The sequence below is a fragment of the Gracilinanus agilis genome, chromosome 4, assembly GCF_016433145.1.
Source record: "Gracilinanus agilis isolate LMUSP501 chromosome 4, AgileGrace, whole genome shotgun sequence".
Taxonomy (NCBI): domain Eukaryota; kingdom Metazoa; phylum Chordata; class Mammalia; order Didelphimorphia; family Didelphidae; genus Gracilinanus; species Gracilinanus agilis.
The window spans coordinates 192,025,734-192,086,955 of NC_058133.1; the positions used below are offsets into that span (position 1 = coordinate 192,025,734).

At 38.5% G+C, this 61,222-nt stretch overlaps 2 protein-coding genes across 2 annotated transcripts; both read left to right on the top strand.

Annotated features, from left to right (window-relative positions):
- Positions 1–2,683: 2,683 nt before the first annotated feature.
- On the top strand, positions 2,684–20,094 carry KRT222 (keratin 222). Its single transcript, XM_044671606.1, has 6 exons — positions 2,684–2,779; positions 9,692–9,820; positions 14,623–14,843; positions 16,577–16,657; positions 18,167–18,310; positions 19,866–20,094. The coding sequence occupies exons 1-6, from the start codon at positions 2,684–2,686 to the stop codon at positions 20,092–20,094; spliced, it is 900 nt and encodes a 299-aa protein (XP_044527541.1).
- Positions 20,095–28,646: 8,552 nt separating this feature from the next.
- Positions 28,647–50,538, top strand: SMARCE1 (SWI/SNF related, matrix associated, actin dependent regulator of chromatin, subfamily e, member 1). The gene is made up of 11 exons (XM_044672164.1): positions 28,647–28,710; positions 30,697–30,748; positions 30,928–30,971; positions 33,972–34,076; positions 41,535–41,615; positions 41,761–41,892; positions 41,984–42,155; positions 42,926–43,098; positions 44,403–44,504; positions 45,560–45,860; positions 50,311–50,538. Exons 2-11 carry the CDS (start codon positions 30,742–30,744, stop codon positions 50,520–50,522), a joined length of 1,329 nt encoding a protein of 442 aa, XP_044528099.1. The 5' UTR covers positions 28,647–28,710; positions 30,697–30,741; the 3' UTR covers positions 50,523–50,538.
- Positions 50,539–61,222: the final 10,684 nt, after the last annotated feature.

Genomic DNA, 61,222 nt, shown 5'->3' on the forward strand with positions numbered 1-61,222 from the left:
AGGAGAGGAGAGGACAGGAGAGGAGAGGACAGGAGAGGAGAGGACAGGAGAGGAGAGGACAGGAGAGGAGAGGAGAGGAGAGAAATGAGTCACCAGATAGAGTTAGTGTGGTTCACTCAGCTTCCACACAGTTCTTTCACCAACTATTACTTTGGCCAATTCACTAAACTATTCTAGGCCCCGATTTTCCTGCATATAAAATGGGAATACTATCTATTCTACATCTGGGAAAAATAAGGATTTAATGAAATCATGGATGGGAAAGTAGCAGCTTTGAAAAGCACGAAATCTTATATAAATGCCAGCTATCATTCCATTTACACATGAGTTCCTTAGTTTTATACAGGAATTTAGTTACACTATACAAGTTCTGCTTTAAATGCAAATGGAACGGAGGTTTACTCACCCAGTTTCCCTGCTTCAGTTCATTCATTTTCCTTGAATAAATCCCACAGAGGGACCAGTTGCTTTATTTACTTCAAGCCCTCTCCCCACTTGTCTTTTCACTGCCATCTCATTTGCAATGCATATTTTAGATTTGACATTAGGGGGTCCTGGGTTTAAAGCTAGAAGGGACTTAGAGTTCATCCAGCCCAACCTCTTCATTTTACAGATGAGGAAAGGGAGGCCCAAAGATACAGGTGGTCAAGAGCACAGCCAGGATTTATAGCCAGCTCCCGAGCTCCCTCCACTACACCATTATTCTCTCTCAATAAAAGTAGTAAGCCTTAGGGTTATTTGAGAAGCATGCTCTCAAGATTCACAGAGAACACTTATGAAAGAGGAAAGTGCCCATCAATAATTCTGATAGCATCTTTTACAGTAGCTCTCAAAATATTTACAATTTGGCAATGTAAACTAAGCTGATTGTTGTTGAGTCGGGTTCAATTCTTCATGACCCATGGACCATACTACCCATGGAGTTTTCTTGGCAAAGATACTGGAGTTGTTTGCCACTTCCTTCTCTGGTTGATTAAAGCACCCAGAGGTTAAGTGACTTGCCCAGGGTCACGCGGCTAGGAAACGTCTGAAGCCAGATTTGAACTCAAATTTTCCTGCCTCCAGGTTCACTACCGTAGCCACTGAGCCACCCAGCTGCCTCCAAACTAAGATAAGGGAGTGGGGAATAGTGGATAGAAACCATCCTTAGAAGGGGAGGAGAATTGGAAGCTATTCTCAAGCAGAGATTTCTCCATTGATTACAGCTGAATCCTTAGCACCAAGCACAGACCTTGGCACATAGTAGACATTTAATCAATGGCTTAATTGATTGAAACATACTAGCTTCATGGCTCTGGACCGATTGCTTAACTGTTCAGTTCTTCAGCCTCAAAGTTACAGGACGATGGCTGGTTCTGCATTAACAGAAAGCACTTTACATTCTTACCTCATTTGAGCCTCAAAACACCCCTGTGAGGTGGGTGTTTGTTATCATGATGCCCATTTTCTAGCTAAGGAAACTGAGGCTCAAAAAAGACTTTTCCAGGGACACACCCTTAGTAAATGTCACATCTTCCTGACTTGAAGTCCAACATTCCATCCACTCACTTCCAAATAGAAAGAAATAACTCACATAACTAGTAAGAAAAAAAAATGAGGAAGAGGCATAGTATTATACTAAAAGAGCATAGGCTCTGGGTTCAGATTCCACCTCTGATGCGTACTACCTATGTGACCTTGGGCAGGTCATTTAGCCTCCATTTGGGCCTCACTTTGTGGTGGTTGTTTTTGTTTAGTCATTTAGACATATCCAACTCTACGTGACCCCATGGGGTTTTCTTGGCAAAGAAACCAGGGTGGTTTGCCATTTTTGTCTCCAGTGTGTCCCCATTTCATAGATGAGGAACTGAGGCAAAAAGAGGTTAAGTGACTTGTGCAAGGGACACACAACTAATATCTGAAGCTACATTTGAACTCAGCTCTTCCCAACTCCAGACCCAGTACTGTATCCACTACATCACCCAGCTCCTTGCATCTCAGTTTACTTATTGTAAAATGAAGGGGACTGGATTAAATGGTCTCTAATTCTTCAGTCCCATGAAATAAGTTTAATGAGATAGTTCTTATTTCCAAACAACCCAATTTCCATTCTTTTCCCCTGTAATAGAGCCAGTTAGATGGTGCAGTGGTCCTGGGGTCAAGAAGACCTGATTTCAAGTCAGATACTTAGTAGCTGTGTGACCCTGGGAAAGTCACCTCATGTCTGCCTCAGTTTCTTCAGCTATTAAACGGGAAACATAAGAGCATCTGCCTTCCAGAGTCATTTGTGAGCATCAAACGAAATAATATTTGGGAAGAGCTCAGGCCAGTGCCTCACACACAGCAGGTGTTTAATAAATGCTCATTTCAGAGCTGGGGTTTACGATGGATCAACACATGAAAATAAGACAGGAAAGATTTCATTTCTTTTCCCTGTTCTCCTATCCAGATCTTGTAAAGCCTCCTTGCACTCACAGCAGATAAATTAGCACCAATGCATGGCGATAGGAAGGATGGTTTGCAGAACAGCAACGGATTAAAAGCCCAGAAATTCCCATCCTCTGAAAAAGGGAGCGCTGCTACTTTAAAGTTTCGCTAGGTTCTCTCAGTCTGTGCTCCCATTGCAGGCAGAGCAGACTCTGCAGCGGCTGGCTCATCCTATCGATAAGGTTCAGTTAGAGCCAAGGTGGAGGATGGGAAAGGAATGGAACTGTCCCAGCTCCTCAATGAGATCAGGGCAAACTATGAAAGGCTGCTCACCAGAAATCAGATAGAGACGGTGCTCGCAACGAGACTCCAGGTAATGCTTTCATACAGGCAGGCAACTTCCAGGATAAGGAGACAATCCATGTCTACCCAATTCCTGTCTCGGCCTCTATGAGGTACAGTATTTCCTTTTTGATGCAGCATGTACTGGGGAAGGAATTCGGCTTTCACTGCAATATGACTAGGACTAGAATAGACAAGGAAACGGCAATGTTTATTTTGCAAAATTAGAATGCAGCGAGAAGCAATCAGTAGATTGGGGCTTTGGCAGAAAGGATGGGGTTAACGAGACTTGGGGACCACGAACAGAAGAGGGTGCCCTCTGACCTTTGTGACATCCTTCGGGAAGAAAGCATTTCAAGTATCCTGCAAAGGTGTTGCAAAGGAGCTATATATAGAGAAGGGTTTCAATGGTCAGTATCTTCTGTCAGCTTTTACAGTCCAGAGATTAATTTGCATCTTTTAAACCACCCCACCTGTCAAATAGCTTTCCATAATCTATTTTCATTATAATAAATGTATAGGTTCACTTGATTATTATATTTTTGCATCCAAATCACCCCACTGTGATGGAAATCTAGCATTCAGGAATAATTATATATTTTGTCAAAACCAAGTCCTCTGCCTTCCCCCATCCCCATCTAATTCATGATCAGGCTGTACCCGAATTAGCTGGTTTTATAATCCCAAAAATTAATGGTATTTGTGGTTATTTGCATCCCAAAGGACATACAATATGAATATTAAAGGGCAAGAAGAGAATAGTCTTTGATCTGATTCTAAATCCTAATTCCCTTCAAGGATAGCAGACTCTTCATCAGTTCATTAAGGACCCAATCTATAAATATACACACAAATGACAAATATATAATAAGAAGGAAGCTCTCGGAAATTCTAGGTTTTTACTACTTAACTACCAAAATACGAACTCAAGATCTGGTCATTGCCTTACAAAAGGTCATCAAATCCTAAACACTCAGTAGCGCCAGCTTCTTTTTGTATTGGTTAAGTATGTTGCCAAATAAGAAATTCTGATCCCAGGATAGGGAAGGAGGGTGGTAGAAATCACTGCACCCTGAATGTGGACCTGTATTCCTTTAGCAATTACTTTTTAAATAGCATTTGTGGATTTTGACTGGGAATTACCTTTAAGACTTATAAAATAATATAGTGGAATAGAAAGAGCACTGAATTTGGAAGCAGAGGATTTGGGTTCAAATTCTTCCTCTAGATGGTATTAAGCAAATTTCTTAATTTCTAAGGGTCGGTTTCCTCATCTATATAATGAGGGGATTGGGCTAGATGACCTCTAAGGTACCTTGTCTCTGATCTTAATATCAAAAACATTTTTTAAAGATCAATAGTGAAATCTTCAAATGCAGAGATAGAGTAGTTTACTCACTTTTATAAATAGAATTTCATGAAAATGTCTGAAGGCAGATGATGTCAGTTTTTGAAAGCAGTCTTGATAATGTGTGACCACGTGGTATAAAAGATTCTATCTTTACATAAATCATAATATCATTAGTTAATCAGAATGAAGGGCCTAGCTACAATATGCCACACAGGGGGGTTTTTTGGTTTTGTTTTGTTTTTTTTGTTGTTGTTGTTGTTTTTCTAGGTTAGTTCTCTTTGTCTTGTTGTTTACATATGCCTTACTGTCCACTGGGAAAACTAACTTTTGAAAGACTAAAGTCAGCAGGGATAAATTCCACAAGTACCTTTCATTTGCTTATGTCAAGAGAAAGAAAAATAAGTTCATGAACTGCTATTGGGAACAGAGGGTGGAAAAAAGCCATACTGAAATAAGCATTTGGTTACTATTTCAGGAGTAAGGTATATATCCAAATGTTCTATATTTCCTTTTTTTCAGTTATTCTATCATAAAGCAGCTGCATAAGTCTGCCAAGCTGATACTAAAAATCGAATGATACGAGAGAAACCATAATTCACAAGGACTTCTAGTCCTATCCCTTTCATCCTCAAACTTTCACTAACTTCAAATTACTTCCTTAATGAAATTTCCTTGGCATCATCAATGCTGAATTTATAATTTTGAAATCTTTTCACAAAATGTGAAATACCAAGATACATCCATACAGAACAAAGAAAATTATGTGCCCAATGAGAAAGAAAGAAAGGAGGGTGGAAGGAAGGAAGGAAAGAAGGAAGGAAGGAAACTTCCCTTTTTCTCCACCGAGGGTACATTTTTCATGACAGAGACAAAATCTTAATGGTTAGGGTGATAGGCAATATATAAATACTAGACAGAAGCTAACCAGAGTTCCAGTTCTGCCTCTACCCTGTATTGGCTGTGACTTTACTTATCTTTTGGTGCTTTGGTTGATGCTCTAGGACTATAAATTGCAGGATAAGTGTTGATCTGCACTGATTGACTTCCCTTGTTCTTTGCAGAGATAGAGAACTATGGATGTGGAACATTGCATACATTGTAAGACATGGTCAATTTATTGATTAATTGTGTTCAGCTGCCTTTTTCCCCTCTTCCTTTTTAAATGTTTCTTATAAATGATGCTTTATTGGGTAGTAGATGGGGGAGGGATATATTCAGAGGTGAATGTAATATGAAAACAAAAGATATCAATAAAAATATTCTTAAAAGTTTAAACATCATGTCACACCTAATGCTTTAGAGGCTGTGGTACATCCCCAAAAGGAGCTGTAGTCAACCTATACTCTCACATTTTTTATCAAGAACCATGCAGGTCAGGATTTCTTTTCTAGGGGCCTCTATTTAATTTCCACAAAAGAAAAATAAGGTTAACAATCTAGTTTGATACTCATTTTTAGAATATTCTGAAAATAATGAACACAACTTAAAAAGTATAATGCTTTACTACTCTACATGAGAAATCAATATTTCTCCCAAAATATATCTAAGAGATAAAATTTTCTGCACATCAATGTCAGGTTCTCTGAATTCTGAGACATTTTAGTTCCTCAGATAGTTTACTTATCAAAATATTTGGTAATCAACTTCCATATATTTGTGAAATTCTTCCTTTCTGCCTTTTTTATTATTTGTGCATTTGGTCCCAGAGTGTTACACTAATTAGTGAAGAGGGGCAAGCTACACATTTTGTTTCTGTGAGGTATTTGTTAAGAAAATCTGGTGGAGGGGGCAGCTGGGTGGCTCAGTGGATTAAGAACCAAGCCTAGAGACAGGAGGTCCTAGGTTCAAATCTGGCCCCAGACACTTCCCAGCTGTGTGACCCTGGGCAAGTCACTTGACCACCATTGCCTAGCCCTTACCACTCTTCTGCCTTGGAACCAATACATAGTATTGATTCCAAGATGGAAGGTAAGGGTTTTAAAAAAGAAAAAAATTTTTCAAAAATACTGGTGGAAAATAATTTTATTTCTCCCTTCTTTTATCCGTGGGGGCAACTAGGTGGTACAGTGGTACAGCTAGGCCTAGAGTCTGAAAGACCTGAGTTCAAAAATGACCTCGGATACTTACTAGCTGTGTGATCCTGGGCCAGTCACTTAACTCTTTCTTAAGTTTCCTCAACTAAAAAATGAGCTGGAGAAGAAAATGGCAAACCACTCCAGTATCTTTGCCAAGAAAACCCTAAATGAGGTCAGGAAGAGTCAGACACAATGGGAGGAAAAAAATGATTAAACGACAGCAACCCTCACAGTCTCTGCCATAAATTGCATGATGGTTGTGCTGAGTTTAAGAGAACACAATGCTTATTGTGGACAAACAAGGGGTGAACAGAAAAAAAAAAAGAGGATAAGCAAGAACCCAGAAAAAATAATTGATAATTTGTAGTTAATTATAGAATCATAGTCGTTAAAGAAAACTCAGGGGCCATTAAATTCAATCCCCTATCTTTTACAACTGAAGAATCTGAAGCAGAGAAATTAAAGTACTTGCCCAAAGCTGCCCAACTAAGTTGTAGCACCTAAGATGCCATTTACTATTTTAAAGCATAAATTATTTTAAATGTAGGCTTGAGTTTGAAGAGCATCATGAATTATTAATCATTTTAAAGAGATAATAATAACAGAGATAGAATGCCATCTCCATACACTGAATTCCTCCCCCCCAATCCAGCACCCCTGGCTGACTCTAAGTAACTCTGTAACTGGAGCTTTATTGCAAAAGGAGAAATGTATAAAGTCCTCAGAGCTCTTGTACATCTCTAAGGAAATAGGTAGAGGCAGCACCTGCAGGAAGAAAGGGTCTAGATAGACTATGTGATAGGCTGAGAGAAGGGAAAGAGCAGCAGCTCACTCTCACAGACTTCTGGGTGGGCAGAGGCACAGCTGGCAGACCCAATTCCAACCACACCTAGTGTTAGGGAAGAAGGCTTGGCCCCAACCCATCCAGCTAATCCCTTAAGTACCAACAGCCTGGGCCCTCTCACATCCCAGAGAGAGAAAAAGAGGAACAACTGCCAAGAAGCCTTGAAGAGCATTTTAAAGGAGTCCTCCACCCCTGAGACAGGGATGTCCTACAGGCAGCCCTACTGGAGCAGAGGGTGGTGACTTTTCTTGGGACTTAACCCTTTACCTCCCTGATCCTTTTCTTTCCCATCAAGTTTTGCCCTCCTTGCCTTCTCCACATTTCCCACAATCTAGAACCCCAGAAGGAAGCACCCAGGTTGAAAATGTAGGAGCACAGTGGTGTGAATTGAGAGGGAGACGATACCCCAAAAGGAGAAACGTTTCCCCAGTCCTAGGAGTTCTGGGCCATTCTGGACTCTCTACAGAGCCCATCTCTGCAAGAGCAATAAGGGAGGAAGAGAGAAAGGGACTTCAGGAAAGGCAACACAGAGGAAGGAGAGAGCTTCATAGCCCTTGCTGAAGAGACACATTATTCCTCCACTGTTGTTGCTCAGTTGTTTTTCAGCCATGCCCTACTCTTTGTGACCGCATTTGGGGTTTTCGTGGCAAAGATACAGTGATCTGCCATTTCTTTCTCCAGCTCATTTTACAGGTGAAGAAACTTAGGCAAACAGGGTTAAAAGTGACTTGCCCAGGGACATACAGCTAGGAAATGTCTAAGGTTAGATGTGGATAAGTCTTCCTGAGTCCAAGTCCCATACTCTATCCACTGTGCCACCTAGCTGCCCATTCTTCCATTAGAAGATCATTTTTTCCCTCCTAAACTATTCAAATTTTCCCAAGGAACAGAGAACTGAGGGATAAGGGAACTTGGAGCCAATTTTTGTATATGCGCCTAAAACCAAGAACCCCTTTTGCCTTCTCAGTTGTTTGTTCTGAATTCATAAATATCAAAATAACCGCTAAATGTCAAAAATTTGGCTAAAAGACCACCCGCCTAATAATTTGGGACTGAGTTCTGGTCTTTGCTCTAAACAATATCTCTATTGCAACTCAAGATGTGGAAAACATCCTGGTCTGGGAAGTCCTGAGCTCAAATCCAACCTTAGATACTTACTACCTATGTGACCTGGGCAAGTCATTTAACTTTTGTTTGCCTCAGTTTTCTCATCCATAAAATGGGGTTAAAAGCAGCATCTACCTCTCAAGGTTGTTGCGAGGATTAAATGAGGTATTTATGCCTTGCATAGTGTCTGATGCATAATAGGTAGCACATAAATGATAGTTGTTATTACAACTACTCTGTAAAATTAGGGGGTTTAGATAAGATTATTCTCTACTGTTCTTCCTACTGTAACAATCTTTAAGCCTATGAGATTTGGATTTCATTTGACCATACCCAAGCTCAGTTTCAATTACAATAAGAGTTCAAATGAGTTTTGCTTTGTGATCTTGGACAAGTCATTGACTTATCCTAGACCTTCAGTTTTGGCTAAATGGTTTCTATAGTTCCTTCCAGTTCTATCATGGATTTGGGGATGTAATTTTTTAAGATGGTAAGATTAGTGGACTCCCCCAAATCATCTCTTTATTATATGGGTTGCTATTCCACCTCCATTCCCCATTAATTGGATTTCTTGGATGCTATATATGAACAAACAATTGAGCTTAGCCCCTGGTTTCCAAGATGAATTCCTCAAAATAGGAAACTACCAAATGGCCCTTCCCAGGGACATGCTGAAAGATGTTTAACAAGCAACTCTTCCTCACTTTCTCTTTCTCTATATACATACACATGGACTCATGTGTATATATTTATGCATATAGGTATATATCTATATAGGACATACTTTTAAGTTTAATCTGCATTAACAATTCCTCCATGCCTTTCTTTAGACAATCAACAAAATGAGAAATTAAGCCCTGATTTGTAGCATTTGGTGTTTTCCAAAATGAAAATGCTCACACTGAAAATTTAACATTCTGCTCTTGGGAAATAAGAGCTGGCTCCCAAACACCCCTCGTCCTTCTTCTAGATGCAGAGAATACATAGTCAGCCTCTCTCACAGGGGCCCCATTGTGTCCTAGAGTCTCTGTTTCATCCCACAAGGTTCTACCCCACAAGCACAATGTAGGGTACTATTCCCCTTATGCTCAAAATATCATTTGGGGGGGGACTGCCCAAGGTGCAAAATATTCCTGGTTAAATCAATCTAGCTACTACTACCTTATATGTTCATGTGATCGTGAATGGATTAAAGGTATGAGCAAGTTAATCCCAAGAAGATCTCTTTAATGAGAAGTCAAAAAATAAAAAATTGAGGAATGACTTTTTCATCTTTGCAGAAAATGAGTGGGTTATTTGCATACTTTGTAAAATTTTGAAGCTAAAGTGGCCCTTGGAGATCATTCAGCTTACATAGGAACAATAGCAAAGAGCCCTTAAATGACATTCTCAACATCATTGAAATAATTAGCAGCAGAGCTGACCCTAGAAGTCAGGTTTTATAGCTTAATTAATGCCAGGACATGCGGGCACACACACACACACAATGAGGAAAAGACAGTGATTTTATATTAAATTTCTTTTAAGTTTCTCATTTGTAATCATGCCTTCTTCTTTTTTCTATAGCTAGAAGAAGATTTAAGCAAAAAAATGGACAAAGATGAAGAAGCTCTAAAAGCAGCCCGAGCAGAACTTAAAGAGGCCCGCCGCCAGTGGCACCATCTGCAAGTGGAAATTGAATCCCTCCATGCCGTGGTGAGCCTAGTCAAAAAAAAAAAAAAAAAACTAAAACCAAACTTGTATCTGCCCAACTGAAAAATGAGTCTATTTAGCTTCCTGTTGTTATCTGATTAAGAGAGGGGCAGGAAGACTGTCCATTAGAGGCAGTAAGATAGACAAGGTCAAAGCCACAGGATTCTATTCCCAAACCTCAATCTCCCTTCCTCTGTGGTTGTATTATATGTCAGCTCATCCATGCCATTATGCATCTAAACAATAAAATGTTAAGACTTGATTCACAAGCCTGAGGTTCTCTGGGTCTGGAGAAAAGGTGGGAAATAACAAATGCCTTATTTTTATAGGGTCCATCTAGGTGGCATAGTAGAAAGACCACAAGGCCTGGAGTCAGGAAGACCTGAGTTAAAATCCAGCTTCAGATACTTCCTATCTGTGTGCCCCTGGGCAGTCCCTTAACCTTGTTTACCCCAGTTACCTCACCTGTAAAATGAACTGGGGAAGCAAATAGCAAACCACTCCAGTAACTTTGCCAGGAAAACCCAAAATGGGGTCATGAAGAGTTAGAAACAACTAAACCAACTGAACAACAATATTCTTATAAACAAACTATTAGAGAGGCGGTTGGTTTTATTTTTTTTTTAACGTATTCTATCAGGGAAATGTTCATGTAGGAAAGTCTTATCTTCTTTCCCAAACAGCCCTTGACAAAGAATATTTTTCTATTTTAATAGAAAATTTTAATTAGTTTAATAAAATTATAATTTTAAATTTAATTTTATTCTAATTTTAAATTTCCTTAGGAAATGAAAGAGGCATGAGCCCACTTTTAAAACAGAGATAGAAAAGAGTTGAAAGTTTTTGTTGTTTAGTCATTTTAGTAGTGTTCAAGTCTTCATGACCTCATTTCAGTTTTCTTGCCAAAGATACCAGAGTGGCTTGCCATTTCCTTCTCCATTTCATTTTACAGAAAAGGAAATTGAGACAAACAAGGATTAATGGCTTACTTCAGGTCACACAGCTAGTGTTTGAGGCCAGATTTGAACTCAGATTTTCCTGACTCTGGGACTGCTGTTCTATCCCCCTTTCCCACCTAGCTATTTCTATTATAGGTTAGGCACTGATCTCAAAGAGCCTATATTTCATGAGAGAAGCCATGAAAAAATTTGGCACTGGATTTGGAGTCAGGAAGACCTGAATTCAGTCACTTACCTGCCCACTGTCGCTGGGCAAGTCACTTAAGCTCTCTACGCCTTGGTTTCCTCATCTGTAAAATGAGGGATTTTACCTCAATGGCTGCTAAGCTCTCTTATAGTTCTAATTCTGTGGTCCTCCTTTATATACTAAAAATAAGTACATCCAAAGTAATATAAGCAGACAGCACTAGCAGCAGGGGAATCAGAAAAGTCTTCATGAAAAAGGTAGTGTGTTTAAGCTGAACTTTTTAAGAAGGTAAAGATTCTAAGAGGTAAAGGTGAGAATGGATTATATTCCAGGCATTAGAGACTGCCTTATACAAAAGTATGGGGATGGGAAATGGAAAAAGGATTGCCATGAGTAAGGAATAGCAAAAAGGCCAATTTGGCTGGGCTGAAAGATATGTAAAGAAAAATGATAAATAATAAAGCTAAAAAAGTAGGTTGGAGCCAGGTTGTACAGAGCTTTAAATAGCACAGAAGTTTGCATTTGTTTCCAGACATAGTAGGAAGCCACCAGAGTATTGCTTATATATTATATATGTATATATGTATGTATTTACATCCAGATAATGATTTATTTAGCAATGCATGCAATTGCAGAAACAAACCCATCTGGGTCTTGTAGCCAAGGATTGAATAGTTAATGTACAGTGTTGTTCCACTCTCCACCTTTTACTTTTCTTATTCTTTTCAAATAATTCATGTTTTTCCAGAGCTATACTCTGGACATGCTACCAAATCTTAGAGAGATAATCAAGGTCAAATTTGCATACTTGCAATAGGATCTCTAGTTTCCTTTACTCACTATCTTTACTTTGTTCATTTTTGTGTGGATATCTAAGTATATGAATTTTTATTTTTATTGGATAAAAGGAATATCAGTTTGGCAGCTAAATGGAAAATAGATTAGAGAATGGAGAGACTTGAAGCAAGGAAATCATTATGATTTTTGTAATAGTCCAAGTGAGATATGATAAGGACCTGAACTATCTTAGTTCCTTTATATCCCACACATCCTAGTTGGGGTGAAAAAAGAGTAAGGAATTCAGGATGATTCTCAAGTGGCAAACCTAGAAACATCGTGGCATCTTGGATAGAGGGCAGTTCAAAAAAGGTAGATCAAAGAGGGATGGGATGGATTAGAGGAGCTCTGAGTTTAAGATGCCAACCAGATACCCAGTTCAAAATATGCAATATGCATTTAATGTGTGTTCTCCCCATTAAAATGTCAAGTCTTGGGGGCATCTGGGTAGCTCAGTGGATTGAGAGCCAAGCCTAGAGACGGGAGGTCCTGGGTTCAAGTCCGGCCTCAGACACTTCCCAGCTGTGTGACCCTGGGCAAGTCACTTGACCCCCATTGCCTACTCTTACCACTCTTCCACCTATAAGTCAATACACAGAAGTTAAGGGTTTAAAATAAAAAAAAAAAAGTAAAAAAAAAATGTCAAGTCTTTGAGAAAAGGGACTGTCATACTTTTTGTATATCCAGTGCCTTTGCACATCATAAACATTTTATAAATACTTTATTCATTCATTTGTCTATATGGTACTAGAATTGAGGAAGACTAGATCTGGCTATATAAATCTACATAAGGATGTTAATTATACCTTTGGAAGCTGATAAACTAACCAGGTGAGAGACTATAGAAAGGAAACAAGAGCTCCATATAGAACTACATTCACAGTAAAAGGAATATGATATGAATTTAGCAAAGGAGACTAAAGAGGCATAGTCAAACAGTTAAGAGAAACACTGAGAGCAATGTTTAACAAAACTCAGAGAGAAGAAAATATCCAGGAGGAAGGTTATGGGGAACTTGGAAGGTGCCAGATCCTGCAGAAGAATGCAAGAAGAATGGGGACTGAGAAAAGACCATCCAGCTTGGCACCTGAGAGATTACTTATACCTTTGGAGGCAACAGTTTCAGTTGAGGATTGAGGTTGGAATCCAAATTGTAACGTCAGAATTATCGACAATGAATGTAGAACCCTTATAGGTAACAGCAAATCCTGTGTGTAGCTGAAGTGGATCAAAGGAGTAAGTCAGAAGCTAAATAGATTGAGGGTCTGGGTGTCCAAGGTATTTGAGAGAACATCAGCATATAAATTGAAGTTCCCTAGTATTCGTGCAGGAGTTGGAATAGAAATTAATACAGTGGTCCAGCTATTGCATTATTTGAGGAAAGAGGCAGAATTAGCTGGGGGCAGACAGATAAATTTCATTTTAATCTCAGTTGGGTCACATATCCACAAAGAATGAGCATCAGGGAAACGCCTGCTTGCTAAGTGATTAGGGGCAGCTAGGTGGGGCAGTGGATAGAGCAATGCCCCTAGAGTCAGGAAGACCTGATTTCAAATTTCTAGTCTCTGATACTTGCTAGCTGTATTACCCTGAGGAAGTTACTTAACCCCTGTTTGCCTCAGTTTTCTCATCTATAAAATGGGAATAATAATAGCAACATACCTCCTAGAGTTGTTGTTAAGGATTAAATGAGAAAATAATTATGAAGCACTTAGTAAAGTGCCTGACACATAGTAAGAGCTTATATAAATGTTAGTTTTTATGATGGTGGCAAAAGAAGGGTCTAAAAAGAGCAAAGAGTGTGTGAACTCAACCTCTGGGATCAGTATGTTGGGAGACAGCCAGTGCTTAAAAGAGTGGCTTATTACATAAAGTGAAATATAATCTACAGGAAACCTTATAATGAAAGTGTTCTTTACCATTAAAAAAATTTTATTAATATCTTCTGCTTCTTGCATAATCATAATAATCCCAAATATTCTCCTCTTTTTCCCTTCCAGAGATTCATCTCACATAACAAATAGTATTTTGTAGAGAGGAAAAATAATTCAGCAAAATTGATCAATATATGGAAAAAATTCCGAAAACATATATAATGTTTGACCCCTATGTACTTCCAGCTGGCATAAAGGGATGGTTGTCACTGTCTTCTCATCTCTTCATTCATCTATTTGATCTTTGATCTTTGTAATTTTTTTACATTTACATTTTTTTTGGTGTGTGGTGTTTTTTTCCACTTACATTGTTGTGATTATTGTGTATTTTTTTATTCTGCTTACTTCACTCTGCATCAGTTCATATGGATTTTTCATGCTTCTTTATATTCATCACATACATCATTTCTTATAGCACAGTAATAATCCATTTCATTCATGTACCATGATTTGTTTAGCTATTCCTCAACTAATGGGCATCTCTTTTGTTTCTAATTCTTAGCTACCACAAAAAGCAGTTATAAATATTTTGGAATACAAAAAGATTTGCTCCTTATCAATCCCTTCTTTGGGATAAAAGCCATTCTTTACCTTTTCTATGTCAATGGCACTGTTGGGCAGTCTGGGGAAGACTATGACCTCCTCAGAATAATGATTTTAAATAACTGAAGGAATGGAGGTTAGTGAAAATAAAAGTATAATTTTTTTCCCCATCTAAGTTTTATAGAACCACCCCTCCAAATTCTTTACAGAGATCCGGGTTAAGTATCCCCATTGTAATAAGTAAAAAACCTCTGCATAACATGTTTAAATATGCTCCAGTGCTGATAGCTCAAAGCAGATTTCAAAGCTACATTTTGGGTCACTGATACTGACTTGGTTAAACAGGAAAGGGGCCTGGAAAATTCACTGCAAGAGTCTGAGCAACATTACCAGATGCAACTTCAAGACCTGGAGGCTGTGATTGAAGGCCTGGAGAAAGAACTGGCAGAAGTAAGGCAGGGCATCGAAAAGCAGCTCAGAGAGCATGAGATACTACTCAACACGAAGATGAGGTTAGAACAAGAGATAGCAACTTATCGCTGCCTTCTGGAAAAAGAAGAAATCAGGTAGGGAAAAAATGAGCAGAGAAAGAGAACAAAGACCCAAAAAAACCTACCCCCGAAACCATTAGCACCATCACCTTCTGTTTATCAAGTTCCTAAGATGATGGAGAGAGATAGTGTGACATAGTGGATAGAGAGAAGACACAGAGTCAAGAAGACCTGAGTTCAAGTCCCAGCTCTAATATATATTTGCTCTGTGTCCCTGGGTATACTTTATTGTTGTTATTCAGTCATTTTAGTCGTATCCAACTCTTCTTGACTTTCTTTAGGATTTTCCTAGCAAAGATACTGAATTGGTTTGCCATTTCCTTCTCCAATTCATTTTTCATAGATGAGGAAACTGAGAGAAACAGAGTTAAGTGACTTGCCCAGGGTCACACAAGCTAGTAAACATTTGAGGTTAAATTTGAGTTCAAGTGTCCCTTACTCCAGGCCCAGTCCCCTTTCCAATGTGCCAGCTATCTGCCCATGTGGGTATAATACTTAAGCTCTTAGCAACACCCTACAACTATAAGTCAACAGTTATTGATAATGGGAGCTTCCTCACCTGAGAGTTCCCTACACCAATGAAATCCCAGGTCCAGTCCCAATCCCATACCCACAATAATGCAGGCACTGCAAGTAACAGACGGAACTCTAAGCCTTGGACCTCTCTCTACAAGACAGCAGTAGAAATACCTGAGTCAGACGTACTAAATGAAAACAATGACATACAAATCATTAAAGTCAGTAACTCTCAGGTACTGCCAAGGAAGCCTTGCTCAGCTGCCCTCACTTATCCTCAGGACTCACAGGTCTCTTTTTAGACCATTCCATGTCTTGTGTGAACCAGCCACAAAATAAGGGAGAAATGTCAACATTACTTATAATCACCCCCATCTCCCAAAAATCTTGAGAGGTAAGCACAGGGAGACAAGGTGGACAGATAGAAGAAATGAACTAATTTACTATTTCAAAACTATATCTACTACAACCAAAGCCATGAAATAGCTTTTAGCCAGCAAATGTCATAAATTCAAAGATTACAGGTCCCTTTCCTTTTTTAAAATGGAAGACTGATTTGCCTCTTGTATACATACTTGGCCTCTCATGTATAATTCTAGAACGGTAACTCCTCATTTGAGCTTGCTGATATGCCAGGTATCTGGGATTCTTATTTTAAATGAATCCAATGTGTTTTTTTTTAAGTCTTCCAAGAACTATGGGAGGAGAAATATAGAAGAAAAACAACTGCTTGAACACATGGGCTGATGGGGATATTATTGGGGATATAGACACTAAATGATAACTCTAGTCCAACTATCATTAATATGGAATTAGGTCTTAATCAATGATATATGTAAAACCCAATGGAATTGTGCATTGGCTAAAGGGGGTTAGGGGGGCTTGGGGGAGAGGGAAAGAACATGAAACATGTAACTAGGGGAAAATATTCAAAATAAAAACTTAAAAAATAATAATAACAAAGTCTTCCAAAAAATTAATTTTCATTAACTTTGAATGTTTATGTCTTTTTTAGGTATCTACACATGTACCCTTAACAGACATTTATTGAATAGCTGATTCTTGAAATACTTAATTAACTAAGTGATTGGGAAAATGTGAATGAAAAATTTTAAATTGTAATTCATGTTCTCCAAATTGTGTATGTTAATTAAGTCCTTGTCATTTAAGATCTTGATTAACTAATCTAATTTTTTAAAAATCACCATAGTGCAATTCTTTTCATTTTTTAGATATTATGGTTCTATTCAATCTGGAAAAGAAGATATAAAACCCACAACAAGTCGGGTAGGCTTTATCTTACCTCCAGGTGAGTTTTCTGATTTGACTAAATCATCATGTGGGCTGGTAGGCGATACAGTGACTAGAGCTCTGGATTTAGAGTCAGGAAGACCTGAATTCAAATTCTACCTGATACTTATTAGCTATATGACCTGGGGAAGAAAGATACTTAAGCTCTCTCTGTCTCACTTTCTTGCTCTACAAAATGAGAATAATAACAAACACCTACTTCACAAGGTTGTCATGAGATTCAAATAAGATAGTATATAGTGCTTTGCAAATCTTAAAATGCCATTATTATTACCACTTAGCATTTAGAGTGATTGTATCATGATTTGACACTGACTGTCAAAAACAGCAAGTGGAGTAGCTGAGTGGCTCAGTAGATTGAGAGCCACATCTAGAGATGGGAGGTCCTGGGGTCAAATCTGGGCTCAGACACTTCCTAGCTGTGTGACCCTGGGCAAGTCACTTCACCCCCATTGCCTAGCCCTTACTGCTCTTCTGCCTTGAAACCAATACACAATATTGATTCTAAGACGGAAGGTAAGGGTTTAAAAAAAAACAGCAAGTAAAAACTCATGATTTAAATTAATATTGCCTATAGCTAACGGTAAATGATAAGTTACCATTTAACTGATTGGGCCTGGGATTCATTGTCAAAGAGAACTTTCATCTACCAGATCAACAATTGCCTATGATAGCAGTTATTAGCCATTTTGTGTGTTTCTTGGACCCCTTCAGCAGTCTGCTGAAGCCTATGTACCTCTTCAGAGAATAATGTATTTAAATGTATATAAAAACAGAAGATTATAAAAGAAACTAGTTATGTTGAAATACAATTATCAAAATTCTTCTTTGTAAATCAAGTTTAAATTTTTTAAATGAAAAAAATTAAATTAACAGATCAGATTTTTATTTTTAGAGAGAGCTGCATGGGGCACCAAGAGTTTAAGTGACTTTTCCATGGTCTCACAGATAAACAATCAATCAACAAGATTTTATTAAGTACCTACTATGTACCAGGCTGGGAAGCAAGGTGACTCAAGTAGAGCGCTGAGCCTAGAGTCAGAAAGTTCTGAGTTCAAATCTGCCCTAGACGCTTCCTAGCTATATGACCCTGGGCAAGTCACTTTATCCTGTTTGCCTCCATTCCTCATCTGTAAAATGAACAGGAGAAGGAAATGGCAAACTGCTCTAGTATTTTTGCCAAGAAAATTTAGAAAATTCACAAAGAGTCAGCCACAAGTAAGATGACTGAATAACAATGTGCCAGGCACCATGTTAGGCACTAGAGATACAAAAACAAAGTTTCCATACTCTGGGAATAAACCATATAAACACATATACCAAATACAAAGTAACGGCAGAGGGTGGAGGGCACAGACACAATCATGTAGACATAGGAAAGGATTGTGTGTGTGTCAGAAGTAGCGCTTGGGATCAAGTCTTCCTGACTTTAAGACCAATCCCCCTATCTTTTGTTCTAAGCTGTCTCTTGTCATCTAATGTTTCAATGAATAATAAGTTTCCATGTCCAGTAAATGCTATATCCCTCAAGAAGTATCTTTTTCAACAGAAGTCATACATAAACGGGACAAAGAAAAGGTAGAAACAGTGACCAAACAGGCCATCCTAAACGGAAGCATTGTGAAGGAGAGTACCGAAGCTCACGGGACCATACAGTAAGAAAAGGGATTTATGTAGGAGATACGAGCTGGGATATGGGCCAGACCTATGATATCATTGTCATGGTAAACTCCTAGGGAAAGACATTCTTTCTACCACCTCCGGTCATCAGCTTCTCAGGGGCGTATACTCTTAGAGAACTGCCAAAGGCGTGGAGATGTTAAATACAGAATTGTAGTAGCTAAAAACAAAGTGGAGATCCTCAGATTTTTGAGGACTCTCCATCCCAAAGGTTCACACCTGAGCTATGGTAGAGCCTTTGGAGCTCTTTGGTCTGCTCAGCCGCCTTCAGACACACTGTACATTGACCCCAACATAGTGATGTCATTTTGGTCCTCTTCCAAGATGAAGGACAACAACCAGCTCTGAGAGAGTTACCTAAGGCTGGGACATATTAAATGAAAGACTCGCAAAGAAACAATAAGAAAAAAATACAAAGTAGTTCATTTCAGATGAGTAATGAAAAGAGTTGAAATCTAATTACTGTCCATATTTAAATTCATTTTTCACTTTCATCAAGCTAAAATATCAAATTTTAATCTGAAATAAATTTCTACTCTTCCTAATATCCTGGTGTTTACAAATACGGGTATCCCTTCCACATCTTATAGGTAAGGGGTGCAGTGCCCCATGATCTGGAAAATCCATGTAAAATCTTTGACTCTCCCTTTGTATCAGAGAAAAAGTCTGAATTTTTTCTTTTTCTTTTATAAGGTGTTTACAGTACCTTATTATAAAATTTGTGCCAAAAATTTGATCATAGCCTATATGTAGATAATTGTGAAGATATCTCTACATTTCTAGCATTTGTGTGTCATCTGCTGGCTTTCATATTCTTTTTTACAAACTTTGATTTTTTTTTACTTATTTTAACTTAAAAAAAAGAAATTGTGTACACTTATGAAATTAAAAGATCAACTATATTGATATTATATAATAATATATTTATACATATGCTTAATACTTTTGTGAGTTTTTAAACTTTTTCTATGTCATCTGCAGCTTCTGCAAAATCCCCATTTAATTTCTTATGCTGACCCGAAATATACTGAAACTGCAATGAGTAAAGTCACCATGTGGAAGGGATACCTATATATTTCCACTGAACAAAAGTTCAGATTTAATAGGATTAACCCTTTCGTTTGTTATTTTTCTTAAAAACACAAATCCAGGGGGGCAGCTGGGTAGCTCAGTGGATTGAGAGCCAGGCCTAGAGACAGGAGGTCCTAGGTTCAAATCCGGCCTCAGACACTTCCTAGCTGTGTGACCCTGGGCAAGTCACTTGACCCCCATTGCCTACCCTTACCACTCTTCCACCTATAAGTCAATACACAGAAGTTAAGGGTTTAAAAATAAAAATTAAAAAAAAATACAAATCCAAAATAGAATTTTACATGTTTTGCCTCTATAGAAATTCAATCATCTTTTTCTATAAGAATTCCTTAGATTTTCCTACCCCACCTTATGTTTTCTACCATTTTCCATGTTTCCAATGTACTAATTCTCTACTTAATACCCCAAAAAATTAATTTTTTGTTGTTATTTTTTCAGGACAGAAAGAGTGGATGAAGTTATTAAAGAATGGGAAGGTTCTTTCTTTAAAGACAACCCACGATTAAGGAAAAAATCTGTTTCTCTACGATTCGATCTACACTTAGCAGCCACAGATGAAGGGTGCTTACAGACTAAACAGGATAATCTACCAGACATAGAGGTCAGGCTTATTATGCGGAGGTCATGCAGCATCCCCTCTATCAAACCTTCATCGGGAGCTAATTAATATAAAGACTGTATTCAACAGGATTTGAAAATAACAACCAGATGAATCTAAATGGGCCACACTGTCCCCTTTTTATCCCCAAATATTATTAAAAAGAAATGTTATTAAATAATTGTGCTAACATATATAATGGACATGTAGTTCTCTTTGAGAGAAAAAAAAAGGGTAAAGGAATGTTTCTCAAAATCCAACATCTAATAATTATTTGGGGAGTTGAATTTAAAAAAAAATACTATTTATTTCATTTGCTTCCAAAATATTATTTCTCTCCCCCAATTCCTCTACCACTCACACACTGAGGTCTTAAGAATTAAGATGACTCAGTCATACCTTATTGCATTTTCACACAAAATTGCTTTGAAATGTTTGAATTCCTTGTTTTGACTAAGATAATTCACTTTTTTCTTTTTGTAATCAGTGTTACAAAAAGTAGCAAAAACCATTTTATTATGGTCAAAATATTCTAGAACTGAACCTTATTTTTTTTTTTATTCCAACTCCATGACCAGGCAGGTTTGAACTGAACCTGAACCCTGTTTTCTATTTACAAAGAAATGTTAGTGACCTTTTAATGGAGAACAAATTATTTACTTAACCTGTCATTTTTCTTTGAAGTCAGCTGCAAGTGTATAGAAGACAACAACCCACCCCAAATGAGTTACTTTCCACAACCAGTTTTGTCCAACCTACAAGAAAACACCCTCTAGTTGTATAGTTAAATAATAGTAATCTATACCTGCAAGTTTGGGTCTTTATTGTCTTTTGGACTTCCAAAGAAAAGTCATTACCCACAAGTACCATATTCAGGGTGTTACCAACAAAATTTATCAGCTACACAAATAAGATAAGAAAAGACAAAGTGAAAAAACAGTTGCTATGGTTACCATAAGGGTTTAAAACAGACCACAAATGTTACCTAAAAGCTTGTTAATATGACTGTCCTAATAAGCACCTCAGGTTGAATGTTCAACAAGGTAAAATAGTCTCATAATACGTCCTTGACTCATCTATAGATATCATGATATATCTTATTTTTTCAAGCTAGGAGTTCTTTGCAAAATGTTTAAATTCAGAAATTGTTGAAACTGTAAAAATACAAGCAAGAAAACAGACCCATGAGGAATATCCTTTTTATAAAAATAAAAAAAAAAACTTGCTTAATAGGGTTTTATTGCAGGGCTTCAAACATTGAAAATCTATTTACACCGATGGCCTATTCACTTGTTTCCAGCCAAGAGTCATGGTTGAATTCAACTTGCCATACTTTTCCAGGATAGATCATCACTTAAGGGCTACAGATTTGTCAGCATTTTAGTAAAGCCTTTATAGTATTTCCCATTTCTAATTCAAATCTGAAAATGCATATTTTAGCTAGGAAAAAACCCCAGTATCTTTCACATGATAATACAGGGATATTACAAATTTTAAATTTTTTCTTTCGGTCACTTCAGATTTTTGCAAGTTTAGCTTCTTCTATTTGATGAAAAGGAATGTTTCATTTTGCTGAGACCACAGCAGCACGTTAAATGTTTTTCAGTGTATCACCAGTTAACCTAAACCTGTTGTTATACAAGCTGATATCCTTCTTCAGTAATGGTTTAAGTGCTACTGGTTTGTGTTTTTTTTGTTGTGGTTTTTTTTATTTCAAATGTAGTTATTCAGATCTCTGTTCTATAGCCATTGTATTACTACGCAAGTGAAAATCATGATAAGCTATGTATCTAGTGAAATTTCTGTTCAGTGCCCTTGGCATCGTGAATGTCCTTAGTAACTCTACTATGCAGCTCTCTGTGCTTATAACATGTACATTTTAAAATACTTGAATTTGTAACAAAGTTTGACTTGCTTGGAGGCCTTTTAAACTGGAATGTAAATTTACCAAAGTAATACCACTGCAATAAAGATGGTGAAACATGGAACCCAGCTGTGCAATGGATTTTTAGTATGCTGCAATGCTTCATTTCAAAGATCATAGATTCAGACCATAGATTCATGACTTCATCTGAATCATGGGTTCCGAGATATCAGGGATACTCAATGTTGTCTAACTAGGTGGCACAGTAGATAGAGTCCCCAGCCTGGATGCAGGAAGGCTCATCTTCATGAATTCAAATATGGCTTCAGGCATTCCCTAACTATGGGACACTGGGCAAGTCACTTAACCCTATTTGCCTCAGGTTCCTCATCCATAAAATGAGCTGGATAAGAAAATGGCAAACCACTCCAATATCTTTGCCAAGAAAACTCCAAATGGGGTCATGAAGAGTTAGACATGACTGAAACAACTAAACAACATCAATTTAGCACATGTCTTGAGGAATGGATTTGAGCAAGAAGAACATGAAACTGATTCAAGAAAACAAATTAGATCATTTTATTAGTCCAAATGAGAAGGAAAATTATATCGATGGGGATGAGGGACTAAATTTGAGTACCAGTTTTTATGACTAGAGAGAAAAAACCAGAGACAAAAGAAGAATCAATGACTTGGTAATTGACAGAGTGCAGGGAATGAGAGAAGTTGAGGATGATTCCGACTGCAAACCTGAAAGGATGGCAGTGCCCAACAGAGATTGGGAGGTTAGTAATAAGGATGTGAAAGGTAAGGGATTTGGTTTTGGACATGTTGACTTTGAAGTGATTTTTAAATAGTAAAGTGGAGAAGGTCATCAAGAAAGTTGTTTCCAGTTAAACAGCTGTGAATGGAGAAAAAGTCCACAAGAAGATTTAAATCTCACAAACTTTAGATTCAGATTCTTTTCTTGCCTCACCTCCTAGTATTTGGTTACAGTCACACTGGCCTCACCCTCCACACACCCTATTTCCACTCACTACATGTAGCTCAGTTTCCTCATCTGTAAAATGAGCTAGAGAAGGAAATGGCAAACCCCTTCAGTACCTTTGCCAAGAAAATCCCAAATGTGGTCATGCAGATCACTGGCACAGGTAAGCAAATGGCTTTTTCCCCAGAGGCTCTTCCTGTGTAATAGAGGCCAGATGGTTGAGGACACAATTTTCCAGAACTAGTGAAGACTCCTGGCTAAAACAGAGGTCACAGTTTCAATAACTAGAAGTTGCCCATTAAAGAGAGTATAAATTTGGCTTTTGCTGGATTAGATTTCCTATTGTGTGCTGTATGTTGTTGACAAAGCTTTAAAGGATGTGAAATCTCCAGCATTAAAATAGAAAGCTGGAACAACTGAAAAGAGTAGTTCAATTCTTTTCACAAGGGTTATAAGAAAATAAGAATTAAAATTTCACAGTATAGTATGGAAAAGCACAGAAGAATTGGAATCTAATAGCATAGAGAAAGTACCGACACAAATGAAACCATTTTGTTGTTGTTTGGTTACTGTTTTCAATCTTGTCTGACTCTTCATGACCTCATTTGGGGGTTTCTTGGCAAAGATACTAGAGTGGGTGTCATTTTCTTCTCCAGCTCATTTTACAGATGAGAAAACTGATATGAACAGGGTTAAGTGACTTGCCCAGAGTTGCACAGCTAGTAAAATTTCTGAGGCCAAATTTGAACTCAAGAAGATGAGTCTTCCTGACTCCAGGCTCCTCTGAAATGAGATAAACTAAGTCATTGTCAAGAAAACCTGTTTTTCCCTGGGGAGAAGTAGAAATCAGAAATGAGCTTTTCTCTGAAGGTCAGCTCAAAATAACAGTCAGGATCCATGAGAAAATAACTCCCTTTACTGCCTCACAGTCCAGGATAAGATATACAATGGAAAGTCCTGGACTCCACCAAAATAGCTTCCAGACGATAAGGTTTGCCTGCTGCTTCCTCAAGATTTTGTTTCATTTATGAACATTTGCTTTATATCTGCACCCTATAAAAACTGCATTGTAATTTCAGTCTGGTGCAGCCTTCACTAGGAACTGCCCTGGCCAGTTAATTAATAGATTGATAAATAAATATTGGTTCCACTAATTTGAACTTCTGGGTGTCTGGACTTGCTTTCTGAGGTAAACCCACTTCACCTCACTCTATCTATTCTATCACCTAGCTGCCCCAAATGAAACCATAGATTAATCAAACTATTAAGAAGCAAAATATGTTATCCATTACCCTCTACCCTGTAGACTTCATCCCTTCCCACCTCCCCTATTTGTCCATGAGGTCCCACAGCATTTCCCTAGATTTAATCTGTTTCTCAGCATCTGAATTCCTATCTATTTTTCTAACTACCTTCTCCCTCCAAGTCAACCTCTTCTCTGAAAAAGAAAGCACCGATAAATAAGGGGCAATGTCTTGGTAGGAATTAGGTTGTATAGCTAGGGATACAAAAAGGGGCAAAAGACAGTCTCTGCCCTTAAAGAGCTCACATGGGGGAAACAACAAGCAAATAAATATTTATAAAATATGTACCTACAGGATAAATAGGAAATAATTAACAGAAAGAAGGCACTAGAATTAAGAAGTGTTAGGAAAGACTTTCTATAGAAGATGCAATTTTGTAGAAGATGGAACTTAAAAGATGACAAAAAAGCTTGTAAGAGGAGATGAGGAAAGAAAGCATTCCAGGCATGGAGGACAACAAGTGAAAACACCCAGAGCCAAAAATGTAGATTTAATTATGAAACATCCAGAATACATGTTGGGGAATAAGGTATAAGAAAACTGGAATGGTAGGATGGGGCTAGTTTATGAAGGGTTTTGAATGGCAAACAAAAGATTTTATATTTTATTCTGGAGGTGATAGAGAGCCATTTTATTAAGTTTATTGGAGGGTGGGAAGTGACAAAGTGTTAACATACTACATGTGTTATTGTGCCCATTTGACAGCTGAGGAAACAGGCTTTAAAAGGCTAAGTGACTTGCCCAAGGTCACACAGACAGTAAGTAGCCCAGTTGGGATTTGAATCCAGGTTTTCTGACTCCAAATCCAGCTTTCTTTTCACTGCATCACATTCTTGACTCCAAAACTCCTAATCGTCCATTTGGTTAAAAAGCAGCCCCAAACAAAACCAAGTCTGTTTCCGCAAATCAGCACACATTCCTTTTCTGGAGCTCTCCTTAGAAATGAGAGAAATAAACACCCCAAATTCTCAAAGCTTTCAATGCTTGTTGGAACCAAATTCTACCAAACTTTTTACCCATTCCCAACCTCCTATCCATTGCTGCCTCCTCTCAGAAACAATAAAAGAAAATGTAAGGAGGAAGTAGCAAATCTTGAATGCCATATTATCCAAGCAAGCATATTTTGGTATATTTGCCTCTGCATTTATTCTACTTATCTACTTTACAGGGCTAAGTGCCTGTAGCCATGGTATCTTCTGTGCTTATTTCAGTATTGATCTCAAGACATGTCTAATTCTTTGGTTTTAAAAACCATGTTTTTTAAAAGGAATATTGAGAATGAGTAGATATTCCTGTTTTTAGTTATTTTCCTTAACTACATTCGTTAAGGAAATCTTTTAAAATTCATTTTATAAATTTCCAACAGAAACAAGGTAGTTCTTTAAAGTAAGAAGAAACTGGGGATGGGGTAAGAGGGAGGCACAAGAAGAAGAGGGTAGGAATAAACCTGAATCTATTTCCTGATAGACTGTGAGAGCTAGTGAATCACTAACACTGGTGGTAAGAGAGTTGAGAGAATAAAGACCATCAATACATCTGCAGCAATAGCCTCCCTATTCTCTGGCTTGGCTGTGGCCAGGTCTGGCTGGAGATAGAGGAGAGGTGAAATCTCCAAGCCTTCACCTGATCAATAGCCTCCAGTCCTGATTGTTAATTAGTCTAATAGGTAATAGGTCAATAGGGTTTCCAATCCCCAATCTTTGACCTTGTTACCCTTTCCCTATTTATAGATAAAAGAGTGTTCAACAACAAGTACCTTCCTGAGTGGCCTATCACTGCCATTGGGAAGGGAGTCAAATGCAGTCAGATCCTAAACGTTATCCAAGGCAAATCAATAGCCCAATACTAGTTTATCCAACCCCAGGTTGGATCTGGAAAGGTTACCCGTCTATCTAACCTCTCAAGGGTCCTTACTTGGGCAGCTGTTAGAAAGAAGGGGATAACTTACAGCTGCAGACAGGGTGACAGGAGTAGGTGTTCCTCCCACCAACTACAGCTAAGGAGATCATAGATATACATCATCACCATCATTATACATCTATATCTCCCTTGTACCCTATATTCCTATGACACTACTCAGACTCCCACCTAAAGCACAATTATAGCATATGTCCTGGTTCCAAAAATATTTATAGCCACGCTTATTTTGGTAGCAAAAAAAAAAAAAAATAGAAAATGAGGGAGTGTCCATTGATTGGGGAATGGCTGAAAAAATTGTGGCATCTATTGGCGATAGAATACCATTGTGCCAAAAGGAATAATGAACTGGAGGAATTCCATGTGAACTGGAACGACTACCAGGAATTGATGCTGAATGAAAGGAGCAGAACCAGGACACAATCGAAGGTAACAGACTTCTCTACTAGCAGCAATGCAATGATACAGGACAATTCTGAGGGTCTTATGAGAAAGAACACTATTCACATCTAGAGAAAGAACTGTGGGAGTAGAAACACAGAAGAAAAACACCTCCTTGATCACATGGTTGGATGGGGACATGAATGGGGATGTAGACTAAATGATCACTCTATTGCAAATATTAATAATATAGAAATGGGTCTTGATCAATGGCACATGTAAAACCCAGTGGAATTGCTCTATGGGAGCGGGGGAAGGAGGCAGGGAGGGAAATAACATGAATCATGTAACCATAGAAAAATACTCTAATTTTATTTAATTAATTTTAATAAAAGAATTGCTTGTCAACTCTGGTGGGGGAGGGAAGAAGGGAGGGAGACAACATGAATCGTATAACTTTGGAAAATTAATGTGCAAATTTATTATTGGAATAAAATAAAGATAATTTAAAAACAACAAATAAAAAAGAAACCTAATTTCCAGTTTTAATTTGATTTACTAGATTGATCTAAACCAAATCAACTCATCTCTCTGGACCTGTTTTCTCATATGTCAAAAATGAGCCCTAGCCTACGCCAGACTTCTCAGGTTTGGTTTGGTTTTCAGGGAGGGGGAACACCCTCAACATTTTTGGCAGTCTGGGGAAATCTGTAGACCTCTTCTCAGGATAATAGCCTTTTTTTCTTTTTTAATTTCATAAATTGAAGGAAATGCTAAATTTCAGGGAGGTTAATGAAAATAACAGTCAGTCAGGACGCTATGAAAAAAAAAATATGGAATCCACCAGGAAGGAGGAAAGTCAGAAGGCCAAAACAGACCTGGCAAAGATATGCCCAGTTGGGAGAAGTTGCCCAGAACAGAGTCCGTTGGCGTGAGATGGTTGCGGCCCTATGCTCCTCTAGGAGTCAATAGGAATAATAATAATAATAATAATAATAATGATGATGATGATGATGATGATGATGATGATGATGAAAATAAAGATGTAAATTTTTTCACATCCAAATTCCTGCTACCCACCTCCCCCCAAAAAAATCTCTCAACCAAGATCCCCTTCGCTTGAAATTCTGTAAGATTTGTTTCCCCAACTCATCACTTTCCTAGTCTATGGTCTGCATCGCTCCCAAGCGATCAGCAAGTTACTATGGAAACAAGGCAGAAGTTGCCTAGCAACTACCTTCTTTCTCCTCATCTCCGGAATGCAAGCTGTCATCTTTGAGAAAATCATTCTTCCCTGAAAAGATTGCCTGGAGGTTCAGTGTAGGAGGCGAAGCATTAGTTTTAGAAGCAAAAGCCCCCAGGTCTACTTTTACAGTATACAGAAATGAGAAGGGAGGCCATGGATTAGGAAATTCCTCTAGCTTCTTCTGTTTACTTCCTGTATGCCCTTGGGCAAATCACCTAATTTCTCTATACCTGTTTCCCACTCTGTAAAACAAAAATTATATCTAGATGTTCTATCCCTCAAATCCTTTCCAGTTCTGAATCCTAAAAATTCTAACTGCACTCTCCAAGGAAGGTCGCCCCTGCACCCTTCTCCATTGAGTCCCAGAGTTTATTTGTTATTGATAAACACTGTGGCCAGGGGACCTAAGGATAAGCGGCGGCTTTGACTCAGTTCAGCCAAGCGCAGGAAGGACCACAATCTGACGGGAGTGTGCACGCATGCAAACGTGTAGACGTCCGTCCATACCCTCACGCAAGGATGTCTCACGCCCGGTTCAGCAAGCCACGAGGTACCACCGGCGCCTCGCGCCTAGCGTTCGCCACGCACCCAGCGCCTCTTCGTGCTGACCACGCCTCCCGGCGTAGCTGCGTCTGGCTTCCAACTGGACCTCTTCCTGTCTGGGGGATGTAGTCTTCCTCCCCGCTCCTCCCACTCCCCCGCCAGTGACGAATCTGCGCCTTGCTAGAAAAAAAAAAACCTCTGGAATTCGGAGAACTTTGAGGCAAGAGAGAAGTGACTTCTTGGTCGGGTACTACCTTGCCTGGCAGCGCAATGCCGTGGTCTCGCGCCCTCCCTTCCAGGATCCTCCACTGGCCTTGGTCTCAAGTCCAATCGTGTGTCGAAAGTGCGACCGCGAAAGCGGCGGCGCGGCGCGAGGGGGCGGGGCCTGCGCGGGACAAAGGAAGAGGAGCCGGAGCGGCGGCGGCCTCTCTCCAGATCCCGGGTAAGTGAAGCTAGGCTGGGAAAACGGCGCCTTCGAGCCAGGGTTGAGAGTCCCGCGGCGCTCCTGCCTCTACCCCTAGCCTGGGGCCAAACTCTTGCGGCGGGGACCACAGTGAACCTCTGTGGAGGTGGTGAGGCCTACAGAGGCCTGAGCTGGAATGGTCCCTGGAGCCGCGGAGGTCTCGGCAAGCCCGCCGACCGGAGACGGGAAATCGGTTCTCTTTCGCTAGGCCGCGGCCCCAGAATAGCCACTCTATCTATCTGTGTCGGTCTTCTACCTGAGGGAATTTAATTGTGGAACCTGAGGTAGAGGAGTGGAAAGCGCAGTCCGACCCCAAGCCCCCAGAAGCAGGCCGATTCCTGCATTCTATCCCAGGAGTGAAGTCTCCCTGTTGCTGGGCAGAGCAGGCTCGAAAGTGACAGCGTCACTGAATGGAGTTAAATAAAGGAATACTCCACAGCCAGAACGGCATAATATCTGCTTGCTTCTCTTACATAAAAGCGGGGAAATCCTTAGAGTAACTGAGGCTAGATCCACCAGGGATGCTCATTCCGTTGCAGACATGGTTTCCCTTCCCTTGTCCTAAAAAACCTTGTTGAGGTGATACATGCCTCCAAAAAAGTCATCTTTGTCTGATGCATTCATTCCACGTTGCAGTCACTGGGTGTGATGCTGGGTGAAAATTAGCCTGAAATGATCAGGGATTTTACTAAAGGGATCCTTAACTTTGTCATTTTTTCTGATTTTTTTTTTTAAGCTTTCACCATTTGCATGTTAAAATAAGACATCTCCTTTAAGACAAACAATCATAACTTAATAGATCAAGAGCTGGAAGGGATCCCAAAGACTATCTAATCCAATCTCCCCTCCAACCCCCATCGTTTTACAAATAAGACCTAGGAAAATTAAATGATTTGCCCAAGGTAGCATAGGTAAATAATAGCAGTAATAGATGTGGGATTAGAACACAAGTCCTCCTAAAGACAGAACTCCTTCTATTGTACCAGTCTACCCCAAAGTTACTTTATACTTTGTTCAACATCCAGGTACACAATAAAGTGAAACACTTACTATTTCAGTAAAACTTTGAGCTAATTTTTAAAAGTATAAAAGATCATAGGGTTTAGACTTGCAAGGGACTTTAGAGATCATCTAGTCCAAGGATTCTTAACTTTCTGTGTGTGTCATAGACTTCTTTGACAGTATAGGAAAGCTTTCTCAGAATATTATTTTTAATTTCATAAAATACATATTATAAGGAAGGAAAGGAAATCAGTTCTATTGAAATACATGTATCAGAAAAAAATTTTAAACAAGTTTATGAACCCCAGATTGAAAACTCTTGATCAAGTTTGACCCTGTCCTTTTGTAAGAGAAGTAAATTGAGGCCCAGAAAGAATTAAATGATTTTCCTATAGTCATAGGACAGATTTGTGATTTAAAATCCCTAGGACCTTTGATTTCAGATCTAGTGCTCTTGATTTATAGCATAGGTTCCCCTCTTTTTGAATAGTTTAAATTTTTCCCATAAGTGGAAATTCTTACTCTTTCCCTGATTTCAAAATAGTACAAATAAAGAGCACTTTGCAAAATAGTAAATTTAAAGCAACTACTAACTATATTCTTTCTTCCTATCATTTTAAGAGGAACATCTTTAAACTTGATTGTGTTTCTAGCAAATGTTTCTTGAAATAAGAATTACTCAATTTCATAGAATTTCAGGATAAACCTTAAAAAAAAAACTTGCATTTGTCCAATTGCTGTTTTTTTCCCTCGATAACGTATATTTATCATTTTGATCCTGGAAAATAAGCTTCTAAGCCACATTCTTAAAGAATTTTAAAAAAGAAAAGAAAAAAGGCAAAATTTGGAGTTGTTTTACCCAGAAACACTTATTTTGTTTATCATATTCTTTGACTGCTTTAGGAAAACATTCTCTCATGCATACTTTTGATTTTCTTTGTTGTTTTGTTGTTTTTTTTTTAGTGTCCCAAGTTCATTGTTAAGGGACTGAGAACTTAATCTTCCAAAATGTCAAGTAAGTTTCATTTTTTATATTTATCAAACTATGTGAATAAGGGACTAATGCCCTAGCAAATGGGAATTCCAAAATATTCTTTCTCAAATTTCTTCTTCAAAACAGGGCCATTGGTAGTTTTGTTGCTTAGTGTTATATCTCTGTTGTTTACAAGAAGTTATTTATTTTCTTTCAAACAGAAAGACCATCTTATGCCCCACCTCCCACCCCAGCTCCTGCAACAGTAAGTTTTAATTTTCTTGTTAATGTAATAGCCAAGTCTGGCCTTGCTACAAAAACCCAGATGTCTTCCAGTAGCAATCACTCAGTAATATAGCAACTAGAATGAAAACATTTCATGTAAAAATAGTATTTCCTACTAAACATTTAACATCTTTTCACATCTTGTCTTGAACTAACCCTGAAATTTTAAAAGAATAAACTGCTAAGATACAGTGATCTATCACTTGCGAAATAAATTCCTGACAGTGGTAATTGGAACACTAATTTCACCTTTTATCTTGGCAACAGTCATTTAAAAGAAATCCTAGAATGTCAAGCTCAAAGGGACCTTAGAGATTATCCATGCTAATTCCATTTTCTTCACTTAAAAAACAAACAAAAAAAATCTTGCCTTCAGATGATTGTTGTTTATCCCCTTCTGTCCATATTTCTTTAAAAAACACACACACATTATGTAGTCTTTTAGAACAGTGAAATAACTAGTTTTATAGCAACATACTATAAAAACATTTTCATTTTCATGCTGTCCAGGGAAAGGCTGTATTACATATGGGTCAAATGGTACTAGATTAATGGTATCATTACTCTTCATTAAATAATACCTTACTGGTCTGACAGATAATAATGAAGTATTTTATTTGGCCCATTGGATATATGAGACCATTCTCAAGGCAACATGAAAGTAATTGCCCAGATTGCAAATCTGATCTCGATCAGAGCTCAGTTGACTTGATTCTTTGGAGTTTAAGGAAGTTTGCTATATCATAAACCTACGTATCATATAATTTTTTAAACCAATATTATTAACCTTTGTCCCATATATCAGATTATTTTGAGCTTTCACATCACACTAACAGTAGATTCTTTAAATGATGCTACTAATGTGTCTTCTATTAGATAATCACTACGGTAATTATTATTGCTTCAGATTAGCTATGTTTTATTTACATTTATTAGCAAATTTTTTGTTCTCTGTAGAGTGAGATGCTTTTAAAAATTGTATTGCATGCTTTCAAACAGGACAATTTCTACACCTCTTAAGCAGTCATAAATGTGTACATTTCTATGTCTTAAAGACATGTGGCTCTGAGGGTTCTGTGGTCTATTTCCCTTCCCTTAAAAAGCAGTTATTAATAAGCTATCTTTGTGGCACCATACAAATGAAATTGAACAAATGTTTACAATCTAAGTATACTTTAGTCGAAATTTATATGGTCTATGTCGTTTCAGCTTCTTATTTTTAGTTCTATAATTTGTTTTTTTGGATTTGGTTTTTTTTATGTTTTTGTCTTGTAATAATTCCTGTTATTTTTGTAACCTGGTGGAGGTAACTTGTTGATAGAAACAGTCCCTTTTAGCCAGCATTTAGGTAAAGATTCAAATCTGGTTATATGCAGTTTTAAATGTTTCTTTTTAAATAAAGCAACTGAGAAATCACATCTTGTTTCTATTCCTAAAATGTGTTCTATTTTGAGAAATAATTTTCTATAACCATAATGTTTCTTTTGATATTGAATGGTAAGAATTCCAATAACTAAAAAGACTGATATAAGATTAATGGCTCTTTTTCCTCATTTTCTTTTCTCCTACTGGAATGTACTACTCAGAATAAATGCACTTCGTCTCTTAACATTTGCATTTCTTCTGTGCTTTGCTTAATTTGTTTTTTGCGTCTTCCATAATAGGAAAGACTAGGAGTTGGTCAGTGTTACTTCTCCTAATATTTCAATTCAATATTTCTTTTTACACTGTATTTCAGGCATTAAGGATGGGTCACAGTATCATATTTTGAAACTTATTTTTATTTTGTACTAATAACAGTTGAATATCAATTGTGTGTCTACATTATATAGGGCTACAGTTGTGAATCAAATGTTCAAATAAAATGGTTGTTGTCAGCTTGTTTTGGTTTTCAGTTTCAAAAGAAAAGAATTTATTACTTTTAGTCTCGCTGTTGCATCTTCCTTTTGCATCTTTGTTGTGATTCTCACGAATATTGATCATGTTTATATTAACTGATAATTATATGAGGCTCCTATGAGCTTAGGTCCATTTAAGATCCCATTTCACTGTATTGACAAAACAATGTTTTTGCTGCAAATTAAGGAATTGAATTTTTTAACATGTCTAGTGCTACCAAAGAACTAAGTAGAAAAAGGAAAACAAAAGACCATTATGTAGGGATTGACAAAAGAAGTAGCACACCTTGAGAAAAAATCAGGAAAATGTTCGGGATTGAGCTCTAGAAGACGAATCAAAGAAGAGGAAATGGAAGAAGAAAAAGGAGCCTATAAAAGTGACTGGATTTTTTTAAAGAATAGAACGTACCCCAAAAAGAAAGTTTAAACAAAATCCATGCATTTCTTACCAGTCTTTGTTTTGAAATCATGTGTTTGACATCCATTGAATTCCACAAGGTATGTTCCCCTGTATTGGGAACCTCCCCAGTCCTAGCTAAGCAGATGCTTGTCATTTCTCATATTTACATGCAAATATTTTTTTATATCTATATATATTGTGAGAGCAGATCCATTGCTTGTTTTTATTTGTGTGTTTGGTAGATGACATCATTGGTGGTGTCCACATAATTGCTTAAACAGTGTGCTGTCTTGTATGTAAAATGTTCCTGGACCTCTGGTGTATCATGTTTCCAGGCCTCTTGTCTCAAAATACCATATATCCCTGAGTTCTACCATTTAATAGCCTAAATTAGAATGTATGTGTTTGTCATTTTTAGACCCATGCCCATTTTAATTGATTATAAAATAATTCTGAATTTGTAATAAAACCTAAATGCTTTACTTGCACAAAACAAACCTGCAAACAGGTTTCTATTGGAGTTGTTTCTATATTGAAAAAGCCAACCAACTACAAACCCATCATTTGCTTGTTTAAGTTCAGGTTGCTTTTGCATGCCATATGCAGACCATTTTTCATTTCTGTGTTTTCCTCGTTTGAACTCATTTCTCATTCGTGTTTTTGTCTCATTTGTTTCCATCAGCAAATGCCCAGCACACCAGGGTTTGTGGGATACAATCCATACAGTCATCTGGCCTACAACAACTACAGGCTGGGAGGGAACCCGGGCACCAACAGCCGGGTCACGGTAGGAGAATCAACTATTACAGCATCCAGCAGACACCTGGAATTGACCAGAATTGGTTTCAATTGGATCCTTCCAAATCATGGATACAGCCATTTTTTTAACAATTTGATTGCAAAACTAACTGCTTTTTCCAACTTTTTGTGCACTTCCATTGTAATATTTTACATTCCCCCAAAATGGAGTAGTGGGGAGAAAATACTTCAAGCAAAAGAAAGACTTGTTCTACTTGATCAGTAGGAGGAAGCCTAAATACCAAATTCACTTACTGAAAGTAGACAAAACCTTAAATTTTTGCAGATGAAATGTCTCCTTTTGAGGTAGAGAAGTATATCCATTTCATCTTATGTTTTAGGGATTAAAGAAGCTGTTTCCTAATTATAGATGAAGTCCATTGAATAGGTCAGGTAAGAGACAGCATTGTCCTGGTCTTGCCAGAAACTTGATATTTCAGTTTCCAATTCAGTGTACTGATTGTTCATATATTCTTTGGGTTTAATAACAGACCCTTAAACAGTCACCAAAAGGAGGCTAACTTCTGTTCATTTCATAAGAGACAGTGTTTTATGTGACCTCTGTTAAGTAAATCTTTCGTATCAAAATTTGATGAACATATGTGAACATCTATTTCCAGGTAGGGAGAAAAGTGTAAGAAGCAAAACTTGTTATGCTATTTAATTTAAATGAACAACCTTTAATATGTTATAATCTGTCTCACTAACAGGATTTGATGGTTAATCTATCTCTAACAGGATTTGATGCCATTAAATTCAATATGAGGCTTGTCCTATACAAATAAATTTAATGATTAAAGAAGCAAAAGGGCCTTAATGTAAATTTATAAATAAGGAAGAAATCAAAAAGCCAAACAATTTCCAAATACCAAAATATAATGTTAATTAAAATTTACTCACTGAATGGCTGTTACAATTGAATTACTTCCTAGCTACAGATAGTATAATAGATTATGGTAACCATTAAAATAAAAACCCTCTCACCCTGTAGTAAACTGTGAGCGGACGCTTAGTATTATCAAAATTTGTGTCTATCTTGCTAAGTCCATTCCTTAGCTTGATAGGTTCCTCTTGTCTCAGATTTTTCATTGTTTCTGCATAATTTGTACTTCACAAGCATATCAAGTTTTATGTGCCATGCCTATTTTGTGGTATTTTTAGAAGAGAATCCTAAGTGTGTGTATGTGTGTATGCATTCCTTAATGCATACAACTCTTATGTACATTTTTGTTTTCCTAAGCCTGGGTGCATAACTTTGAAGTGGCAAGATTATGAAAGATTGATAATATATATATTGAATTAAAAGAAAAACATAATCCAAATTGGTTAATTCAAAACACTGTCAGAAAGTTATGCAGGCAGCAAATTCAGTGGAATAATCAATTTGATACCGTGTTCTACAGTCAGCTCTTGATTATCAGTACTGATGGAATAGAAATTAATGGTATGTGTAATCTCAGAATGATTTCTTTTTACTTTGAAATGCATATTATACTTAAAAGTGAATGTGTCTGACATGTGAATTCATTGTCCACCAAGTAATGAGGGAACACTGAAGATCATATCAGGAGCTGGAAAACTGCTGTCTTAACCCTAGCCCCTTCTCCCCTACTCCATCCTGGTGATTGATGTCTCAGGAGAGAGCATTTGGAGTGAATGCTGACTCCAGGGTAGGCTGGTATGTAAATGGTTGAGTTTAGGAATTTGTGGCTCATTGGATTCTTTTTTATAGTTTCTTTATATTTCCCCCTATGAATGAGAAATTTTAAGTATTAACTAGTTAAGCTTTAATAGGGCCTTGCACCTTAAACAAAGCTATTAATTCAATTCAGCAGCTTCAGACATTGTGGACATGAACTGTGGGTCCTCTCTTCAAAACTACTTTAAAATTTTGGTTCAGTCTCTAAAAGTATTTAACCCTCTCTCTGCTGTTACCCTTAATAAGTTCAGTCCTGAGTGGATTTTATATTTCTGTATGGTTTTTACCCTTACTGGAATCTAGCACACAAAAAAAAGTATTTTAAAAAAATCACCTATTATGATTACCTGCTTCAGTACTTTTTCATTGCTATGGGCATATCTATTGAGTGCTATAAGACTTATAAAAGCACAATTGTTTCAGAGCCCTCAGACCAAATGGGAAAAAAAGTTACAGTGGAAAGATCCAGAAACAGCATGAATATGTTCATCTTTAAAGTATTTTTAGGATGTGTCAAGACTATTAGAATATTAGAAAGTAAGACGAGAACTGAGGCCTAGATGAATTGACCATAAACATGGAAAAAACTGGGCTCAAAACCTATGTCTCCCAACTCCAAAGTCAATTTTTCTAACACACTACAATGCTTTGAGCAAAGAGAAAACACAATTCATCTCAAAGGACCCCATAAAGATAAAGAAACCCTCTTTAAAAGAGGATCCTTGGGCCTAATACAAATAGATCACATGATTGGCAGGTAGGAGATTGAAATTCCTTTTTTCTCATATGTAAACTGACCTGAGAAAACATAAAAATGGCAATCTTTGACAGGCTTTCTTTTATATTCTCCTTTGGTACCACAACCTGTGAGATAAGTGATATGAATACTTAAAAATCTCCAGATAGGGAATCTGAGACCCAAAGATGTTACCCTGCATGATGTTTTAATTAAAGACAGAAATAGGATCTTAATCCAGGTCTTCTGAATCTTTAAACTGTGTTCTTTCAGTTACCTTATTACTAATGCTGCTCCATTTAAAACCACAACCTTCTTGATTGTCCACTTATACTGGAGAATCTCTTTCTGAATTTCCATGTTGTAAGTGCCTGCTATAGTCCAAGAGTGGAAATAACCGAGAAAAAAAAAAAATTTTAGCGGCTCTAAGCTTATAACTTTCTTTTTATATTCTAGTCTGAAAAAATCCACTTAAGATTTGAGGATACAAGTCCATTCTAGGAATTCCCTCAGAAATGATAGAAATGGAAAGAGCCATGGGGTTAAATTCAGAATTGGGAGATCTCAACTCCAAACTTTATTCTATTTCTAAATAGCCCTGTGTCTTTGGGCAGATTACAAGTTACCTCTGTGGACCTTAGTTCTTCCTCAATAATATAAAAGGTTTGGTCCACCTCTAGATAAAACAAATACTGAATTTCTATAGGCAACGGTAAAACCTTTTTGAAAAATTCTAATTATTGTGGTTTCAAAAAATTGTGAAGAAAAAATGATTCATAGTAAAGATTAAGGTGTTTTAATTTAAGTTGTGCCAGAAATTTCATCTTATCAGTACGTACACTCTAAAAATAGTTCTACAATAAATACCTTATTTCTCCTAATCATATGAAAACTAGGAGATAACTGAAAGGATTTCTCTGAGCAAGAAAAGGTCCCCATATTTTAAAAAAACTCAGGCATTTTTCTCCTGGGACAGGTCTTCAAGACTTTCTTCAGAGCCTATTAGACTTTCTTTTACTTGTAATTCTGCTAAGGTTGATTATCTGGTTTCCAAAATGAGAAAGAATTAGAAAGGCTGAGAGGAACAATTACAGCCCAGCTATCAGCATTACCTATCACAAAGGGCCTTGAGATTTTCATTATACCACAATATAATACCACAGTAATAACTCAAAGTCATCAAGAAAAGGTATCTTCTTTTTAGGTGTATTTATCTAAAGATTATCTAAATATCTTCCAAAACAAGAGATTTGAAAACATGACAGATGTCATTGGGTGAACCCTAAGCCAACCAAAAAACAGCTATCAAGAACAGCTCATTTCCTTAGAGTTCTTAATATGGGTTTTACAGTGTTTTATGCAAATCATCCACTTACTAGTGGGGAAAACTTTCTGTGTGCTTCCTTAAGAAAAAAAAAAGATCAATCCTCTAGATCTCTAATGTAGATAAAAACCACCACAATTTGATCTTTAAAGTGTTTGCAATTCTTTCTAAAAACTTAGACATATTGGAGTGTTGACATCTTCCTACCTCATTTTTTTTTTATTTCCTTCTCTGAAGCCCAAGCAATGTAGCATTGTGAGTTTCTGCTTGGAATGATATTATTATTTGCTGAAACTTTAGGATTTTGTCATAGAAGTATTTAATTTAAAGCCCTTACCTTTTGTCTTTGAATTGATACTAAGTTTTGCTTCTAAGGCAGGAGAGTGCTGTGGGCTAGGCAATTGAAGTTAAGTGACTTGCCCAAAGTCATACAGCTAGGAAGTTTATAAAGGCCATACTTGAACCAGGACCTCCCTTCTCTAGGCCTGGCTTTATCCACTGAGCCACCTAGTTGCTTCCTAGGAAGTATTTTAAAATAACATGGCACAAAGTTGCAAAAAAAGAACTCCCATATGTCCTTTTTTTTGATTAATAGTTTTTAGGAATATGTAGGTAATTTCTTGGATATGTTACTCTGGAGATAAACCCTTTTAATATTCAAAAGTTCCCAATTCACTTAGGAATAACTTAGGTTAAAATTTTCACAATTTGGGTACAGCATAGGTTGGAGATAGAAAGGCAGTAGCAAGGTCCCTGGCCTCAAGGTGTTCACAGTCTAATGGCAGAAACAAGATGCAAATAATTATACAAACAAGATATAAGCAGGATAAATTAGAGATAATCAGCCGAGGGAATGGGACCAACAGGATTAACATGGGGAATCAGGAAAAGTTTTCACATAGAAAATTAAATTTCAGCTGAGACTTGAGAAAAGCCAGGAGACAGACAAAGGAAGGCATTGCAGGCAGTGGGATAGCCAGCAGAAATGCTCATTCTAGAGATGGAATATCTTGTTCAATGGACAGCAGGGGAGGATTTAGTATTACTGGATCACAGTATTACTGTACAGTATAATACAGTATTACTGGTTCAGAGTATGAGGGGAAAGGGTGCAGTTAGGTATAAGAAGATTTTTTTTTTTTACTAGGAAGTGATGGGCTTTGAATGTCAAACATGGGATTTCATGTTTGATTTTGGAGATGATAGGGAGCCACTGGAGTTTATTGAATAGCAGGGGTGGGGGATTCAGTTATATATTTAGGAAGATTAATTTGATAGCTGAGCAAAAGGTGGGCTAGAGTAGGGTGAAATGAGACAGGGATGCCAGTTACCAGGCTTTTGAACTACTGCAGGCTTGAGATGACATGGTCTTCACCAGAGTGGAGGCAATCAAAGGAAGAAGTACGTATATATTTCCAGAGATGCTATAGAGATAGAAGCTGTTGCCTAATAGGATCCTTCCAACCCCTTTCAATTCAGTAGGAATTCATTGTCTGCCAGTTAGCCTTATTTGAAGCAGTTACTAAAAGCAACCAAATACAGTTTGTCCTGTAAAATCTGTTTATTCCCTTAATCTTTTTAATTCACAGGGATGCACCTACTACTTACATTGTTTCTAAAAAGAAAATATATTCAGCATATCAAACTTGCAAGTGAATTTTACAAATTACACATTTGAGATGTAGTATATTTATATGTTGGAATTTGAGATCACTCCTTCATTCCTGCCATTTCCATAGTTTTTGTTGTAACAGGAAATTCTTGAAATAAAACCTTACTTTCAGAGAAAGGTTATGAAGTACCTACTATGTGCCAGTCACTGTTTGCTTTACCAATGTTTTGTGTTATCCTATAGCAGCCCTGGGAGGTAGGTGCTATGAGGCCAGAGTAGAATCACAAAGCTAGTAAATGTCTGAGATCATATTTGAATTCAGATCTTCCTAACTCCAGAGCCAGTGTTCACTTAGTTTCCTCCAAGAACAGGGGTCCCAAAATAGCGTCTTGGACCAGAAGTCCTCAGCTATCTAATACGGTTATCAGCTCTACAATGAGTCTTCCTTTCCTCCCCCTTTCCCCTTCCATTGCTTTCTTTTTCTTTCCTTCTTTTCCCTTTATTCCCATATCTCTTTTTCTTTCCCTCTTCTCTACAGTTTACATGAAAATAGCATTTGTGTATTATAGAGCTTCTTAAAGTTGACATAGTTTACACTCCCCAAATATCTTAGAGCCCTGATCCTTTAGTTCCCTGTTATACTTGTAATATTTTTCCTATTCAGTTGGAAGATTTGAACTTTATTCTATATCCTGTTAACTGGTATAGTCCTTCAGATACTTGAAGATTATCATCATATCCCTCTTTAAAAACATCCTTTTAGGGGGACAGCTGGGCTCAGTGGATTGAGAGCCAGACCTAGAGACCTGGGTTCAAATGTGGCCTCAAACACTTCCTAGCTGGGTGACCCTGGACAAGTCCCTTAACCCCTATTGTCTAGCTCAGGGGTCGACAACCTTTTTGGCCGTGAGAGCCATAAACGCCACATTTTTTAAAATGTAATTTCGTGAGAGCCGTACAGTGCTCACAGTGCGTGCTCCTGTAACAGCCCCTGAAAAAAAATTGACTTTATGGCTCCTGCAGAAAGAGCCATATCTGGCCCGCAAAAGAGCCAGATATGGCTCAAGAGCCATTCGTTGCTGACCCCTGGTCTAGCTCTTACTGCTCTTCTGCCTTGGAACCAATACACAGTAGTGATTCTAAGACGGACCATAAGGCTTGTTTTTTATTTGTTCTTGTTTTTTTTTAATCCTTTTATGAAATGGTTTTCCCACTCTAGTTACTCCTGCTCTTTATTGTCTCAGTCTCCTTCCTCGAATAAGTCTGCTAGAACCAAACATCATTCAGAACAATGCAAGCAATAGGACTAGGATCTCTTGTTCCAAACACTCTTGGATGTAAGGCAACCTAAGATCCTAGGGTTTGGGTTGCTGTGTCACTTTGTTGACACATGTATGTACTCTGTACATTCTTAAACCCCTCAGAGCTTTTTCACTTGAATTTCCATGTAGTCATATATCCCTATCCTGTGCTTATGCCATTGATTTTTTGGAACCCAAGTATAAAATCAAGATTTGAAAGATACTCGGCTTCTAAGGTTGGTAAGTAAAGATTTGGGTTATTGATTTATTCTGGAGTTGTTGGTGTGATTTTTTTTTTAAGTCCAAATACTACACTAGTAGTTACGAAATAATGTCAAAGCAACATATCTGCAGACTAGGGATGTCTGGGTAAGTTCTGAGAGGGCTCAGGGTTTGGTGCAGATAATCAAGTGTTGACTGTATGTCATTGGAACCAAATGTTTGTAAATTACAGGAGTAGGATGCCAGTTGGTGTTTCAAATGTAAGTCATTGACGTATCTAAAATTCTAATGTCTAGATTATTTCATGCTGCTTTGTCTTTTCTCCTTACCACCTTTTTAGCTTAAGTATTAAAGCTGGCAAAGCAGTGTATCTTCAGAGACATTTTCTTGAGTCTCTGATGCTATTGTGAAGACTGTTAGCAGCTTTCAGTGGAGAAAACTGAATCTAATATTAAAGGACAAATAGAAAATATACTTTTTTATATGTCTATTTCCAGATTGCCATATGCTATTATTTGCAACTGATTATCCAGTTCTTTTTTTTTTCTTACAGGCTTCCTCTGGCATTACAATTCCCAAACCCCCAAAGCCACCAGATAAGCCTCTGATGCCCTATATGAGATACAGCAGAAAGGTGGGTACAAAATACCAAGAAGTTAGAGCCTTTGTCTGGTTTTAAGTGTTGGTTTATATGTCTCTTTTTTACAATCCCAAATGTACTTTTAAGCCCATGTGTACTTTTTACCAATATTAAAAGTATAAATGTTGTTGTTTTTAAGGTTTGGGACCAAGTAAAGGCTTCCAATCCTGACTTAAAGTTATGGGAGATTGGCAAAATCATTGGTGGGATGTGGCGAGACCTTACTGATGAAGAGAAACAAGAATATTTGAATGAATACGAAGCAGAAAAGGTAATGTGTCAGGGCACAGGGTAAGAGCACAGAATGAATCATTTGGATATTTTAATTACAAGTGTGAAAAACCAATTTTTTTAAATTGCAGATAGAGTATAATGAATCTATGAAGGCCTATCATAATTCACCTGCATACCTTGCTTACATCAATGCAAAAAGTCGAGCTGAAGCTGCATTAGAGGAGGAAAGTCGACAGAGACAGTCCCGAATGGAGAAAGGAGAACCTTATATGAGCATCCAACCAGCAGAAGATCCAGATGGTAAAAGGATGGGATTTTTCAGCTAAATAATGGGAGAGCTGAAATATTAAGCATCAAGCCTACAGGGCCTTTCATTAATGCTTCCCTTTTGGGAGCTAAAAAAAAAAAAAAAAGTACAATTGCTGCTGTTTTCTAATTTTTTAATTCTTTGTCTTCAGAAGTTGATAACCTTCTCAGTTTGTGATCAAGATTTTCTTATTGAATGTTTGTAAAAGAGAAGGGAAGGGCCTCTGGCACAGGTACCTGTTGTTCTCCTATGATTGGTCCTGACATGAATTAAAGGGGAAAAGCAGGAGGTGGTATAGTGTTTGACGTTAGCTCTTCCCAGGAGCTTTGGAAGCCAAGCAACAAATTATATTTTGATTTTATAATTGGACACTTATTATACTATAATGTTAGGAAATTTCAAAAATAAAAGTTCTATATTAACTTCAAAATAATTTAATTTAAGCCTCTACCAAGAGTGAAACACAGATTCAGAACAAAATGACATCACTTCCATCTCCCAACTTCTATCTTCAGCCAACTCTTTTACTCTCTTTTCCATTATTCTATAAAAATTTGTAGAAAATTTCACACCTAGACTAGTTACTTGTGCATGTCTTAGCCTGTGTTTAACATGAGAGTAGCCATTGCATGACTTTGTGCCATAGCACTCTTGGAAGAGCCCAGCAATAGTTGCTAACTGGGTTATTAATTGTTGACTTTGCAATGCTGCCCTATATTTCTGACTGTGAGTAGCATTTTCATAGACATCTTGTTTGTTGCAGACTATGATGATGGTTTTTCAATGAAGCACACAGCCACTGCCCGTTTCCAGAGAAACCACCGTTTAATCAGTGAGATATTAAGTGAAAGTGTGGTACCAGATGTTCGTTCAGTGGTTACCACGGCCAGAATGCAGGTTCTTAAACGACAAGTTCAGTCCTTAATGGTCCACCAGGTAAAAACTACTTATTCAGAAAGTATTCATCACTTTCTGAATAGAGCTGGGCAGTAGCTGACCTGATTTTCTATTGTGCATGAAGGTACATGTAGAATGCCTATATGTTCAATTTAATCTCTCTGGTTTGGGGGAGGTTAGGGGTTAGGGCTTCCCTTGAGACTCAGTACATAATAATATACTATTTTAAATTGTAGTATATAGAGACAGCTAGGTGGCTCAATAGATTGAGAGTAGGACATAGGAGGTTCTGGGTTCAGATGTGACCTTAGATACTTACTAGCTTTGTGAGCCTGGGCAAGTCACTTCACCCCCATTGCCTAGCCCTTATTGCTCTTTTGCCTTAGTTTCTGCCTTGATTTATGTATTGGTTCCAAGGCAGAAGAGTGGTAAGGGCTAGGCAATGGGAGTGAAGTGACTTGCACAGGCTCACACAACTAGAAAGTTGCTGGGGCCATATTTGAATCAAAGACCTCCCACCTCTAGGCCTGGTTCTCAATCCACTGAACTACCCAGCTGTGTCCCAGTCCCCCATCACCCACCCCCCACTGCCCACCTTGATTTTAAAACAGAAGGTAAGGGATTTGTTTTAAAAACAAAAAAACAAAAAACAAAAAAAAACATAGTATGATACCTTATGATGAAAATTTGTCTATTTTTAAAATATAGATTACCTTAGATCCCTACTAACCGATATTTTGTTTAAGTTATTTTACTTTAAAGAAATCACCATGGGGGGGTTGAAAGTTAATAAGTTAATAATCGACTATGGCATAAAAACAGCATTAGTAATAACTGCCATTTTATGTGGTACTTTAAGTTCTTGGAAATGCTTTAATATGCACTATCTCCTTTTTTTCTCAATAACGCTGTGAGATAGGTGCTATTATCATCCCCATTTTGCAATTGAGAAAACTGAAGCTGAGGGCAATTGGATTATTTATCCAGGATCACACAACTTGGAAGTACCAAGGACAGGAATCAAACCCAAGTCTTTTCTTATTCTTAAGTATAATACTCTTTCCACTATACCATACTGATTCCACATTCACTCCCCACTCCTGATTTCATTGTTGTAAATATCATCTAGGCTATGTTATACCATAAAAGAATAAAGTGAAAAATTCAAATTCTATAATGCCATTCTGTTTTTAAAAGGGGGTATGGGTTTGGGTGAGACCATTGGGAAAAGAGCAAGCTGAATTTTTATAGTCAAATTTTGGCTTGAGGGGGATGGGGAAAGAAGAGGGAGCTCATCTGGTTGTTGGAAGACATTCTGTGAGTCCAGATCTTGTGTTTTACAGAGAAAATTAGAAGCTGAACTCTTACAAATAGAAGAACGTCACCAGGAAAAAAAGAGAAAGTTTTTAGAAAGTACAGATTCCTTTAACAACGAACTCAAAAGGGTAACAGTTTGATTTGTTAATTCTGTTTGTAATAGGAAATTGGGTGGTTGTTTTTTCTTTGTTATTTTGAAAGCAACTTTTGATTTTCATTGGTATAGGGAAATCCCTTTGAGGAAAACTCCACCAAATCCAATTTGGCAACAGATGTTGTGCTATCTTTGGCCATATGGAGCCGCCTGGCACACTGAGATGCAAAGTGACTGCTATGATCATATAGCCATTGCATGTCCCAAGTAAGATTTCAAGCCAAGTCTTTCTGACTCTGAGGTCAGCTCTTCATCTACTACCCAGTGTTACCATTCTTGAAATTTGTTTTACTAAGAGGCCACTAGGTGACAATGGATAGTGTTAGGCCTGGAGCCAGGAGGACCTGGGTTCAAATCTGCCTCAGATACTTCCTTACTGTGCAACCCTGTGCAAATCACTTAATCTTGTTTGCCTAGCCCTTGCTCTTCTGTTTTAGATTTGTTATCCAGATAGAAAGTGTATTTAAAAGTTATTATATTACTATAGCTTTATCCCCTCTTGAAAGAGGGACGGCTTACCACCAGTTTGTTAAAACTGCCCATTTGTAGTGAAATAAGATTTTTGTTTAAATATATTTATGTGCTATAGTAAAACTATATGAAAAACAGTATGCATCAGTATGAAGAGTTTTCAGTGTATTTACTGTATGTTCTTATCAGATGTGATTCACATGTGACCCTTCCCATCATGACTAGAAAAATCTAGAATTGAGTAACTAAACTGTGAAATTGAAATCTTCTGTTCACTCCTGTGTTTCATTATCATGATACTACCAACTGCTCTGTAATATCAGTTATGAGAGTGCTTTTGGGACCATGAACCTTTATGTTTTTTCTTCTCAAGCTGGTAAATATATGACAAATAACTAGAAACAGTGGTGATTTGTCTAGCAGAAGGGCTAAGTTCACACATTCTTCTAGGTATTCAATATAACATTTTGTATACATTAAACCCATTTTTTGAGCCAAATTTTCTGATTTAAAGTGAGACATGGCAAATAGGGCTATATTTTTCTTCCCAAATTATAGTTATGCAGCTTAAAAGTGGAAGTAGACATGGAAAAAATAGCAGCTGAAATTGCCCAGGCAGAGGAACAAGCCCGCAAACGGCAGGAGGAACGAGAGAAAGAAGCGATGGAGCAGGCAGAGCGAAGTCAAAGTGGTACTAGTGTTGCTGCTGCTGCTGCTGCCGCCGCCGCTGCTGCTGCCGCCGCCGCTGCTGCCACCACCACCACCACCACCACTGCTACCACTGCCACTGCCGAGGACGACCAGACAGCTAGCAAAGGTGATGAGAAGAAGGAAGAGGAAACCACTCCGATGGAGACAGGTAATACCATCTGTCTCTGTGACACTCTCTGAAACCCTGTACAGCGAGGCCAAAGCACACACCTCTAAATGTAGGTTGTGGGGTATGGTGTTTAGATTTTCCCCTTCTAAAACTATCTAGAGAAAACTAGAAAGGTAAAGACTTTCAAACAAATTGAACCCTTCTTTCTGCAGAAATCTTCAGAAAGTAATTGCAATTACATTATCTTTAATCTTAGTTTTCTTGTATAAAATGACAGGTATCTCCTGAGATAAAATGTCAGGATTCCTAGACCTAGTGCTAGAAGGGACCCCAGAAGCCACCTAGTTCTGATTTTACATATTGGGGAAACTGAAGCCCAGAGATGAGGAACACACTCTAAGGTAGAACTAGAGCCTGGGGCCTTCTGATTCCAAGGCCAGTGATTGTACCACTTTAAAACTTTCTGGTTCTCTTGACCCTTTGCTACTTTGTTCCTGCTACCAATCCTATCCAAATACAGGCAGGATATGAAAGTATTCATAAGAAAAGCAAGCAACTAGAGACCATCCTACTCTTTCTCCTAAACCTTGATTGTAAGAAGTGAAAGAGGTAATCTTTAAACCCACGGAGTTCATATTCAGATGTTTATGTCCTCATCTGACATATGAAAAGTAAATATTGTCCTCTTGGTAGGTAAAATTATAATTTTTGTTATCTACATCTCATTATTTGGTATGAACATGTTCTGATCTTGGCGAATTTGAAGAGTAAAACATACCTCATGATTAAAGTAGAACCTGAGTATCAGAATCTTATCTAATTTTACCAATAATCAAAACACACGCTCTTTTTTTCCATTTCACCATTTATACATAAGCTTTTTCTGGCCCAATAGCAGAAGCAGTAAAGAATCATGGATATTTGTGAACCTTCAATATTATGGGATCTTTTTAACATATAAAGTTGCTTCCTGAATCATGTGAGATACGCATCCCCCTCCCAGGAAGGGGAGACCAGGCCCTAAAATTAATAAGTTAGTGGGACTGTGGAATTATTTTCTTGCCTGTTTAGTCACTTGACAGAAATCCATTAAGCTTGAATATCCCCTGAGGAATGAAAAATAGTCATTATTAGCACATTGATAGTATGCTCCTGAAATTGAGAATAGGATACTTATGCTGCTGGGATAGTGTGAAGTTCTGGATTTTAATCTCAGTAGCTGGAGTAAAAAGGTACAAATATAGAAAATAGAAAAGGAGAGACTCAGATGACTAGCTTCAGCATAGGATGAGGGGCCAATCTTACATTTGGCCAGAGCAAAGCAGGACACCTTAAGATGAGGTTCCAAAGGCTTATGGAGAATCATGGCAGAGTCACAGATTCTCAGAAGACTCAGTTCAACAATTACAAAATATTCTCCATACAAATAAAAATCTAAATAATTGGAAAAACATTAATTGCTTATGAGCAAGCCAAGCCAATGTAATAAAAATGACAATGCTACCTAAATTTAAATTAATTTACTTATTTGGGGTCATAAAGGATTACTTCATAGAGATAGAAAAAATAATAAAATTTATCTGGAGAAACAAAAGGTCAAGAATGTCAGAGTAATTAATGGGAAAAAATACAGAGGAAGTGGGCCTAGCAGTATTATAACAATTAGATCTCAAACTATACTACAAAGCAATGATCATCAGAGCTGTCTGGTACTGGGTAAAAAGATTGATAGTTCTGTGGAATGGATTAGGTACATAACCTACGAAACAAAATGAACCCAATAACGTAGTGTTTGATGAACCCAAAGATCCCAGATATTAAAGCCAGAACTTGTGTGACCAAAACTACTGGGAAAACTGGAAAATAATCTGGAAGAAATTAGGCATAGACCAACATCTCACAAAAAATAAGATTAAAATAGATATGTGGTTTAGACATAGAGGGTGTTATTATCAAATTAGAGGAGCATGGAAGAAATTACCTTTTAGATCTATGGATAGGAAAAGAATTCATGGCCAAACGAGAGAGAAGATCACAAAAGGTAAGATGGATATTTTTGATTACCTAAAATTTAAGTTTTGTGCAAACAAAACCAGGGTCACCAAAATTAGAAGAAAAGCAAGAAACTGGGAGAAATAATTTTTAACTTGTTTCTCTTATGCAATTCTCATTTCTCATCTAGGGAACTGGATCTAGAAAAATTTTTTTTATTTTATTTTAAATTTTAAAACCCTTTACCTTCCATCTTAGAATTAATACTGTGTATTGGTTCCAAGACAGAAGAGTGGTAAGGGCTAGGCAATGGGAGTTAAGTGACTTGCCCAGTTTCACCCAGCTAGGAAGTAGCTGAGGTCAGATTTGAACCCAGGACCTCCCATCTCTAGGCTTGGCTCTCAATCCACTGAGCCATCTAGCTTTCCCCTATTTTTTTAAGCCATTCTCCAGTTGATAAATAGTCAAAGGATAGAAACAGGTAGTTTTCAGAGAAAGAAATGTATCAATAATCATGAAAAAATACTCTAAATCTCTAATAATTGAAGAAATCAGGTATACTTTATAACTAGTAGGTGGGCTAATAAAACAAAAGGAAAATGATATGTTCACAAGGACATGAGAAAAAAGGGTAACTAATTCACTGTTGGTAGAATTCTAACCTATCCAGGCATTCTGGAAAACAATTTAGGATTATGTCCAAAGGGCTATAAAATTATGCATATTAGTATCACCATATTTGGGCTATGTACCCCAAAGAGATCAAAGGAAAAAGATCCACATGTACAAAAATATTTATAGCAACTCTTTGTGGTTAACAATGAATGAGATACTTAAAGGCTGCCCATCAGTTGAGGAATGGCTAAAGAAGTTGTGGTATGTGATTGTGGTGCAATGATATTATGGTATAAGAAATAATGTGGGGCCCAGGTGTTGGGCTAAGTGGATAGAGCCAGGCCTAGAGATGGGAGGTCCCAGGTTCAAATGTAGCCTCAGACCCTTCCTAGTTGTGTCACTCTGGGCAAGTCACTTGACCCCAGTTGCCTAGTGCTTATTACTCTTTTGCTTTGGAACCAATACTTATTGACTCTAAGATAAGAGGTATGGGATTTTTAAGGAAGAAAAAAAAAAGGAATGCTGGAGGGAGTGGTTCCAGAAAAACCGTGAAAGATTTATATGAAGCGATGCAAAGTAAAATGAATAGAATGAGAATGTTGTACACAGTAAAGGCAATGTTATAAAATTAAGCAACTGTGAAACATTACTAATTGATCAATAATACAGTGATCCACCACAGTTCTAAAAGAGATTAAAAATGCTATTCACTTCCAAATAGCGATCTGATGGACTTAAGAGTACAGACTGAAGTTGTTTTTTTTTTCTTGTTTGGGGGGGGGGGGAGCTGAAACATGGCTAATGTGGAAATATGTGTTGCGTGATTTAAAAGAAAAAAAGAATACAAAGACTCCTAATTCATAGGTTCATAGATTTAGGGCACAAAGGGAGCCATGTAGTCCAACCTCTCTCACCATTCTGTTCCTCTCTCCCTCCATCCCATCATTTTGCAAATAAAGAACTGACTTAGAGAGGATAAGTTCATTTTCTAAGATCATTAAAGACAAATTCATGAATTTCTAAGCTCCTAGTAAACCTGTATAGATATATATATTTTTTGTGAACACTTAAAACTATATATCCTTTATATTGCTATTTCCAAATTTATATTTTTTTTTTTAGTCTAGTTAGTGTGTGTCATAAAAGAAAGGGAAAGAAAATGTAAGAACCAGGTAATCTGTTCTTACTTTAGTAGCACATGTACTAAAATTGGAACAGTGCAGAAAAGATTCACATGTCCTCTGCACATGGATAATACACAAATTTACCTCCCTTAAGTTGGAGGTGGGGTAGAACTAGGTGATCTAGCCAGTGTTGTAGTAAAAAAAAAATGAAAAAGGGTAGTGGGTTCAGGATAGGGTAAAATGGAAGTTCAGGTTAATTCAGACTCATCATAGTGTCCTGTGATTAAGAGTTTTGAATTTATAGTTGTTAGGGAGGAGACCTGGGCCAGAATAATAGATTGCTAACTTGAGGTTTAGAGCCCTATTTTATATGAGTAAAAGGAACTCTCGAGAGTCTTTCAGCTCAAATTTTTTATAGAAATTGTTAAACTTTTATCTTCATATTTTGTGAGAATATACTGAATTCTGATGGGGGGAAATACTGAAGAAAATGGCACTGATAAGATGTTATACCAAAGGCCATTTTCTTTCGTTTTTAACAAGAAAAAGGCAGTCACCAAGTATTGGTCGTCTATTTCTCTGGAATTTTCCATCTAAGACTTGGAATAGCCTTTACATTTAATAACAAAGTACAGTAATTGACCTATAATTACTTTAATACATTTCACCCCAAGAAGTCTGGCTTGTCAGTGTATTTAGGAAGAGTAAATCTTAGCCTTCAAACTCACAAACTGATAGTGAAAAATATCTGATTGCAGAAGAGACACACCCAGAAGAAACTACAGAAAGTCAACAGAATGGTGAAGAAGGAACATCTACCCCTGAAGATAAGGAGAGTGGCCAAGAGGGAGTAGATAGCATGGCAGAAGAAGGTACTAGTGACAGCAACACTGGTTCAGAGAGCAACAGTGCCACAGTGGAGGAGCCTTCGACAGATCCTGCACCAGAGGACAGTGAGAAGAAAGAATAAATGTTAACTAATTCCATGTGGTTTTGAATTTTTGGTGTTTTTTGGTTTTTTGGGGTTTTTTTTGTTTTTTTTTTTATGAAAAACTGTTTTTGAGTTTTAATGGTGTTTTGTGGTTTGTGTATATGTTCTCTTTGTCCATCACCAAAGACTACTTACTGGACCACTTACCTATGAAATCCCTCGTGGTAAAATGGCCTTTCTTCTGCAATTATGTAGAGATCACTGTTTTCTTCGGACTTTGTTTTTATCCTTGACTACTTAAAGCCTCAAAATTTAGGTGGATAGGAGGAATTTCTTATCTTTTTTTATAGAATTAACTTTTTTGATGCTGTAGACTCGATTCCTAAAGATGCCTTTCCATGTTTTACTTGGGTCCTGACCAAGGCCACAGCTTTAAACCTTCCTGGTTCCCAGTCGGATTTACACACAGCTAGATGTGTTACAACGCATTGGTGTTTTGGCTCCTGAGAAAGCGAAGTATCCTCAGAGATGTGTACCTCAGAAGTTGAGTGGCCTCATAGCCCACACCTGGGCTGTATTTATCTACTGACTGCCCCCTTAGGCCACAGAAGTGCTCTTTAGTGAAATGGGTCACTCCACAAGGATATGAAAATGTAAGACATGTCATGTCATGTAGTTGACTGTAATTCATCCAAGCTTGATATCATGGGAAGAATAGATCTCTTTTCAGTTAGTTCATCCGGTTTAAGAAATGACTTTTTTTATTAAATTTTCCAAAGATGGAGAAGATCCCAAACCTAGCCAATTTAAATAAAGTTCATTGTATAGAATAAAGAGACCTAGTGGTGCAGTGGGTAGAGTGTTGTTGGACTTGGAGCCAGGACAATCTGGATTTCATTACAGCCAGACTACAATTAGCTGTTTGACTCTGGGCAAGTGTCTTCACCCCTAGAGACTGAGGGAATTCCCCAGGACTTAACAAGTCAGAGATTAAAAACTGCAGTCTACTGGGTAAGGAAGGGGGTCCCATACTGGGAATTGCCCATGCTGATGACATCACAAGACGTTTATGTACGTGTATATAAAATAAGCAGGCATCCCGAAATGATTAGCCTATTTGAAAGCAATCAGATAGGAGTTGATCCATTAAGTTTTTTTAGATTGTGGCATATAATTTTTAAATTGCATTAGAATTAAAATCTCAAATTGCAGATTTCCTTAGGTCAGAGCCTATCTTTTTGATAAAACTTCATGGAAACTATTAGATTTAAGATAGTACATGATGAATCTCCTTCACAAAAAAAGGAAACTTTTAATAAATACTGGCATATCCAATGGCACACGTTTCTTTTTAAAATTTCAAATATAATAAAATGTTTTGATCTTTCAAATAGTGTTTTTAATACATGGATTGCAACACACAACTTGGTTGGTTTCATTACTTGCAATTACATAACATTTGTATGAAGGGAGTGTCTCATTAATAACCAAAGTAGAATTTCTTTTTTAATAGTTATTTAACCGGATCACCCCTCTGTTTAGAAAGGAACAAAATAGCCCACAGACCCTACAAAAAGTGGGTGTCTTTTTCTTTGTACCTCAGAGATTTGTTCTTGACTGCTGTTAACAAGAGAAACATCTGTCTACTCAAGAGCCTGAGGAACAGACAGAAGTATGAGGTACTTAAGCTTCTTTGAAACTAAGTGGCTGCCCAATTAGACTAAAATTTAGGCTCTGCTCAATAATTAACATTACAAAGGAGACCTTCACAAAACTAAAAGTGTTCAGTTATGAATGTGCCCCTAAAGATACCACCCATGCTCCAAAGTCACTGCTTGAATCTTAGCTAGTTCTGATCCTCATCAGTGACCTTCCAGTCTCTTCTTTTGCACCCTCCTTTGCCCAAAGCTGCTTTGGCTGGCAGTGGCATAACTACAGCTCTCATAACTCAAGTTTTGCCTGGGAGTTGCCAGTCATTGAAAGTGAGATGAATCTTTTCCTATCTCCTTTTTCTGAGATGACAAAACCTACAAGATTTCCAGAGTCATACGCACCAAATTGTTGGTTATATTTTTTCTTACCAAGCAATTTCATGCTTCATAAAAAGGGGAAAATTACTGCCAGTGCTAACTTATGGTATCCATAGTCTCATGATGTGGGCTACAAAGAAAGGAAACACTTCCCAAAACAGAAACTCAGCGCACAGATTCCCAAGTGGAAGGGAATGATCATGGGGGAAAGGATTATAATTTTACACATATTGTTTAGTTTGTTAAAGTTTTGGTTTGTTGTTTTTTTTTTTCTTAAATTAGATCAAATATCAAAAGAGAAAATATTTACAAAGCACACATTCCCCGGCACATAGTAGATATTTAATATAGATTCTTGTTTTCTTCCCACATCCTAGTCCTCCAGACCAAGTCTGAGGAGAGGAACCTATGCTATGACAGGCAGGTGATTCCTATTCAGGCATTGGTTTAACCAGCTGACTTCCAAGATCTCTTCCAATTCAGACAGTGCTGTTGGAGACGTATCTGCAGTCCTTGAACATCCCTTGTGTTTTCTTGTAGTTAAAGAACATAAGATGTGGAAGATCCTCACATCATAGTGTATGATTCTGACTACAAAGCTGCGTCTAGCCAGCCTCCAAACGGTGGTGGTTGGCCTTGTCTGGCACACACCAGGGCCCAAACTTGGCTTGCAGCATGACTGATTGTGATTTAAACCATGGATCCCGCTTCAGAAAAGCCTGAACTGATTATAGGACATGGCTCTCGACTCGCGATTTGTTGGTTTAAGGGGCCTCGGTAGAGGAACTCCTCTGATCGGCACAGTTAGAACTTTCTACGCACCTTAGAAGTTGCACAGTAAGTGTCTGAGTGGGATTTGAGCCCAGATGTCCCTGATGTGTGCTGGGCCACCAAAGCCACCTTAAAGAAGCCACTAACTGGCCCCACCACTGACTGGTTGGCATCTCTGAAAGTATATGTGAATTCCTGCCTATTTAGAAAGCCGAGCTACGTTACCCTGAAGCTTCAAACACCAACACCAACTTCTAGTTATTCAATACTTAGCGCTGACGTGGATTCCGCTTGCCTGCAGTTATGAGGACAAATCTTCAGTTTCTCCCACAAAATGGGGATTACATTTAAATCCCCTGCAGAAAACCTACCCCCTCCTTGCACCACCACACATGTTCATTCTCTCCACCAAGTTTCAGCAAGTGCACACGTTTTATCTTGTTCCCTGTCACCCCTGGGCTGGGCAAAACCTTTCTGGAAGAACAACAATCGGTTTCTGAACAATCTGCCTGTTCAACAACTTAACATCTTTGCAAATAAACAACCCGGCCTACAATCACTTAGTGCAAACCCTTCAAAAGAAAAAAATACCAAAATCATCATTAGCTCCCTGGGAGTCTTGAAACAAGCTAATTGAGTAGATTTATCCCATTGTTTCTTTTATCTCTGAATTTCCCTGAAGCTATTATTAATTTTCATGTTGTTATAGAAGCGCAGGATCTCTGAGTCGGAATGGATCTCAGAAGACTTGAAAAATCAACCAAATCCATAAATCAAGCAGCTAGGTGGCCGCAGCTGGCCTTAAGTCAGGCAGACCTAGTTCAAATCCTATTTCAGATAGCTGTGTGAGACTGGGCATAACTTAACCTTTCTGGGCCTCGGTTTGCTCGTCTGTAAAATGGGGATAATTAGCACCATCCACCTTCTAGAGTTGTTATAAGGCTCAAGTGAGGTAACATGTAAAGCACTTTGCAAATATTGAAGCGTCATTTAAATGTTAGCTCTATTAAAAAACAAGCAGTAAGAAATGTTTACAGTGATAAAATATATTGCAGAAAGGTGGGAGGACAAGAGAAGCGAAGGAAATTCCTGAACATGTTTGTATATCCTGTTTATAACATGGGCCATATTGACTGCTCTTACCTTTCCAGATGATTCAGTGAATGCTTCTATTAGCTCTTTTAATAATAATGTTTTATAGGGATATAGTGGAGAGAGTGCTCAGACTAGGAGTCAGGAAGACTTATCTTTCTGGGTTCAAATTTGCCTTCAAAACACTTGCTGTGTGACCCTGGACAAGTCACTTAACCTTGTTTGCCTCCGTTTCCTCATCCGTAAAATGATTTGGAAAAGGAAATAGCAAACCATTCCAGGTTCTTTGCCAAGAAAAACCCCAAAGCAAAGCACTTAACAATTGTCTCATCTGACCCTCCCAACAACAATGAGAGTATTATAATAATTATTATTATATAATGAATGCTAGTCTTATCCCCAATTTACAGATAAGGAAATAGGCAGGCGGTAAATAACTTGTCCAGGGTTGTCTCACATCCTGTAAATGGCTGGATTTGAAGGCAAGTCTTCCTGCCTTCGAATCCCGTGCTCCTGAGTTACCTGATAGCCACACGACTCCAAATCAGGGTCCCTTTTTTGAATTTTCCAACCTGCCCTTCAAGGCCTTTGTGGACCAAACAATGGAGGCCAGTTTCTTCTTTATGGATTTCCCTTAACTGACCTGAAGCTAAGGAGGAATCTCCAAGCCAGCCTCTGCACTAAACTGGAAAAGTTTAGTCTGGCTCACAGTGAACCAGGGCAAGGCTGGCACACACGGAACAATAGCAGACCGTCTCTGCGATCCTCTTCCCCTGGGCCACGTTCTTCCCACCAGGAATCCAAGGGGCACGTTCCTGTTTCCCAAATCATTTCACATGCCAAAACGTTAAATCCTCCCCAGTCCCCCCCATTCATTCATTCATTCATTCATTCATTCATTCAGATCCTAGCATTAGAGCTGGGAGGGACCTTAAAGGTCTCATAGTCCAACTCCCATGATGTTATCGAGTAAGCAAGCAGTCTTACAGAGATGAAATGATTTGCCAAAGGCCCTACAGGTAGTCGTCAGTACAGCCAGGCTTTCTACCTGATTTCAAATCCAATGCATTACCCTCTGAAATATTAAACATGAGGGGCAGCCAGGTGGCCCAATGGGTAGAGAGCCAGGCCTAGAGACGGGAGGTCCTAGGTTCAAATCTGGCCTCAGCCACTTCCCAGCTGTGTGACCCTGGGCAAGTCACTTAACCCCCATTGCGTAGCCCTTACCACTCTTCTGCCTTGGAGACAATGCACAGTATTGATTCTAAAACAAAAGGTGAGGGTTTTTTTAAAAAAACAGCCATAAGACATGAGGATGAACAAAATAATTGAGCTGGCTGGTTCCTCTCTTACCCTCCCCCAAAAAAGCCCCTTTTTTATGCCACTGAACAGCTAATCAGGAAAAAACAATGTCGTGCAAAGGGAAATTCCCAACTGATAGAGAGCTTTTTATGCAAAAGCAAAGCAGTAAACCGCAGGCAGAGCTGCCACTTTGGGTGGTTGCAAAGGATTGAACATCTAAATCATCTGAAATGCCAGAAATGACATTCTAAATGTCAGATAAAACCCAAGCCCAGGGAGCCGTTGTCCTGGGGAGCTAAACAGAGCCAGAGGCCCGCCACCACCCAGAGGAGCTAGCGAAGGCGCTCGCCAGAGCTTCCCAAGCCACAGCCTCGTCCCTCCCAACTTGCCCCCGGGTCCTCACTAGCTGCCCCCTCGGCTAAATCTGCGACCCTCTAACCGGGTTTCAAGTGATGAGTTCAAGTGATGATTTGAGTCAGACCCATAAACGGGGCAGGAAAAGACATACTCCTCACTGACAGAGCCATAGCATTCCCAATAGGGGCGGCTCGGGGGCGCAGTAATTAAGTTCCAGGCCTGGAATTAGGAAGACTATCTTCAGGGTCCAAAACTGCTCCCAGGCACTTCCTAGCTGGGTGACCCTGGGCTAGTCATTTCACCCTTTTTGCCTCTGTTTCCTCATCTGTCCAATGAGCCGGAGAAGGAAATGGCAAACCACTCCAGTGCCTTTGCCAAGAAAACCCCAAATGGGGTCGAAAGTCATTTTACCCTGTTTGCCTCAGTTTCCTCATCTGTAAAAATCTGGAGAAGGAAATGGCAAACCACTCCAGTGCCTTTGCCAAGAAAACCCCAAATGGGGTCACAAAGAGCCAGATACGACTGAAATGACTGAGCAGCAACATTCCCATTGGGACTTTGTGCTAGGACACTGAAATGTATTATTATTATTATTATTTTGAATTATTCATATTATATAACATAATATCATGTATTATATCATGTATGTCATATACCAGATTATACCATATGGTACAATATTATATCCTGTTACATATGATATGATATAGTAATTATTAAGCACTCAGTCCTTTTGCAGCAAGCTTGGCACCTACTTACTAAGAATAAGGAACTCAAATAGAGATACAACATGGATTGGTAGAGAGTGGACTAGACTTGAAGAGTTCAAATCCTGCCTAGAAGCTTAATAGTGATGTGCCCCTGGGCCAGTCACTTATCCTCCCTTTGTCTCCATTTCCTCTATAAAATGAGGAAAAACTCAGATGTCCGGGTCCCTCCCGGTCTCCGATCCAGGCACCTCAAGCTACCCGCCTGAGTCCGAGCTACACTTCTTCCCACCCCCCCTTCTACAAGGAGCTCCTTCCTGATACTCCACCTATGCAAGGGCTTCCCAGGAGCATGTTTGAAGGACACTTCCTGCCGCCTTCCCCCAGAATAAGAAAATTGCTCGTTATGTCTCCTAAACTGTTGTGAACTTGAGACTGTCTCCGGATGAAATATGCTTTTAAGGCCTGAATTATTCCTTTCAGTCTTAACAGGGAACAAAGCCCCCAAAATGTTGGGCAGAGAAATCGGGTCTCCGGTAGCTACAGAAGACATGAAATAAAGTGGATATTTGGCAAATATCCTAGCAATCTTATCACTGTAAACCAGCAAGTCAGTTCATTCAGGTCAAAGAAATGCATTTGGCCATCACTGAATTTCACCCTATGTAGATGTATGAGGAGGAGAAAAGCCATTCTCCTCCCATCCATCCCTACCACCTTTGTTAAATATGTATATTCTAAAACCCTTTGCTTTAGGGGTTTTTTTTTGGGGGGGGGGGCGTTGAAATTTTTAATTAATTAATTTAGAATATTTTTCCATGGTTACAAGATTCATGTTCTTTCCCTCTCCTCCCTCCTCCCCCTCCCATATCTGCTTTAGGTTTAGATTAGTGGGTCAACAAAGAAAGCTATTAAACTAGGCAAACCCTTTGGCCCAGGGAGATCCACTACTAAGTCTGGACCCTAAAGAGATCTAAGAAAGAAGGAGAGGATCCATATATACAAAAATATTCATAGCTACATTTTTTATGGTAGCAAAAGATTGGAAACTGAGAGGATGCCCATCTACTCGGGACTGGCTGAGCAAGTCATTGGCATATGAATGCCATGGAAAATAACTGTATATAAGAAATACTAAAAAGAGATGGTTTCAGAAAAAAACTTGGGAAAATTTATATGAACTGATACAGAGTGAAGAGAGCAGAACCACAAAAATGTGCACAGTAACAGCAATATTGGGCAGGACTGGGGGCAGCTATGTGACACAGTGGATAGAGCGCCAGACTTGGAGTCAAGAAGATTCATCTTTCTAACTTCAAATCTGGCCTCAGACACTTCCCAGCTGTGTGACCCTGGGCAAGTCACTTAACCCCCATTTGCCTAGCCCTTACCTCTCTTCCGCCTTGGAACCAATATACAGTTTTGAGTCCAAGATGGAAGGTGAGGGTTTAAAAAAAAAAATCAGTAGGGCAACACACTGCCAGGTTACCCAACTATCTGCCTCTGTGAGCAAATGAAACCCTAGGCAGGAAAACTAGAACAGCCTGGCCCCGTGCCCACTTAGACTTTGGAGTCTGCTTCCTCTGGTACACACGACTTCTCAGGCCCAAACCAGCAATGCTAATACCCAAGACAAACACCCTAAAATATGTCCTCATCGTAAACAACATTCTCAAATCAATCTTTAAAACAAATTTAATTTGAGGGGAAGACTTGACTACAGGTCACGAGGCACCCTCTGAGGGAGAGAACCCGCGGCAGCTCCCTGTGCTGGGCAGACAGCCTGGAGACACCACTTTCGGAGGCCAAAGCTAGGAGAAAGAACAGGAGAGCCATTGGCAAAGTTATCTGGCAGTTTCCTATTTCTCACTCATTATTCTTGACACCAGAGTCTGAGCCCAGTTATTTTTACCTGCTGTGAGGATGCTCTAAATATCTGTATCCTGGGGGTAAAGCTCCAATTGGTTGTGGTTCAATTATGCCTCTATTTCTAGTCAATGCTAGAACTTTTATTCAGAAGCAAATCGAGTCAATGAGGATTTATTAAGAAGGACAGCTGGGTGGTTCAGTGGATTGTGAGCCAAGTCTTGAAACAGGAAGTCCTGGGTTCAAATCTGGCCTCAGATGCTTCCTTGCTGTGCAACCCTGGGCAAAACCCCCAATGCCTAGCCTTGGCTGCTCTTTTGCCTTAGAGTATCAGTTCCAAGATGGATGGTAAGATTTAAAAAAGACAAACAAGCATTTACTAAGTGTTTAGCATGTGCCAGGGACCCCAAGTCTACTGGAATGTACCCCTGTGATAATCTTTCATTACTGCCACCAACTCATTACATCACAGATTCTGACAGCCATTAGGTTTGGTCTGGTCTTTTGTAGTTGCGGCGGTGATGGCAATGGTGATAGATAGCATTTATAAAGCCCTTCAAGGTCTGCAAAGTGTCTTACATTTGTTAATTCATTTGACCCTCACAACAACTCTGCAAGGTAGGTGTCATTATCCCTATTTTGCAGTTGAGGAAACTGAGGCACAGAGAGATTAAGTAACTTGCCCAGGGTTCATCCAGCTAGGGAATGTCTGAGACAAGATTCAAACTCAGGTCTTCATTCCTGCCTCCAGGACCTGTGCTCTCTCCCCTAAAGACTAAACTGTCTGGCAGCGTGCTGGCAGTGCTGCTGGTGGGATTGTTGTGTGAAGTGTGTGTGTGTGTGTGTGTGTGTGTGTGTGTGTGTGTGTGTGTGTGCTGTGTGTGGTGTGTGTGTGTGTGTGTGTGTGTGTGTGTGTGTGTGTGTGAGACAGACTGAGAGAAATACTACAGAGACTTACAGAGAAACAGAAACTGTGTGGGTATGAGATAAAGACACAGAGACAGACAGACAGAGACAGAGAGAAATAATACAGAAACTTAGAAACTGTGGGTATGAGAGAAACACAGACAGACAGACAGACAGACAGACAGACAGACAGACAGACAGACAGACAGACAGACAGACAGAAATACTACAGAGACAGCAAGAAACAGAAATGGTGTGTTGGTATGAGACACAGATGGACAGAGAGAAACAAAGAGAAACAAGAGACTGTGTGTGTGTGTGTGTGTGTGTGTGTGTGTGTGTGTGTGTGTGTGTGTGTGTGACACAAACAGAAATACTCCAGAGATTTAGAAAGAAACAGAGACAGAGGGACCACAACCCTGTTGTGGTTTCCTGTCAATCTGTGAGCAGTTGAGACTCTTAGGAGGCCCCCTGATTGATTTTCCAAAAGCTTCAAAGCCAGCCTCAAAATGGGTTTTGCTCCATGTCTGCAAAGCCTAACCAGGTCTTCCTGGGAGTTGGCTCCTTCCTCTTTCTCCTGCTCCTGGAGTTAGACAACCCAACACCGTTGTATTTTCTCTTCTGGCCTCACGTCTCAGCCACAGTTCCTAGAAGAGAAAGGCGGCTCCAAGAAGTTGTTTTCTGGGCTAAGCGGGCTGACCTAGCTAAAAGCGTGGTGTCCCGCTGGCACAGGGCAGTTTCTAACATTTCCCATTACCCCAGCCCCCTCAGGCAAAAATCACATCCTGTTGTGCTGGCAGATGCACAGAATCACAGACTCTTGGAGCTCTGAAGGACTTGAGAGGTCACCCTTCTGGTGAGGGGAAGTGAATTTTCCAAGGTCACCCAGCTAAGTCGTGGCAAATCTGAGAACAGATTCCTCCGACATCTCTGCCCTAAATCCTAGGGACTGATACCTATAAGCTCCTAGTCCTAATCAGGGTCACTGTCAGCAGAATCCCATAAAAATGTGATTCTGCGCCACCCCTCCATTTCTGCTCATTAATAGCAGTAAATTTCTACATGGGAAGGACTAAAGCGTAGCTGAAAATGCCTAAAGGATCAGAAGACCTGGATCCAAGTTATGCCTGTGATTTAGAGTAATTCATTTTCTGTCTCTCAGCCTCTTTCCTCTCCTGCAAAAGTGGAGGAGAGTAAAAAAAATAAAAATAAAAAAAAGTGGAGGAGAGTGAACTAAATCAGAGGTTCTTACTCTTTTCTGTGTCATGGACCCCCTTAGCAATCTAGTGAAGTCTTCTCAGCATCATGTTCCTAAATGCACAAAACAAAATACATGGAAATATAAGGGAAACTAATTATATTGAAATACAGTTTTTGGCTAGGTGCATGCCTGTAATTTGGCAGCTTTCTCTAGTTAAACTCCAACTGTTATTGTTGTTGTTCTTTCATTTCAGTAATGTTTAACTCTTCTTCATGACCCCAATTGGAATTTTCTTGGCTGAGATACTAGAGTAGTTAACCATTTCCCTCTCCACCTCATTTGACAGGTAAGGGAAATGAGGCAAAGAGGATGACATGATTTTCCCAGGGTCACACAGCTTATAAATATCTGAGACCAGATTTGAAATCAGGAAAACGAGTCTTCCTGACTCCAGATCAGGCCATAGATGGCATGGTGGGATCGAGCACCAAGCCTGGAGCCAGGAAG

What these genes read in the sequence shown, in the direction of transcription:
- KRT222 (XM_044671606.1), top strand. Translation starts at nt 2,684, where the DNA reads ATGGAACTGTCCCAGCTCCTCAATGAGATCAGGGCAAACTATGAAAGG. An exon ending in TTGAATCCCTCCATGCCGTG is followed by an intron (nt 9,821 to 14,622) that starts GTGAGCCTAGTC and finishes TTGGTTAAACAG; the next exon opens with GAAAGGGGCCTGGAAAATTC. An exon ending in CTGGAAAAAGAAGAAATCAG is followed by an intron (nt 14,844 to 16,576) that starts GTAGGGAAAAAA and finishes TTCATTTTTTAG; the next exon opens with ATATTATGGTTCTATTCAAT.
- SMARCE1 (XM_044672164.1), top strand. An exon ending in ATATGAGATACAGCAGAAAG is followed by an intron (nt 41,616 to 41,760) that starts GTGGGTACAAAA and finishes GTTGTTTTTAAG; the next exon opens with GTTTGGGACCAAGTAAAGGC. An exon ending in ACCAGCAGAAGATCCAGATG is followed by an intron (nt 42,156 to 42,925) that starts GTAAAAGGATGG and finishes TGTTTGTTGCAG; the next exon opens with ACTATGATGATGGTTTTTCA.